Source organism: Haliotis asinina, chromosome 13 (assembly GCF_037392515.1).
Source record: "Haliotis asinina isolate JCU_RB_2024 chromosome 13, JCU_Hal_asi_v2, whole genome shotgun sequence".
Taxonomy (NCBI): Eukaryota; Metazoa; Mollusca; class Gastropoda; order Lepetellida; family Haliotidae; genus Haliotis; species Haliotis asinina.
In genome coordinates this window covers 19,340,047-19,412,135 of record NC_090292.1, presented here as the reverse complement: position 1 = coordinate 19,412,135, position 72,089 = coordinate 19,340,047, and the positions used below count along the sequence as shown (strand labels likewise).

The following is a 72,089-nucleotide window of genomic DNA, read 5'->3' as shown; positions in this document are numbered from 1 at the left end:
AATGTCCATCCAGATGATATAAGAGAGACGTTTCAATAAAGTCAATATGAAGTCAATAATGAAATCTACAAATACCAGTTGGTGCAGTAATCACGAGCAGGGCAGACAACTATGCACTGCCAAGCAACAATAAATCAATGCTAAAACAAGGCGAAATACGTAGAGCAATCTTACTGAGGAAGAAACAAGTGTTGACTTGACTAATTCCTGTGTTATATGATCATGCCATTTCTGTGTAATTCACAGCTTCTGTGCACTGTGGCGATAAGATCTGTTTTATCTTAACTGTGCACAATAACACTCTTTAGTTTCTTTTCATACCTTGAGTGGAACGTATTTCAAAATACGGATGGAAATGACTATTAACTCCGGCACCTTTTTCTTCGTTATCTGTATTACCATAGCATCCAGTTTACGAGACGATCACTATGAAAAGATACGCAGTGGAGCTCCAGCCGTTATAGAGGACGCTCAACATTTTCAGATCCAGCAAGTTTTTGGACTAACAACCTGTGCCGTTCTGTGCCTGCACATGTCATGCCAAGAGTTCCAGTATTCTGACACAAGCCGCTTATGCATCACACGACACACAGATCCTGTACCAGGTGGTGCCATTAGCCCAGGCATTGGTTTGTTTGACACCTATTACAAACAAGGTACGGATAATCTTTGTATCTTACACATTTGATTTTTTTTTATTATTGTATTATTGTAGACGTAGGTATATCCATATATGCATCTTTTTTTTCCAACTAAATATAAATATATTTTCGTCTTTAATGACATAAGCTATTTAGCAGAGCAGTACTCACAAAAGCTTTCTTCTCTAGTTCTTCATCCAGTTTCTACGCACAGATTATGATTTACACATCTCAATTTACACAGGTATCTTCTGATACGACAGTTTTAACATACCAAAGGTTGAAGTAATGATATGTGATAACTGTACAAACGGGATCCATTTACACCCTGATTTAACTCATTTGTGGATGATGTTCTTATATCGTAAGTGGTCTACAGACACAAATTAATCAACTTAGTGTACGGTTATGATTTTAATTTCGCAGTTAATAGGAGTAAAACAAAGGTTATTGTTTTCAAGAATGGCGTGAAACATTCATTAAGGGTGAAATGGCTTTACAAAGGCGAAAAACCAGAAACACACACGTGTGGCTATTTTTCTTATCATCATTCTTTGATTAACCAGAAAAAACGGGCATCTGTACAAGCGCTTAAGGTTTTCATAATCATAATATGAATCTATGGAGAAAAAGTTCCAACATGCAAAAAATATATCTCTGTGAAATCCAGCACATGCAGGGCTATGGTGTACGGCGAGTGTAGAAGATTTTCACTATACCTGTACAGTGGAAGCTGTCAAAACCGGCACTCACTGGGACTGAGGAAATAATCCAGTTTAGACAATCTGGCGGATTATGGAGCTGATGATACATGTACAGGCCACGGATGGGTCTGAGACTATATGCCAGTGTTGACAACTTGTCAGATGCCGGTTTTGACAGCTCCTACTGTAATCTACTATAAAAGTTATAAAGTACTGGTGACGCATGTTAAACATACCTTGCCATAGATGATCTAAGAGACGTTATAACGTGATGATAATATATGATAAAAATGGGAAAAGAAACTGAGTAACGTATGTATTAGAATTTTCATTCCTACTGGGATATGTTATATTTAGAATAATCTGAACTATACCAAGAATATCATTTCTAAAAGAAATCACTGTGAAGATATCCCCTGTAGTTTTATACCGTTTTCGCTGCTCATCGCACCAGTTGTTTGATGAAAGTTGGCGTTATTATCAATATTCACCCTAACCATAGCATTTGCTGCCTCTGTAATGTTTATGTTGTAGAAGACGAACACAATTATCCTTTTATCTGCCCCACTTATGAAAACCTTTGAAAGAAATATTTAACATCCTACTATTGTGTCCATCCAAATAAAACAACAATGACCATGTTATTAACAGTTGCAAATACTACTGAATTACACTGTCAATGTTTATCTGTTCTGCATTTATACATACACAACTGAGATCAACGTTTGGTGTTGAGAGGATACTTACCAGTCAGATGATTTAGGAAGCAATGGCAGTCAGTTATGTCAACCATTTTCATACAATACACGACATGCCATATATGGTTCAACTTTAGGGAATATATTTGTGTGCACGTTGGTACTGGGAATCCATACCTCCATTTCGATCCTTATGATTTCTCTGAACAAGGGCATCGGGGCATTGTGCATGGATGAGAGAGAAATGACAACTTTGGACTTCTTGGGCACATCCTTTTTAACATTACTGAATATTTATACAGCGCACATAACCATGCACTGGTGCATGCTCAAGGCGCTGGTATGTTTTCCCTCAATCATTGGAAGTCAATGTCAACGCCACATTTCAACTCCCTTGGGGCACATTCAGCTCGTTCAGCTCATTTATTACATCTTTTCAATCCTCACGAGGCACTCATTCACACCTTGGCGGACTGGGACACATACTCACAGTACTTTGCCCAAGTTGACTGCACGTTGCACGTGGTGGTTGCACTATTCATGTGGCCACAATGTGGTCATGTACCAACGGATTCGTGGGTATTTAAAATCACCGTAAAATTACTGTCCTGCTGAGAGGGTACGTAGGTCCCAAAACATTCGTTCAATTCTTTTCACTACTTTTAATCGTAGGATATGTGTATTTTTAATCTAGATGTGTCTAAATTGTTAACAGTTGAGGGATGGTGTCAACCCACCTGAGGCCCATGCAGGAAGCTAATGTACCTTACGTCCCCATGACCCTAGTACGGTGATCTACCTTCAGTTTTAGCGATCTATAGTCCATTTTTATATTGTTCAGTCGGCCTTTGAAATCAAATTCTACAGATATATGCTGTCATATTCTAATTGTTTTACTGTCCTTCGTTGACAGGTTTTATAACAGACATATATTTCATTGCAGCATTAAATGTTCTCGTCACGATGTGGCTGAGATATTGCCGATGTGACGTTAAATATTAACTCAGTCACTCACTCTAATGTTTGGACACTGCTTCATCGGACAAGGGTTCAATTTGTAATCTGTAAATGTTTGACATGCGCTTATCTGCTGGTCAGTCGTAAAATGTTGTGCATATAAATGCTGAAACAGGGAATAGAACATTGTTCTGTTATCACCTGATTAAGTCGATGAAATCAGTTTTCTCCGAGTCTCTCATTTCGTCATTAATCATGTTTGCAAATCCTCCTCTATTGTCATTTTACGGTTATCCAACACATCAGTAAAGTGATCAGGTCCGTCTGGTGTAATACCTGGTGTTATACCTGGTGGACAGTTTGACCTTCTAAGAAAGTAGACCCGTGAAGGTCCCGGGGTAGAATAGGCCTTCAGCAACCCATGCTTGCCACAAAAGGCGACTATGCTTGTCGTAAGAGGCGACTAACGGGATCGGGTGGTCAGGCTTGCTGACTTGGTTGGCACATGTCATCGGTTCCCAATTGTGCAGATCGATGTTCATGTTCTTGATCACTTTATTGTCTGGTCCAGACTCGATTATTTACAGACCGTCGCCATATAGCTGGAATATTGCTAAGTGCGACGTAACACTAAACTCACTCACTCACTCTAAGAAAGTACGTGCTTTATGTTCTCCCAACACTTTCACAAATATCAATAGCATCGCTTTCTTCAGGCTGTCTTTTGACCTGAAAATGCAACGTTTCTTTCCTTATTACTAAATTTACAGAACCCAGGTCGTGTGCTGAGATCAGGAAACAAAACCCAGCTGCTCACAGTGGTGAGTACAACATCATGCCTTCAGCTCCTCAGTTCAGGGGAATACCAGTGAAGGTGTTCTGCCTGATGGATGACACACACCAGCTGGAGTATGTCACACTGCCAAATGAAAACATTGGAAACTTTCCTAAGAGGTCGAACAGTAACTGTAGAAAAGAACATCCATATCTAGTACGTGGTGGTGTTGGCAGAGATGGAGTAACAGTGTATCAGAAGATCAGAGTTATACCATCGGTAAGTGTACATGTCCATTTACATTTCTGTGATATACGTATGAAGGCTCACTGCTTGTAGATGAAACACACCGCCTGGGCTAGGTCACACTGCCAAAAGAGAACTTTGGAAACTATCTTAGAAAGGTAGAACGTTAACTGCAGACATGATGTGCCATATTTAAAACAGATCGCATGGCCCACTGCATTGGTGCAATTGATGGCAAGCATATTGCTATTCGCGCACCCAGCAATACAGGATCTGAATTCTTCAACTACAAGAAATCTTTCAGTATCATCCTGTTGGCATTGGTGGATGCAAACTGAAAAATCATATTTGTAGATGTGGTAGCCAATGGCAGAGCTGGCGATGATGCAGTGTCTGCTACTTACCAGCGTTACAGCATAACACATTGAATATCCCACAACCAACTCCCTTGGAGGGCCGTCATGAACCAGTGCCTAGTGTTGTCGTGGGAGATGATGACTTCCAACTAAAGCCTTATCCTTTGAGGAGTTCATCTTATGAGAAAAGAATATTAAATTTCACGCTGTCAAGGGCAAGGAGGGTATCTGAAAATGCCTTTGGCCTTCTGGTCAAGAAATTCTGCAACTTTCAAAAAGCCCGACAAGTATCACCAGATGTTGTCAGTTCAGTTGTCTTGTCAGCTGTTGCATTACATAACTTTCTCAAAACAAACTCGGATCCAGTCTATAACACTTATGATGCACTAACCCAGCAAGGAGGAAACAGGAATGCAAGCAATGCAAGAGAAGTGCGAGATGAGCTGGCTGATTATTTTATGACTGAAGGTCAAGATGATTGGAGGCGGGATATGGTGGCGTAGACTTTGAAAAATGGCATTTCCCTTTCTGAAATTTATAATGTGGAGAAGTTTCAAGTGAATTTTTGTAAGCATGTAATACGTATTGACAAATGACAAACATGTGACTCAAGAACTATAATTCCAGACAATAACTTCTTGACTGCAGTCCTTTTCAGTGGGATCCATGGTGTACTCAATGCTCCCTGTGCAGTCAGTGTCATCAGCAATTGTGATTAGTGCTGCAGAAATAAATTCCCCCGTCTGAAAGAAATTAACATTATATTTACTATTATGCATGAGTATTTGACAACGTGATGATAAATGTTCGCATTTACAAACACGTGACAGACCATAGTTAATACTCAAGTCATTATTTGCAATTGGCAATTACGATCTCAAATTTCATTCATTTGTTACATTCTTTTGTAATTGGTGATGTAAATTCAACCATGATCTATCAGCAGAATCACCCTGTGAATCAATAAAAGAAATATACCACCCTTCTGTAATCACATAACTAGCCAATGCAGTAATTGTTATCTTCACTCCAACTTAAATAAATCAACATTAGAAACGTTATTTTTAAGCACTATAATTTCATACCTTTCATTCTTACATGTTTCAACGCACAGTTTCACGTCATTGTCATGAAAAATAAATCAATACACGAAATCCCTTTTGCATGCATCCTTATTCAAAGATAACTGACGGGTACAGCATCATTACTGACAATTACCAGGTTGATAGTGGAAGGTCTCTGCTGTACATGGCATCCCATAAGGGGTCCAGGACTGGGAAAAATTCCCACGATGAGTGGTACACATCATCCACCGCTGCACCACTTTTCTCTGACTGGGTGATTTTCTTGAGTTCCCGCCATAAAAGGTCCGTAGACTTGCGATTTCTGCCGCTAATCTTTCCACTGCAGCACGATAGCACAGTTGAAGCAGGTGAAAATTGTTGCCATAACTTGCTAATTATTATGTAAAAAGAGGGGGCTACGGGCGGAACCCCTTCCATATTATCTTTGTTGGCGGAGAAAATACATATATAGCAGGCAAATGTCGTCTGTTACGAGAGAGACCAAAAGGAAACTCACCTGTCATTTCTCTCCCGTGGCAGTACATCTGTTCCGCGATCATCGTGCGCGCGGCGATTCCTGGGGCAAGTATTATCCAATAAACCGTTCACTAGTCAGATCGAACTTTTTTCTGGCGTGGCTCCGACATGATGTCAACATAAACAAAGGTGACGTCACTCTGAGGCAGACACAGATCTCAGCGATTTCATTGGCCGAGAGCTTGCAACTTGTAGGTATTAGGATAAGTCCCATGTCTTACAACTTGGTTTACTCCTTGTATGCGATTTCAAGTTGTTACGAGTTGGGTGTTCTCACCTTGCAACTGCGTTGCATGCTACAAGTTGTTACTGCAAGTCGCACCGTGAGAACGGGCCTTTAGGAGGAAATGGTTGCGTTTGCATATATTATGTCAACGTAGACCACGAGCGGCAGCCAGGAAGCATATCAGACTCGAATGGAATGCTACATCATTTTCCTCCTCGCTTAAGTGGCATGACCTCATAACTGAGGTATTACGTTACTCTTTATTATTTGTACGCTTTTACATGTATATAAATAGCACTTAACTGACTACTTGGCACGTATATTCCCCTGAGGGAACACGTGTGAACACTGATCGTATGTCAGGACCTTACCCATTTCACAAAAAAATCGTAAACATAAAAGAGCTGTGAATTTGAATGTTAAATGCGAATAATTGACATAATATTATATGTCATTAGATTTATGCATTATGAAGCTTATATCCAAATCTTAATTCTCCCAAACATTTTTATGCTTTAGACAATGACTGTTGTAAGAACGGACACAACATTCACCAGCGGGAACAAGACGAAGCCACATGGGTATGGTAAAGCAGAAGACTGCTACTCATATGAAAAATACTGCAAACGAATAGGAACTTTTCGCATCAACACCATGGGCACTGGGATGAAATTCGCCACTACCGTAAGTGATAATTATTGTTATTAATATTATGCATTACATGGCAACTGTGTGTGCGGAGAGAGGGAGGGGGCTGGAAACAAAATCATAATTCACCCGATGAAGGAGTGTGTGGGTGAGTTTAGTTTTGTGCCGCACTCAGCAATATTCCAGCTTTATGGAGGCGGTCAGTAAATAATCGAGTCGTGACCAGAGAATCCAGTGATCAACAACATGAGCATCGATCTGCGCAATTGGGAACCGATGACATGTGTCAGCCAAGTCAGCGATCCTGACCACCCGATACCGTTAGTCGCCTCTTACGACAAGTATAGTCGCCTTTTGTGGCAAGCATGGGTTGCTGAAGGCCTATTCTACCCCGGAACCTTCACAGGTCACCCGATGGAGGAAGAAGGATGTGTACGGAAACGTTTGTGTTCCTCGTCAAGGTCCTTTCCTTATGAAGTGTGTGTGAATAGTGTGTGCATAGCATACGATCATATATAATTATGTCAGTGTCATCGCCTTGCCTCCTTGATTAGAGCAAAATTAAGACTTGTTACGTAAAATGCATTTCAGTAGATCTTTTCCATTACAGCTCAACTGGACTGGAAAAGGCGTCGCGTCCAAAGTGCACAGCGTTACACGGACACATGACGGCGCTGTCGTTGATCTAGTGTGTGGAGGCTGGTGTGCCGGATGTGTTCCTATGGAAGACATGGTCCTCTACCCAAACAGTAAGGATACTCAGCAATAGACCCGGCGTATGGTCGAAAATATGGATAGTGGATTCAGCCAAAGCTGTATATGGAAGACTGTGTTGATGATGCCTCCAAATGCGGACTGTGAAAACAATGGATTATATCCTTGTGAATAACGACATTCGTCTACTGAAACACAGGATCAAGGGCCTTCCGCGTGTAGATGAAGCGGATGGTGTGTTTCGTGTAGAATCAGGTCCTCTCCATGACAGATTACCTTCTGACTTTTGTACAGGATTTACAGAAAGAGTTTACAGAAGGATCTGCACAAGCTATGACTATCTGCTGTGCTCATACAACTCAATATAACTGGAAATTAGTTTCGAATGTATAAATGTGTTGAACTTACTTTCGAGAATATTGAAATACCAAATGTCCGGAACATTTACATTTTGTTATTTGTTTCATGGAACAAGTTCCCCAAACCTGCAACGGCATCAGTATTGTGTCGCGACTTGATTCGGTTCAGATATAAACATATGGCGATATCTTAAAGTTAAAATATGTAATGTAAGCATTTGTCTTTGCTGATAAGTTAAGCAACACAGCCACTGTGTCAAGTGAATTGTGCTTATTGAAAATTATCAAATTTATATTTTCAGAATTTCTTCTTTGGCAATTACGATCTCCACACTTAAACAATTGTCATTCACCATTAACAGTTCGTTCTAAGATGTTTATTTATTCATTACTTGATTGATATATTTCAGTGATACATTTCAGTGATTTATATATTTCAGTGATTTCAACTGATAAATGTCACCACTTCTTACATCATTTGGCATGTTTATGTTCTGAGGAATCTGAGGAAACTTTCAGGTGCGCTTTGTTCTACGATTTTGGAAACGAATAGGAAATTAAGTATATGATCCCTTATCGTACTTTTTGACAGTGTAAACTATGGGATACTGTAAGGGACATTCTCGCGATCTCGCATTCTCGTGATCTCGACCTTTGGAAACAAGCTTAAAATGTCAAAAGTGCGAGAATGCAAGATCGCGAGAACGCGTGATTTGGCCCCAAAAAGGTTTCGTTTATTAAATTATATCGAACATGTTCAGGATTTCGAAGTACATATGAAATTATAACAACAGGAGCGGGCTTACATAGACTACAAAGGATTTTCAAGCATTCTCATAAATTTGCTAAATGCTGCTTGGGCAGTGAAAAGCGTGAATGAAGCATGACCACAACGCTACTAACATGCGCATGCGCCTTGACCTCGGGATAATGCGCATGCGCAACGCCAACGTCTAAAACGCGAGATCGCGAGAACGCGAGAAAATGAAATGTCGCATTCTCTTGTTCTCGCGATTTCGTGTTTTTGTGACCTTATTTGACAAGTCGAGTTTGTGAGATTGTGAGATTGCTAGATTTGAAAGCATGTACAAATGTCGCATTCTCGTGTTATCGACTTTTGACAGAAACATGTTCTGTACCAAAAACACGAGAATGGGAGATCGCGAGAACGCGTGATTTTGGCCAAATCTCGTGTTCTCGCATTCTCGCACTTTTGACTTTTAGGCTTGCTTCCAAAGGTCGAGATCGCGAGAATGCGAGATCGCGAGAATGTCCCTTACAGTATTCCATAGTAAACAGTGTACAGCAATGTTGCAATTCAAACACCATTTTCACTTAATTCACATAGGAAAAGACTGTAGCCCTGTGCTTACAGCTGTGGACACGTGTGTGATATCGATATACTAGCACTGTTCCTTAGGTTGATATCACATTGTGCCCATGTGTACACACACACTCATACACATTCGTTATACGCTGAGTCTGAACCGACAATCCAGTGATCAATACTATGCGTATCGATCTATGTAATTGGATATGGTGACATGTCAGCGAAGTCAGCGAGCCAGATCACCCGATCTCGTTAGTCGCCTTTCACGTAAAAACATGATACAGCAATGTTACAATGGTTGGCTTTGGTTCCGATATATTCACTGGGCTGCTGGGGTAGAGTGGGTAGTTATATTGTGTTATTACTGAGGTAATTTCCAGCACGTTATATCATTTTCTGGCAGTATTGTAAGACCATTAGGATAACAGACACGTTGAAATATATGACGATTCTTGTTTGAAAACTATGAACTGTACATTTGTTGTCTAATATTGTGTGAAGCCAACAATCACTAGGGTATTCAGTGTTGATGGGTGTGTTAGCCAACCTCCACGATAAACATCTTCAGTGGTCGAACTGACCAAATGTTCCTATCCTGATATGAATTAAAGAATGTTTAAAACGACGTCGAGAAATTGTGCATTACTTTCTTAATTCAGGAGAGTATTTTGGATGATGATGCTTTGGATTTGGCTGAAGATATCATTCGGACTAGGACGTCGAAATCGAAGACGAAAGAGAGAAAAAGATGTAAATTGTAGCTTCTTTCAAGCTATTACGACCTGCAACAGACGCAAAAGGCTATGATGAAACTAATGTATGGTTCCGCATTTGTTGAGTTTGTCACGGATAAGTTTGATCAATGGGATTTTGATTTTGTAGGGCGTAGGTTGTGCTCTTTTTTAGTCATTCTGAGTTCTACTAATCCTCGTGATGGCACTTTGGCGTCCATGGACACACCACTAGTGGCCAACAAGGACAAGGACAAGGACAAGCAGATAACATGCTTACCAGAAGTAGGCGGTGCACGGAAATGAGCAAACCCATTTGGTTTGTGAAAGGGGGGGCAGATGTAGACTAGTACACGTGCAGTACTTGCCGATGAAATTCCGCACACGCCTTGCTTATAAGACTCCGAGGTGATCATACCTGATCGAGGACAACCTGGGGCCCCTTCCGCACAATCGCAAGCCCCAGTGGGCGGCACTCATACGTGCTAGTACGGGTTAGTTATCAGGTCGGTGCATCTACTTTCGCAGACACACTCTCACCTCTACCTGACACGTTGTCATCCAGTGCACAGTTAAATTCCGAAGGCAGAAAACAATTTGCAGCTGTGTACATTTAACACGTCACAAACATAGTCAGCCAGTTTGGAATTCCAGTGCGTATTTAATGTCGTGGAAAACGATTCTAAATCATCGTAAGATGAAACATTCCTTGCAACTAATGTGGCACCCGTGGCGAGCCACCTCCTCGTGGTGGGTGCTGGGTAATGCTAAGAGCTCGCCGACACCTCCGTAGTGGACCCGGGGGGATATTTGGTCCACCAACCTGTTTGCCGTGGGTTGCGTCCCGTGTCGGTGGAGGACGGGATCCTGGTGGTTGAGGGCACTGGGGCTTTTAACTGTGTTCCATTGCCCAACACACCACTTTGGCCCTGATTTCACCTAGACGGGTGGTCGAATGGGCCCGGTTCGACCAATCGGCTGGTCATGCCAAGCCCTGTGCATGGAGGATATGTATCATTGCACAAATTTTATTTGGATTTTTACTTTCGGTCTTGGCTTATTTGTTCATTGAGCTTTTCGAAATTTAAAATGCATTTTTGAAGTTCTAAACTTTTGCCTAGAGTCTTATGCCCAGAAGGCGGTGGCTCATGGGCCAATCTGGTAGATTAATTATTTCTAATTCTTCTGCTGGAGGCACCCGTGAAGAGCCACCTCCTCGTGGTGGGTGCTGGGTAACGCCAAGTGCTCTTCTCCCGTGTGGACCCGGGGCAGAATGTGTCCACAGCACCCCATTGCTGGTCGTAAAAGGCGACCAAATTGGGCAACCTGTTTGCCGTGGGTTGCGTCCCGTGTCGGTGGAGGACGGGATCCTGGTGGTTGAGGGCAATTGGGCTATTAACTACGTTCCATTTGCCCAACACACCACTTCGGCCCTTACTTCACCTAGACGGGTGGTTGAACTGGCCCGGTTCAACCAATCGGCTGGTCATGCCAAGCCCTGTGCATAGATTTTATATGATTGCACAACCCTTTTACTTGGACTTTTTGAAAATATGGTCTTGGCACCCTTATTCATAGGAAAAATTTCACTTCGTGCCTAGAGTCTTATGCCCAGAAGGCGGTGGCTCATGGGCCAATCTGGTGGAATGATATACTTTTACTTTTTCTGCTGGAGTATATCATCCGGGTATCCTTGGTGCTGCAAGTTGGAGATCCGCTTGTTTATAGCATTGTCCTTGTGATACTCCGTGGTGGGTGGGGAGCTCGGATGATGAAACAATTATAAACTCACTATGGCTTACCAGACTCCCTCGAAAAAGACCAAACGTCAACTTGATAATGACAATGAAGAGAATGAATCCACTGTAACAGAAAGTTGGCCACGTTTCGTTGTTCTTGACACTGTTGACAAGACTCCACTGAAGTTGAACCCTTTTATTATTTCTAAGGGTATATATGGCATTGCAGGCGACGTTAAGAACATCAAACGCTTGCGTTCGGGATCTCTACTGATAGAATGCAATCGAAAACAGCAGGCCTCCAACCTATTGTCAATGCAAACATTGGCTGGCATTCCTGTCTCAGTCACAGCCCATAGCACCTTGAACACCTGCAAAGGCATCATAAGAGATAGAGACCGTTTGTTAGCTGACATGTCAGAACTGGACATTGCGTCTGAAATGAAAGATCAAGGTGTGACATATGTCAAACGATTTACTACCCGGAAAAACAATGAACTGATATCCACAAACACATATCTTTTTTCATTCTCATCTCCAAGTCTCCCTCAGTCTGTTAAAGTGGGTTATTGTAACACCGCAGTTGCAGTATACATCCCAAATCCACTGAGGTGTTTTCGATGCCAAAAATATGGTCATGGAGTTAATACCTGTACACAGCCAGTGACATGTGCTCATTGTAGTGAAACGTCTCATGTAACGGAAGACTGCACTAGCACTGTCAAAAAATGCACAAATTGTTCAGGCACTCATTCATCTTTTTCCAAAGAATGTAAAATATGGCAAAAGCAAATGGAAATAAACAAAGTGAAATTCACTCAAAATGTTAGCTTTGCAGATGCTAGAAAGATTGTGGAATCAACACTATCTAATACGACTTATGCATCGGTCATCAGATTACCTTCTGACACCATGACTAAAAAAGTATCCACTTCATCAAGTGTGACTCAAACAGACCTGACTTGGGTTAAAACTGATAATCCGAAACTTTTCACGCCTGAACAAACTACTCAGACTTCAGAAACAAATGTGAACGCCCGTGTGCCATCTACAGTTCAGGGTGAAGAACAGAGATTGTCACAATCTACAGGACATACTCGATCTGAAGCAAACTCAAAGTCTAAAAATACTGTCAAAACGAGAACAGGTAATGGGAAAAAGACTGACAGACCACCCAAGGGTTCAGAAAATCGTATACAATTATTCAATAAATATGGTTCACTCGAAGACATGGATGTGTCAGAAAACATCCACCACAGGGCACATAGCTTGTCGCCCTCCAGGAAAGTGAGGGGTAGATCCCCAATCAATGCACCTAAAAGATAATGTCTTCCAAACATATAGTACAATGGAACTGTAGAGGATTGAAGACTAATTATAATGAGTTACATCTGTTAGTCCAAGATCTGGCACCATCATCATTTTGTCTGCAGGAAACCCATCTGAAACAGACAGATACATTTAATTTACGTCAGTACGATGCATATCATTATTTCTCACCTTCGGGTGATAGGGCCTCTGGTGGATCTTCAATCCTTGTTAAGCAGAATGTTATCCACAGCCATGTACCACTTACAACTAATCTTCAAGCCGTTGCAGTGAGACTTACACTTCATATGCATGTTGTACTTACATTATGCTCACTGTATATTCCGCCTTCTTCAACACTTCACGTAACTGATCTCCAAGCTCTCTATGATCAACTTCCGAAACCATGCATTATAATGGGTGATCTTAATGGTCACAATCCACTCTGGGGTGGTACAAATACTAACACTAAAGGCAAAATACTGGAAGATTTTATCTCAAATAATGACCTGTGCATTTTTAATGATGATTCAAGCACTTATCTACATCCTGCAACGGGTGCTTACTCTTCTCTAGATTTGTCTCTAGCAGACTCTAATCTACTCAATGAATTTGATTGGTCCGTTCACAAGGATCTCTGTGGAAGTGATCATTTTCCAACGATATTATCTGCATCTTCTCCGACTGATTCTTCATCTTATACAAGATGGAATTTTTCCAAGGCCGATTGGTCCTCATTTCAAACCCAATGCACATCTCAACTAAGACCCGAATGTTTCAGTGATATTGCTGATCCTATTCAGGTATTTTCTGACGTTTTAAATGTAATTGCTGATGAGTGCATACCAAGATCCTCTACAACTCCACATGTACGAAAGCCATGGTTTACGACAGACTGTAAAAGTGCTAGAAAAGCAAGGAAAAAGGCAGAGAAATATTTCCGCCATCACCCAACTGTCCATAACTTAAACAGATTTAAAATACTGAATGCAAAGGCGCGTCGTACCTTTAAACAAAGTAAGCGACAATCTTGGAGAAACTATATCTCCAAAATTAATTCACGCACGCCAATGTCCAAAGTATGGAACATGGTTCAAAGAATTAAAGGCAAAGGTTCACCATCTCAAAGATGGTGATAATCTAATTACTGACAAATGTCAAATTGGAAATAAAATTGGCGAAACTCTTGCCAAACATTCTTCATCAGCAAATTACGTCCCTGAGTTTCAGAGATACCAGAAACAACAGGAGAAGATAAAACTTAACTTTGAATCAGATAATGGTGAAGACTATAATGAAGTGTTTTCATTACATGAGCTATATACTGCTCTTGAGCAAGCTCATGACACAGCAGCGGGTGATGTCAATATTCATTATCAGCTGCTGAAACACTTGCCTGAACCATGTCTGGTTACACTTTTGGATATATTTGATAAAATATGGACATCTGGAAACTTTCCTCCTTCATGGCGTAATGCCATTGTGGTCCCAATACCCAAACCTGGTAAGGATCCTACTGATCCTTCCAATTACAGACCGATATCTTTAACCAGCTGTGTCTGTAAAACCATGGAGCGAATAGTAAATAACAGATTGATTTGGTATCTGGAAACCAATAACCTCATTACAAATATTCAATGTGGTTTTCGGAAGAATAGAAGTACTATTGATCATCTAGTACGTTTAGAATCCTTCGTTAAAAATGCTATAGTCAATAAACAACATGCTGTGTCGATTTTCTTTGATCTCGAGAAAGCTTATGACACGACATGGAAGCATGGTATTTTGAAGGATTTACATGACTTTGGGTTGAGAGGCCGTTTGCCTCTTTTTATATCACAGTTTTTAAAAGACAGACAATTTCAAGTCCGAGTGGGTTCTACCCTGCCTGACCATTATAATCAGGATCAGGGTGTTCCACAAGGCAGTATTTTGTCTGTCACTTTATTTAGCATTAAGATCAACAGTTTATCCAAGGTTTTAAACGATTCGATTGACGGATCACTCTTTGTGGGTGATTTTAATATTTCTTGTCGTGGTAAAAATATGCGTACCATTGAACGGCAACTACAGTTGTGTTTAAATAAAATAAATAAATGGTGTCTTGAAAACGGCTTTAAATTTTCTAAATCAAAAACTAATTGTATACATTTTTGTAGAAAATATAAGCCGCATAAGGACCCAGAATTATCTTTAAATGGCACCCCTATCAAAGTTGTAAAGGAGGCCAAGTTCCTGGGTTTAATTTTCGACTCTCATTTAACATTCTTACCGCATATTAAATCCCTTAAAGCTAAATGCCTGAAGGCACTAGATTTGTTAAAAGTTGTTTCAAATTCAAAGTGGGGAGGGGATCAAGCTACCCTCCTTCACTTATACAGATCATTAGTACGGTCTAAACTTGATTATGGCTCCGTCGTATATGGTGGAGCCTGTAAAAGCAACCTGAAACTTCTTGATTCTATCCACCACCAAGGTCTAAGACTTTGTCTTGGGTCCTTTAGAACCTCACCTGTTGACAGTCTCTACGTTGAGGCTGACGAACCTTCTCTTACACAACGCCGTATTAAATTATCCTTACAATATATTACTAAATTACACTCTAATGAATCTAACCCTGCATATAACTGTGTGTTCAATCCACTGTATGAGGATTTGTACGACAAGAAGTCTTCTCTTGTTCCACCTCTTGGGCTCAGAATTAAACCCTTTCTTTCTTCAGCCGGCATTGAGCTGGAAAATATAGCTCCCTCCCGTCTTCTTTCTTCTCCTCCTTGGCAGATGGTTAGGCCACAAGTTGACCTAACATTAACTACCTTTAGAAAATCAGAAACGAATGAATTACAGTATAAACAAGAATATAATCAATTGAAACATAAATATAGCAATTATAAACCCTTATTTACAGATGGGTCCAAGGACGGTGGAGCCGTGGCTTGTGCCACTGTCATTGGATCCAGAACAATATCTTTTAGATTACCAAATAATAGCTCTATTTTTACAGCAGAAGCTAACGCCATACTAACAGCTCTCAAATACATACAAAAACACCCTAAACATAAACAGTATATAATCTATTCCGACTCTCTTTCTTGCCTTCAGGCGATTAAAAATATTTCTTGTAAACATCCACTTTTAATAGAAATTATTGAACTGTACAATAATCTTGCTACAGGCCAGTGCGACATCGTCCTTTGTTGGTTACCTAGTCACGTTGGCATTTCTGGTAACATAATGGCCGATCTTGCTGCCAAGGCAGCACTCAACAAATTTGTGACACCAATTCTTATTCCATACTCTGATTATAAAGCTGCAATAAGATCTTACATCCGTGATCTGATGCAGAAGAAGTGGGACACCCAAGTAGGTATAAATAAATTACATGAAATAAAACCTTATATCGGTTATACTTACTTGGGTTGTCAGTCCAGATTTGAGGAGGTCATTATGCGACGATGTCGCATTGGCCATACGAGGTATACTCATGGTTATCTATTAAAAGGTGAAGATCCTCCGTTTTGTATCCCTTGTGATGAAAGAATCACAGTCAACCATGTCCTGCTTGACTGTGTTGAATATTCCATCACAAGGGATAAATATTTTAATTCACAAACTTTGAAGGATCTTTTTAAATATGTTAGCTCTCATTTAATTATTTCATTTTTGGGGCTGTGGGGTAGCCTAGTGGTTAAAGCGTTCGCTCGTCACGCCGAAGACCCGGGTTCGATTCCCCACATGGGTACAATGTGTGAGGTCCATTTTCTGGTGTCCCCCGCCGTGATATCGCTGGAATATTGCTAAAAGCGGCGTAAAACCAAACTCACTCACTCACTCACTCACTATTTCATTTTTAAAAGAATTAGATTTGCTGAATGAATTGTAAATAGATAAATATTTTATGCTTGGAAGTTTGAATTAGTAACTTAGAGTGTTAGTGGCTGTATCCTCGAGGGGGGTTAAAGCACTGTAAAATTATTGTCCTCCTGAGAGGGTACGTAAGTCCCAAAACATTTCAAGTCAAATTTGATCTTCCTGTTTTTTAGTCGTAGTATTTCTGTCATTTTAATTTGTGGCTAATCTTGCATACAATCACCAGCAGCTGAGAGGATGATGTAAATCCAGCTAGGGACCATGCAGGTAGCAGAAGTACTGTAAGTCCCCATGGCCCCTAGTATGGTGATCTACCTTCAGTTGTTGGTGATCCATATAGCCTGTTTTTATATTGTATTGTCTGAATAGGGATATTAGTTTTAACTTTTCACGCTAGTTTTATTTCTTATTGTGATATTCTAGTTGTTTTACTGTCCGACGTCGACAGATTTTTCCCATATACATAGATTCCTTTTACAAGAATGCTCTCGTCACGATATGGCTGCAATACTGCCGATGTGACGTTAAATATTAACTCACTCACTCACTCACTCTTCTGCTGGAGTATATCATCCGGGTATCCTTGGTGCTGTAAGCTGGAGGCCCGCTTGCTTTAGCATTGTCCTTGTGATACTCCGTGGTGGGTGGGGAGCTCGGATGATGAACCGTATTACACTAACCATGGCTTATGAAACTCCAACAAAAAAAACAAAACGTCCACTTGATATTGACCCTGTTGATACTGACCATAGACCGTCTACATCGATTGAGTATTGGCCACGTTTCATTGTGATTGAGACTCCTGACAAGACACCGTTGAAATTGAACCCCTTTGCTGTATCCAAAGGTATTCAAGGCATTGCTGGGGATGTGAAGAACATAAGACGCTTACGTTCGGGTGCCCTGCTAGTCGAGTGCGGGAAAAAGCAGCAAGCAACAAATCTGATGAATATTAAATCTTTCGTGGGCATTCCCGTCACGGTTTCTGCACACAAGACCTTGAATACAAGTAAAGGAATCGTGAGAGATAGAAATCGATTGTTTGATGACATGTCGGAACTTGATATAGGATCTGAAATGAAAGATCAAGGTGTACTATATGTCAAGCGCTTTTCAACTCGCAGAAACAACGAAACCGTCAAAACAAATACGTATCTGTTTACTTTCTCATGTCCAGATGCTCCAAAATCAGTGAAGGCAGGCTACTGCAACATACAAGTTGATACCTACATCCCCAACCTGCTCAGGTGTTTTAAATGCCAGAAATATGGACACAGTGTAAATACGTGCACATTGTCTGTTGTGTCTGCTCACTGTGGTGAGAAGACACATACAACAGAAGATTGTGACAGCGATTATATAAAATGCACCAATTGCTCAGGCGACCATTCGTCCTTTTCTAAACAGTGTCCTATTTGGAAAGAGCAAATGGAGATCAATAAAATAAAATTTACTCAAAATATCTCTTTTTCGGAGGCCAAAAAACTGGTAAAGAGATCTGATCTTCCACAAACTTATGCTACAGTAGCAAAAACATCATCGGGATCTAAATCTAACACTACATCAACCACAGGCTGCCAAATTACGTTGACTTGGGTAAATTGCGATTCTCCACAGCTTTTGTACCCAGCTATATCATCACAGACTGAGGAATCACTTCCTAGTACCTCAAAGTCGTCTTCTGATCACAAATCATCATCTCAGTCACACTCAAAGTCTCAATCCACAGCTGATAGTCAACAAACTGTGAAAAATAAATCGAAGCCAAAGCCTGATGCATCAAAACAACAAAGTGGCAGAGCTCCTAAAGGGTCACAGAACAAAATTCAAATGTTCAATCAATACGGGTCTCTTGAAGACATGGACGTTTCTGAAAACGTCCATTCTAGGGCACATAGCTTGTCGCCCTCCAAAAGAGTGCGGGGTAGATCCCCAATAAATCCCCCCAAAAGATAGTTTATTCCAATAATATTGTACAGTGGAACTGCAGAGGATTAAGGACTAATTTACATGAATTACAGCTATTAGTCCAAGATTTTATACCTTCAGCGATATGTCTCCAAGAGACATATTTAAAACAAACAGATACATTTAACCTTCGTCAGTTTAATGCATATCACTGTTTTGCACCTCCAGGTGATCGGGCCACTGGCGGATCATCCATTCTAGTCAAACAAAACGTTATTCAAAGCCCTGTTTCACTTAATACTAATATGCAGGCTGTTGCTGTGAGAATTACTTTACATGTAGCGTTAACGCTATGCTCTCTTTATATTTCTCCGTCGACGACGTTTGCCAAAACTGATCTTCAAGCTCTATATGATCAGCTCCCGAAGCCCTGTATTATTATGGGAGATTTAAATGGGCACAACCCACTCTGGGGTAGTGTAACTACAACCACTAAAGGGAAATTGTTGGAGGACTTTTGTTCTGACAATGATTTATGTATTTATAATGATGGTTCCAACACATATTTACACCCTGGGACAGGGACCTATTCTGCTCTTGACTTGTCATTGACAACTTCCGAACTACTAAATAAATTCGAATGGTCAGTCCACGATGACCTCTGTGGAAGTGACCATTTTCCTACTATGTTAAAAGCTGTAACTCCATCTGATGTTCCTCCATCATCAAGACGAAATTTTAAAAAGGCTAACTGGGCTTTATATGAAACACTGTGTGCTGAAAAACTTAAACCTGAACGTTTTATTGACGTTCCTGATGCTATTAAATGCTTTTCTGATGAACTGAATTCCATAGCTGATGAGTGTATACCAAATTCCTCTGTAGTTCCACACATAAGAAAACCGTGGTTCAACGATGAGTGCAAACAAGCTAGGAAGGCAAGGAAAAAAGCAGAACATTATTTCCGTCGCCATCCTATGGTGCATAATTTAAATAAATTTAAAATTTTAAATGCTAAAGCACGGCGTACTTTTAGACAGAACAAACGCCAATCTTGGCAAAATTATGTATCTAAAATAAATTCTCGGACACCCATGTCCAAGGTATGGAACATGGTCGGGAAAATCAAAGGCAAAGGTACTAAATCTACTGTCCATCATCTTAAACATGGAGATCAATTACTTACTGATAAATCAGATATTGCGAATAAACTGGGCCAAACTCTTGCTAAACATTCTTCCTCTTCTAATTATATACCTAAATTTCAGCAATATCAAAAACAACAAGAAAAGAAAACTATTAATTTCACTTCTGATAATGGGGAAGATTATAATGAAACATTTTCTATTCATGAACTCCATACTGCTCTTGATCAAGCTGATGATACTGCTACTGGAGCTGATAACATACATTATCAACTCCTGAAGCACTTACCAGAATCCTGTTTAGAGGCGCTCTTATCAATATTTGATGATATTTGGACATCCGGGAAATTTCCTTCTTCATGGCGTGATGCCATAGTAGTACCAATACCTAAACCTGGACGTGATCATACCGATCCATCCAATTATCGTCCGATTTCATTAACTAGCTGTGTTTGCAAGACCATGGAACGCATGATAAATAATCGACTTGTTTTGTACTTGGAAACTAATAATCTTATCACAGATATACAATGTGGTTTCCGGAAAAACAGAAGTACTGTCGATCACTTAGTGCGTTTAGAATCATTTGTGAAAAACGCACTGATTAATAAACAACATGCTGTGTCTATCTTTTTTGATCTTGAGAAGGCATATGACACAACCTGGAAATATGGCATACTGAGAGATTTACATGATTTCGGTTTTCGAGGTCGTTTGCCTGAATTCATTGCTAATTTTTTAAATAACAGGCAATTTCAAGTCCGTGTGGGTTCTACCCTGTCTGATCATTATAATCAGTATCAGGGTGTTCCACAAGGCAGTATTTTGTCTGTCACTCTTTTTAGCGTCAAGATCAACAGTTTATCTAAAGTTTTAAGCGATTTAATAGATGGATATTTATTTGTGGATGATTTTAATATTTCTTGCCACGGTAAGAATATGTATACTATTGAACGGCAACTGCAGCTGTGTTTAAACAAAATTGATAAATGGTGTCTTGAAAACGGCTTTAAATTTTCTAAATCAAAACTAATTGTATACACTTCTGTCGTAAATACAAACCCCATAAAGAACCAGAACTATTTCTTAGTGGTACCCCAATCAAAGTGGTCAAGGAGGCCAAGTTCTTGGGACTTATTTTCGACTCACATTTGACCTTTTTGCCGCATATTAAATCCCTTAAAGCCAAATGCCTGAAGGCACTCGATTTATTAAAGGTAGTTTCAAATTCAAAATGGGGAGGGGATCAATCTACCCTTCTCCACTTATATAGATCACTGATCCGATCTAAACTTGATTACGGCTCCATCGTCTATGGTGGAGCTTGTCAAAGCAACCTAAAACTACTTGATACTGTGCACCACCAAGGCCTAAGACTTTGTCTTGGTTCTTTTAGAACCTCTCCTATCGACAGTATATATGTCGAAGCTGATGAGCCTTCTCTCAACTTACGTCGTATCAAACTATCTTTACAATACATTACAAAATTAGCTTCTAATGAGTCTAACCCCGCATTTAATTGTGTTTTTAATCCTCCCTATGAAGATTTGTACAACAAGAAGTCTTCTCTTGTTCCGCCTCTTGGGGTCAGAATTAAGCCATTTCTTGCTGCTTCTAGCATTGAGCTGGACCATATAGCTCCTTCCCGTCTTCTTTCTTCTCCTCCTTGGCAGTTGGTTAGGCCACAAGTTGACCTAACATTAACATCACTTAAAAAATCAGAAACGAATGAATTACAGTATAAACAAGAATATAATCAAGTGAAACATAAATATAGCAATTATAAATCCTTATTTACAGATGGGTCCAAGGACGGTGGCGCTGTGGCTTGTGCCACTGTCATTGGATCCAGAACAATATCTTCTAGATTACCAGATAACAGTTCTATTTTCACAGCAGAAGCTAACGCCATACTAACAGCTCTTAAATATATTCAAAGACACCCTAAACGTAAACAATATATAATCTATTCAGACTCTCTTTCTTGCCTTCAGGCTGTTAAAAATATATCTTGTAAACATCCACTTTTAATTGAAATTATTGAATTGTATAATACTCTTGCCACTGGCCAATGCGACATCGTCTTTTGTTGGTTACCCAGCCACGTAGGTATTTCCGGTAACGCAATGGCCGATTTTGCTGCCAAGGCAGCACTCAACAAATCTGTGACACCACTTCTTATTCCATACTCTGATTATAAAGCTAGCATTAGAACTTACATCCGTGATCTGATGCAGAAGAAGTGGGACACCCAAGTAGGTATCAATAAATTACATGAAATAAAACCGTATATTGGTTACACTTACTTGGGTTGTCAGTCCAGATTTGAAGAAGTTATTTAAGACGATGTCGTATTGGCCATACCAGATATACTCATGTGCACCTTTTAAAAGGTAAGGATCCTCCGTTTTGTATCCCTTGTGATGAGAGAACCACGGTGAAGCATATCCTGCTTGACTGTGTTGAATTCTCCATCACAAGGGATAAGTATTTTACAGTTAAAACAATGAAGGATCTTTTTACTAGCGTTAATTCATATTTAATTATTGGTTTTTTAAAAGAGATTGATTTTTTGGTGGAATTTTGAATGTTATGTTGTGTAAATAGATGTATTTTAATTATTGGAAGTTTGGATTAGTAACTTGAATTGTTGGTGGCTGTACCCTCGAAGGGGGTTGAAGTATTGTAAAAGTATTGTCCTCCTGAGAGGGTACGTAAGTCCAAAAGCATTTACAGTAAATTTAAACTTTCCACTGTTCTTAATCGTAGTATATGTGTATTTTTAATTTTTGGCTAGATGTGACTAAATTGCTGACAGCCGAAGGGATGTTGTAAATCCAACTAGGGTCCATGCAGGCAGCAAAGGTACCGTAAGTCCCCATGGCCCCTAGTATGGTGATCTACCTTCAGTTGTTGGCAATCTGTAGCCTGATTTTATGTTGTATTGTCCGAATAGTGATATTAGTTTTAACATTCCACACTAGTTTTAATCCAAATTGTGATATTCTAGTTGTTTTACTGTCCGTCGTTGACAGGTTTTTATAGTATCCATATATTTCATTTCAGTATTTAACGTTCTCGTCACGATATGGCTGAGATATTGCCGATGTGACGTTAAATATTAACTCACTCACTCACTCACTCACTCACTTGCAACTAATGTATTTCAAGGCATTAAATAAGTAGTTATAGATGTTGATCAGGGTTTAGTTGAATTATGTCCACTGCCGATTAGTTAAAAAAAGTCGTGATTTATTGATATATACAATGTGTGCTTCATCAATGCAGAATATATTGTGGTAATATAATGTGGATTACTTTGTCAGTGTGTGAGTTAAGACTTTTATTCACATGGGCGGTATTTCAGCCATATCGTGGCCACATCAAGTTACATATTTTAATGGTTATAAGTAAAGTATTAAAATAATGTCAGCAAAGGACTGTAATACAGCTAGAACATAGCAGGTAGATATTTCAAAACAAGAAATAAAAACGTTTTCGTCATACAAAAACAGGCTATAGAGTTCCAGCAACTGAAGACCGATCGCCATACTAGGACCATGGGAACTTTCAGTACCTTTGCTACCTGCATGGGCCCCAGTTCCATTTAAACCCTATCTTCGGTCGCTGGCGATTGTAGTAAGGTTTATCCATTATGTAACAACAGCGAATATGCTACGATTAAAACTTCGGTAGAGCGAAATTAACCTGAAGGTTAAGGGACATATGTATCCTCTCAGCAAGAAAATAATTTATTGTTCTCTAACCCATTTGAGGATATAGCCACAACGATCTAGGTTGATAATCTGAACTACTGAAAATTAATGAATAGCACTAGTCATATCAGCTTGAATTAATTTTCTTCTTGCTACATTCAGAATTAAGAGTGTACACATGGGCACAGAGTATGAAGTCCACCTCATAATTCTGCTGAAATTAAATCTCACCCATGTACGTCTCTGTGTATGTGCGTGCGTGTGTGTACGTAGAATGATAAAAAAATATGTATTATTTCATGTCAGAATGTCAAATAGTAACTAAGAAAGAAAGCAGTCCTGTCATATCGATGTCACGCAAGTGTCAACAGCTGTAAACCCACGGCTACAATTATTGTGTTCTCTTTTGAAATATGTGACAATGGTGTTTAAACTACGTCTGGGTGCTCGCAATACACACTGTAGTGACGATTTCATCTGAAATCATGAACATTTTAATCTGTGTAAACATGCTACATTTCAAAAGGTGAAAGTTTCATATGTGCTCTGGCAACACAAATCGATTGGGCTAACTGGAAAGTCATCAAGTTTTCAAAGGCAGCTTATTAATGATTGAAACCTTGCTTGTATCTGACCATGGTATGTTTTCAGTTTCATTACTCATACGCGAATACCTCTATGTTTCTAATCGATTGTTACGTAAGTATGAACAGACAGAAGAGTTTCTGACCAGTTCGAGCAAACAGAAAGACGTGTAGTGATATTTCAGTATCCCCATGACGGAATAGCAAAATATACAGCCCACCAAAAGTTGGCAACATTTGCTTTGTTTGGAAAAGAACTTGATCAAAACAACATCTTGTCTGGTTAAAGATCCTGTTTTCATTATGTCCTTAGCTTATGATGTAGCACCTAAACGTATCATGAATTGCCGCGACTATGCTTGTCGTAGGAGGCGACTAACGGGATCGGGTGGTCAAGCTCGCTGACTTGATTGACATATGTCATCGGTTCCTCATGGCGCAGATCGATGTTCATGTCGTACGTCACTGGATTGTATGGTCCAGAATCGATTATTTACAGACCGCCGCCATATAGCTGGCATGATAACTCATGAGTTGCCAATGGCTGCCAGTGACATATAATTTAATATGCATCTTTCAGGGTTATTTGGAGTAAAATCCCAAATATGTCCCACAAGTATTTTTTTTGTAAAAATATTCAAAGGTGACGTGACTGCGGGAGTGTTGTGAAAAATGAATGACGGGGAAATTTTAATACAAAATATTTTGCGTGTGTTCTGTTAAATGCTTGTTCACAGTACGTCAGATATCATTATTTTGCACCTAAATGTAGATTGTTTTATTGATAAACGAAGACAACATTACTGAGATGAATATGATCAAAAATACATATTTGTCGAGTTCATAACATAACATGTCAATGGAGCCACTCCCATATTGCGTGTAAACTAAGATTAGCTGCTCTTGAATTATTGAAAGGTCATACCTTTCGTTACTAACCTTTCCTTGATTATCAAAAAGATAAGTTGTTAGAGACTTCTTCCAACACTGGACCGGGTGGGAATAACACTTTGTGATATCGACTCGATACCAATGTGGTATACTACAGCACATAACAATGTTTCTGACATTGAATCCGTGGTGCATTCTCCGCTCTTCTTTGAAGTGTCAAGGTGAATCAGACACATATAATTAGTATAAAGGGAACATAAATCTGATATTTGTCGTTAAACAGTCGCTAACTTGAACATCTTTTCGTCACAGACTACAGTTATCCTAGGTGCCTACAAATGGACCAGTTGTAAGTTTCAAAAGTAACTTACAATGATTTTAGGCTATAATCTCTTTGTGCACGTGTATGGCGATTGTAGCCTGAGCCTCCGATCATGTAGAGTGAGTGAGTTTAGTAACTAATCGAGTCTGGACCAGACAATCCAGTGATCAACAACATGAGCATCGATCTGCGCAGTTGGGAACCGATGTCAACCAAGTCAGCGATCCTGACCACCCGATCCCGTTAGTCGCCTCTTACGACAGGTATAGTCCCCTTTTATGGCAAGCATGGGTGGCTGAAGGCCTATTTTACCCCGGACCTTCACATGTCATTCCCACGCAGAACTTGACACACGATTTCAGTGGTTATAAATTCAGATTCATGTGGTAACGTCCATGTGACTTTCCTCTTTGAAAGATGCTGCATATAAATCCCCTTTGTATACTATCTTACGGCTTACAGTAGGTTGATTTCTGTGTCAATAACACTCTTTTCAAAATCGGAGAAACGGTATTTTGGTGGATTCCAGTTCATGGAGGGGTCATTGTTGAACTCGACACGCATGCCAGACTGTGTCCAGAATCTCTTGTTAAGATGCCGTTTATTACTCAGACTGGCATTCGCATCCTTTTTCGCTTCCAAGCACATTCGAGTTCTTGGCCATTATCGTCAAGAATGTCAGATTCGCTTACTTCTCGTGAACTTTGTCAGGCAGCGTTCTATATTTTACGAGCGTTTCAGCGTCATCACTGAACTTGCAACTTCCTTTCACCGGTCACTGACACTGCCCGGAGACAGTGTCATATCTGGCATGTTTGTTCGCCATGTTGTGAGATTTGTGAGCAGTTCGTTTACGTATGTTACAACATGATGTCTCATGGGCTTGCCCATGACAAAGTGCATAGTCTTCAGTGCTTTAATAATTTCACTGACTGGCACTGATCTCGCGCAGGCTTCGTCACTTCAGAAAATGAGGTTACTTGACTTCACTCATCTGTACAGGAGCCTGATGTCACTTCCAATATCCTCTTTGACGGGATGTCTATGCAAGTCACGTTCGTCTGTCGTGGCAGCCAAAAAGCCGAACTCGTGGTTTAAACACGTAATATCAGCTATCTGCTTATTCACACCTACCCGTGAAGGTCCCAAGGTAGAATAGGAGTTCAGCAACCCATGCTTGCCATTAAAGGCGACTAAGCCTTGTCGTAAGAGGCGACTAACGGGATCGGGTGGTAAGGCTCGCTGACTTGGTTGACACATGTCACCGGTTCCCAAATGCTTAGATCACTGCTCATGTTGTTGGTCACTAGATTGTCTTGTCCAGACTCCGCTATTTACAGACCGCCGCCTTTTAGCTGGAATATTGCTGAGCGCGGCGTAAAACTAAACTCACTCACTTACACAATCATGTAAAACAACAAAGAAATGACATGCCATTCCGGGACACTGGAGTATAATCGTACCTTCAACTCAATCGCACTTAATCGTGTAAGATAAACACATATACCAGATATTGAGCCTAATTTACTGCTTCAGTTAAAATAATCCTGTAATAGCAAAATGCCTTGACACATCTGAGTTATTTTATAATCAATGATAATGTCAAGTCAACTCGTACAGCGCCTCACAAGAGTACTGCGGTGAACGTTTTACTGCATAACATCACAACACGTATACAGAGCTTCACAAATTATTGCGATGCATGTTTCTTCTAATTGCATGAAAATACAAACGACACGATGCAATAATTATCTCAAGAATACGGGGAATGAACCCTGCAACAGTGCAAACTAGCTTACGTCTTGGTGCGAGGTTTAATACAAGGGAAACATTTTTCACCAACGAACGCGTGGTACAACAAAGGGAAATAATCAACCTTGAACCAAGTGAAGCAACACCAATGAAGCGTATGTAAAATCCTACATGTCAGTGCACGACATCACAAGTTCCTCGAGGTGTTTTATCCAATAACACAAAAACAAAGAAAAAACACCGATCACCTGGTAACGAAGGTGTTGTTAGGTGATATATGAATTTGCAAATGCGTTGTTTACTATGAAGAAGCGATTAGAGATAACCTCTAGCGTCTTAATGGTAGTGTGGCGCTGAAACATTCCCGAAAACTAGAATGTGGCTGCAGACACATGAAATGTTTGATGTTCTGCTGGTCCAAACCTCACATTGTTCTGAACACATACAAGTGCGCTTTCGATACTGTGCTTGCTTTATGGGCAGACTGAAGTGTTTAGAAGTGTCGAGCAGCCTGCCTTGAACAGTGTTTTTAAGGCATTTTGAAGTACATGATAGATCTGATGCTTGACGTTTTCAGTCCGTTTGGATCAAGGTTTGGTTGGTTTGAGAACAGGAGGCACAGATGCTTGTTTGATGCTCTTTGAAACCACACACAAGAGAGGTGGTGATGGTATCCAGCATTTTTACAGCGATGTGCTAAAGTACCAGCCTCAAAAGGCATGTTGGTTTTACGTCCAGAGCAGATGTATTAGAATTTGATATACACTGGGGTAGGTTTTTCAGGTATACTGAATACAGCCCAAGGCATAATCATTGAAAAAAATGCTCATCAGACAAGATTCTTACTTCTGACTCAAGGCACCCGTGGCGAGCCACCTCCGCGTGGTGGGTGCTGGGTAACGCTAAGTGTTTGCCAAGCCCCCGTATGGATCCGGGGGCGTATTTGGTCCGCCAACCCGTTTGCCGTGGGTTGCAGCCCTGTGTTGGTAGAGGAAGGGATCCTGGTGGTTGAAAGCAGTGGGAGCCTGCCACCTTGTTCCTGTTGCTCAACACACCACTTTGGCCCTGACTTCACCTAGACGTGTGGTAGAATGGGCCCGGTTCTGCCAATCAGCTGGTCATGCCATGCCCTGTGCATGAAAATAATAATCTGTAGGTTTCCGATTACTTGTAATGGGCCGGACCGGCAAGACATTTAATTTGGTAAACCACTTCAGCTTTTCATGTCATACTTGCTGGAGTATAACGTCCTTGTATCCTTGGTGTTTGCATCCTGGATGCCCGGTGCAATGTAACATTGTCCTTGTTGACACTCTGTGGGGGTGAGGAGCAAGGATGTTGAATTAATATCTTTCACAATGTCACAAGACTATTCTGGTTCCGCTAGATATGAGAAAAAGAGACGTTTGGAACACCATCACGACGGTTTCAACGAAAGTATTTAAAAAAAATGTAGAATCGTGGTCTCAGTTCTTGGTGATTAAAGCTTCTGATCATGCACCTATCAAATTAAATCCATTTGCTGTGTCCAAAGCTGTTTCTGGGATCTGCAGAGATGTGAAAAATGTAACTCGTCTTCGAAATGGCTCACTTCTTCTGGAATGTGAGAGAAAGCAACAATCTCTCAATCTTCCATCGGTCACTCAGTTTGCTAACATTGAGGTGGTAGTATCCCCTCATAGAACGCTTAACTCCTGTCGAGGCATTGTTCGAGACAGAGATCGATGCCTGATCTGAATTAGCAGATCAATGTGTAACATCCATTAAACGTTTTACAAAAAAAGGTTGATGGCATTATCAAAAACACAAACACATACCTTGTGACATTTGCATGTGCGTCAGTCCCACGATCAATTAAGGCTGGTTATTTGAATATCTAGGTGGAGGTGTATATCCCCACACCACTCAGATGCTATAACTGTCAAAAATTTGGCCATGGCTCGAAGTCTTGTCATAATCTTGTCATAATCATGATCATTCTCATTGTGTCAAAGACATTAAATGCTCAAACTGCAGAGGAAGTCATGTTGCTTCTTCAAAGTCATGTCCCGAGTGGCAAAAACAGTCCGAAATAATCAAAATCAAATGCAAAAATAATCTTTCCTTTTTTCTGAAGCCAAAACACTGTAAGCCAGCTCACTGCTACAGTTCAATAATGATTGCAAACAGGCCAGAAAGAATAGGAAGAAAGCTGAAAAGTGTTTTCGTAAACATCCAACGGTCCATAATTTAGACAAAGTAAAAATTTTAAATGCTAAAGCCCGACGCATATTGAAACATTACGAGGGTTGGCTGAAAAGTACTAAGCCTCCCAGTGAAAAAAAGTTACAAAGTCCACGTTTGTAATTTATTTTTCTACATAGTCCCCTTCCAAGTTCACACACTTTTGCCAGGCCCGAATCCCGGTCAGGAAGAAATCTTCTTCAGCTACCCTAAAAAAATAAGTCACAGCGGAAATGACGTCATCATTACTTGCAAAATGGCGACCGGCGAGTTCCTTTTTCATTTTGGGGAACAGCTGGAAGTCAGAGGGAGCCAAATCAGGTGAATAAGGAGGATGGTCAATGAGTTCACAGCCACAATCGCGGATTGTTGACATGGCCACCACCGATTTGTGAACAGGCAAAATGCGTCTTGGTGATCATCCGTCGTCGTTTGGCTTTGATTGCTTCTCGCAACTGGTTCAGTAGATCAGCATAGTATCTGCCGTTGATAGTGTGACCTGGAATCCCAAAAGACTGATGCCATCACCTTTCCAGCTGAAGGAACAGACTTGGCTTTCTTCGGAGCTGGTGAATCAGGATGCTTCCACTGTTTTGCCTGTAGTTTTGTTTCTGGTTGAAAGTGATGTATCCAGGTCTCATCCATGGTTACAATCGTGCCACAAAATCATCGGGATCTGCTTGAAAAAGACGCAAATTGTCAAGGGACGTCTGGAACCTGACACGTTTCTGTTCTGCTGTCAAGAGCTTTGGCACCCATCTTGCAGAAACTTTCGTCATTCCTAATTCGTTGGTGATAATATGCTCAACCCTCTCATGAGAGATGCCCACTACACTAGCAATATGTCGAGTAGTCAATCGTCGATCATCCATCAACATATCGAGCACTCGCGTGATGTTTTCTGGAGTGGTTGCTGTTGAAGGCCTTCCTGAGCGTGGATCATCATCAAGGCTTTGTCTGCCACGCTTAAATTCTGCAGCCCACCTCTTATCTGTGGAAAATGAAGGAGCATCATCCCCTAGAGTGGAGGCCATGTCAGCATGTATCTGTGTTGGGGACATCCCTTTCTTTTGCAAGTACTTGATGACTGCCCTGTATTCAGTTTTGTCCATTTCTGATGATTTCAGAGGGTAGGTTTACCAAAAGAGCTGTAGTTGAGATAAAACTATTAGTACGTTTGTAGTTCTTGTGTCTATGATTCATTAAATGATTGTCCTCATTGGTGGCAAACACCTGTCTCTACCTGGTGGGGAAAAACCACTCAGGCTGAGAACTTTTCAGCGACTACGCCTAGTCAGGCTCGCTCACTTGGTTGACACATGTCATCGGTTCCCAAATGCGCTGATCGATGCTCATTTTGGTGATCACTGGATTGTCTGGTCCAGACTCGATTATTAAAAAAAAACCTCACTCACTCGCATTGAGCACCAGAGAGGCGCAGGTTGGCCCAGAAAATAAATTGACTGTTGGTGACAGGATGCGGCTTGGTATTCTTGTTCCGACAAGCAAACAAAGTAATTTGGAGAACATAAGGCTGGAATTGATTGTCAGAGGAGCAGGAACTGCAACTGCCATTTAGACATTTAGACCATTAGGACTGAGCTGCATGCAATGGGTTGGCAGAAAAGTCGATGAATTCCATCACCGATCATGAAACCTGAACAGAAGGAGCGAAGGATGAACTTGTGTTTACAGCCTAGAAATGTTAACGGAGACAATGTGATTTTTTCAGATGAAAATTCTGTGTGAATGTTTTCTAATACACTGACATTCTAGAACAAACAAACTGAATGAACAACAACAAAAAACACATTTGTATCAGCGTCCAAAGGTTAGTAAAAAAATTAACGGTAGAATATGTGTGTTAGGGACAACGTCCTACTGTGTATTTGAACATCTGTCATGTAACTGGCACTTGCTTGTGTCAGTGGGTAAAAACAGCCATAACGTCTCTCATGTAATAGGTCGGAGTTTGTCTGTCATGTAACTGGCAACAAAGTGTCAGTGGGTATAAACAGCCATAACATCTGTCATCTAAAAGCCACCTAGTTGTGTTAGTGAGTAAATAGCCATAACGTCCATCATGTACGTGGCATCAAGGTGTGTCACTGAGTAAAAACAGTAACAGCGTTCATCATGTACATGGCATCAAGGTGTGTCAATGAGTAACAACAGTAACAGCGTTCATCATGTACGTGGCATCAAGGTGTGTCAGTGAGTAAAAACAGTAACAGCGTTCATCATGTACGTGGCATCAAGGTGTGTCAGTGAGTAACAACAGTAACAACGTTCATCATGTACATGGCATCAAGGTGTGTCAGTGAGTAAAAACAGTAACAGCGTTCATCATGTACGTGACATCAAGGTGTGTCAGTGAGTAACAACAGTAACAGCGTTCATCATGTACGTGGCATCAAGGTGTGTCAGTGAGTAAAAACAGTAACAGCGTTCATCATGTACATGGCATCAAGGTGTGTCAGTGAGTAAAAACAGTAACAGCGTTCATCATGTACGTGGCATCAAGGTGTGTCAGTGAGTAACAACAGTAACAGCGTTCATCATGTACGTGGCAACGTATGTTGGCATATAAGTTGACCGTAGGCAAATGCACAGCCATCATTTACTGGCAACTAGCACTAAGTGGAAATGTATTTAAAGAACACAGAAAGTATATTTACAATAATTCATTGGTCGGACCACCTGTGGTTAGAACTCAACAACTTTTAAAGCCCCGCTGCCTAGGACACCAGCACACACGATCATGCACACTCATTGAAGAAAAGATACAAGGAAGACAAAAGAGGTATGTTTTGATGTCGTTCACATTCCAAATTAAGCACTGCATTTCTAATAGCTTTACGCATATAGATAGTTAATGTTTACATTTTCATGAAATGAGTGTTTCATGTTGCACTATATGTCATTGGAATTAGTCCGTGTTGTCATTGTTTAAAGGTGAAGATCATCGGGTTTGTGACCCGTGTGATGAAAGAATCACGGTCAAGCATCTTTTGCTTGACTGTTGAATATTCCATCACAAGCGATACATGTACCTATTTCCATTCCTGAACTATGAAGGGTCTTTTAATAACAGGAGTCCTCATTTAATCGTTGCATTTTTAAAGGAACTAGATTTATTAACTGAATTGTAAATAGATAAATATTTTATTATGCGAAGTTTAAATTCGTAACTGTGCTTGTTAGTGGCTGTACCCTCAAAGGGGGTTGAAGTACTGTAAAACTACTGTGCCCCAGAGAGGGCACGTAAGTCCACTAACACTCAAAGTAAATTCAAACTTTCCACGTTTTTAAAGTCGATGATTTACAGTGTGACATTGGATGAAGAGATATATTACAAGAAAACGGGTCCACATGCATTTCATGCCAAACTATACTGGGTACAAACACCCGTAACATATGTCATGTACTTGACATCTAGTTGTGTGAGTAAGTAGTGAGTGAGTTGAGTTTTACGCCGCACTCACCAATATTCACACTATATGGAGGCGGTCTGTAGATAATCGAGTCTGGACCAGACAATCCAGTGATCAACAACATGAGCTTCGATCTACGTAATTGGGAACCGATGACATGTGTCAACCAAGTCAGTGAGTCTGACTACCCGATCCCGTTAGTCGCCTCTTACGTCAAGGATAGTCGCCTTTTATGCAAGCATGGGTTGCTGAAGGCCTATCCTACCCCGGGACCTTCACGGGTCTCCTCCAGAAGTAGTCGTGACAAATGTAGTAGTAGTAGTGCGAGTGAGTAAAAACAGTAATAACGTCCATCGTGTACTTGGCAACCAGTTGTCAGTAGGCAAAAACAGCCATCATTAACTGGCAAATCGTTGTGTAAATGGATACAAACAATCATAACGTTCATCTTGTAACTGGCAACTGTGTGTGTCATAACTTTCATCAGGTATATGTAAAATCAACCTGTTGGAATGAACTAATATATGCTTGTACGTCATTTCAACTAGTTGTGCCATGTTGCATGGAATAGAATCATTTCACCATCTACGTAAGATAATAAGTTTGTAAAGTAAACAGCAGAAGTTTGTCTTCTTTCAAGTGTTTTAAACAGAAGACATGAACATGAGATTTCTTTTGCAGTTCAATATATATTTGAATATACAGTGGAAGCTGTCAAAACCGGCATCTGTCTAATCCAGCAAGTTGTCACCACCGGCATACCATCCAATTCCCTTCCGTGGTTTGTACATTTACCATCAGCTCTGCAACAAGGCACTTTGTCTAAAACGGATTATTTCCTCAGCCCTAATGCATTCCGGATTAGACAGCTTCCACTGTATTGTTTTACATCATCAACCAACTGGCAACTCGATCGCAAAGTGTCACATTGGGCACACTAACTAATGTTCTTGTTACGTCCTTAGTTGTATGTAGTGATGTAACAAGAGGCACAAGGAGATCGACACGTAACTTCTTTATTTGAACCTGTAGCACACCATCACCAAGGGGAGGTAATCCCATCATGAGCTGTAACGGGCATACCGCTACATTTTTTTTCCAACAAACAATTATAGCTATTTCATTTGAATTGACATATTTTCTTCAACTACAAACTGAATGAGTCATTATATATGACCTCTGTCGCCACCGTCTTAGACTTTCTCCTCCATAACGTCCATCCCCCCCATGTCGATGACGTCGTAAATGTTGACGTCAAAGTTACTGAGTTGTACATACTCGGCCTCCTCCTCCAGGTGCTGTTCTATAGTTTCGGCGAGTTTGCAGAAGGTAGGCCTGTCTCCAGGGTGAGTCCTCCAACACTGCGTCATCAATTTGTACCTGCAGGGAGTGAAACAACACCAATACGGTATTAGTAGATTTACATCGAATATGTAGAACAGCCCCAAGATCCCGACCTTTAACAATCCCTGCTTGTCGTAAAAGGCAACTTGATCAGTTGGCATGGATGCTGACTTGATTGATACATGTCATCGTATACCGATTCCGCAGATCGATGTTCATGCTATTGATCACTGGACTGACTGGTAGAGGCTCGATTATTTATAGACCGCCACCATAAAACTGCATGTTTGTGTAATGGCGTTGAATGTCCAGCTAGTCAATGGTTGTCTGTAAATAATCAAGTCCAGATAATCCAGAGATTAACTTCATGAGCCTCGACCTGACTTAACTTGAGTATGGACCATGGGGTATTATGACATTTGTCAACGAGCCTGTCCACGCCATCCTGTTACTCGCCTCTTGCCATATGGAAAGGTTATGGAGGACCATTTCTAAACCGGATCTTCATAGGTCCTTCAAACCCCAGCAAGGATCTACCTAGTCTCACATACAGACCCTGAAAAAATGAATCCAGGGAAAGCCGTGCAAAACTAGAATATGTGGCAAGTATAGATAAGCACAGTTTCTGAAAATAAAGGTATCTTGGCCCACTGTTTACATTTTACGATTAGCATTTATAAACCGTCTTTCTCTGTAAAGTGTATTCATTTCAAGGACATATAACAATCTAAGATATACCGAGAACAGCAATGTGTCCTTACACATCACCTTTTATGTTGCGTATATCCCGGATAACCAGGATCCTCACGGGTTCTTCAAAACACAAATATACACTTACAATGTCCAGAACACGTTATGATCGGATTCCCTCTTGTAGTTACCTCAAACGCAATACTGATACGTGGCAAACCAGCATGCACTTAACTAGACCAAGCTTACTGAAAGACAGCTCATGACTAATGAACGCAAGAGATTTGTGCCCGCAAATGATTTCACTCGTTTCTTCTTTTTCCTCTCTCAGTGAATCGTCCCTAGTAATGCAATGAGGCGGCCAACAATGTCCGAATCACAATTGTGGGATTCGAACAACTGAACTTCTGATGCTAAGTCGGACACCCCGTCCATTTGATCAAAAACTTAACCCCGCCTGCAAGGCGAAATATTAAGGATGCAATCTATGGGATGGCGTCACGCCCTGCTACATAAACATTTACTTCGTACTGGACTTACACGTGGTCCGAGCAGTAGTCTGGCTTTTCCAGCCTCTTCCCTTCTTTGACCGATACCATCACCTGCCTGGCTGACTGGCCAGAGTAAGGACTGGCCCCTGGGTGAGGAAAGATAAAGAAGGCATTAGCAATTTTCACGCAGCTTCTAGGCATGTTGTAACCGTACTTGGTTTTGAAACCAGCCCACCGTGTGACGAGAGAATGTTTGCCAATCATGAACGGCACAACAAAGGAGACAGCTTTATGGATAAAGACCTGTTTTTATTGAATAGTTAGACGTTTAGGTGCAAATTTTAAACCTTGTAGAGTCTTTCTCGTTCAGCTGTGATATTTGTAACCTTTGTTATAGACTCATCAAGCTCTACAAGGGCAAGCCAGTAAATAAGTGAGTGAGAGTCATGTTTCACACCCAAAGGACATTGAGGCACATCTCCATCAAGACATATAAACCCGTTTGTGATCTGACGCAATACAATACAAAACCTTACAAACTCTTTATCGTTAGGCCACCAGGGAAGTCAGTGAAACTTCACGTTACCTACGTCCTAACAATTCTTTCTCACCCATTCGTCACTCTTTCCCACTCATGACCTATTGAAACCCCAAAGGTGCATGGTTGAGTTTTGGCATTGTCGCCCACTTGAAGAATAAAAAGTCATATTCAAAGCACCAGATGCGACTAATGGCTAAACTGTCCACTTGTTGTATTACTATGTTGTTGCGCTTAACTTTGACTCTTCTTGCTTGACTCTGTTTGGGCTACAAGACGACAGTGATCCGACTGGGATTCCATTATTATATATATAAAGGGTGTGGTCACCTACCGAGGGTGACAATCTCCCAGAGGAGGACCCCATAGGACCACACGTCAGACTTGAGAGTGTACAGCCGGTCTGTCAAAGATTCGGGGGGCATCCACCGAATTGGGAGAGGGCCCTTAAACAAAACAGTGATGTAATGCGATAGGGGGTACATTCAATATACAAGGGAGGATCTTTGAACAAATTAGTGATGTAAAACATAAGGCGGACATTGAAGACATTCGGAAGGGTCCTTGCACAAAAAAATGATGTAATAGGTTATACGGGCATTAATCTTATAGGAACGGGCGCATGAACAAAACAGTGATGTAATGCGATAGGGGGTACATTCAATATACAAGGGAGGATCTTTGAACAAATCAGTGATGTAAAACATAAGGCGGACATTGAAGACATTCGGAAGGGTCCTTGCACAAAAAAATGATTATACGGTTATACGGGCATTAATCTTATAGGAACGGGCGCATGAACAAAACAGTGATGTAATACGTCACAGGGGTCTGAAACAAATAGGGACGGGGCGTTGTCGTTGAACACACAAGCGGTGCCACAAGGTATGAGGGAATTCAACAACTAATAAGTAATCGGGTCATTAAACACAATCGTTAATAATACGTTATAGAGATCATCCACAAATATATAGAAACCAGTGATGAAATACGCCATTGGGGGGTGTTATGACTTGTTCCTTATAGCTATCACTGGCAAAATATCAACGATGGATGTTTTACACCAATGGGGACAGGACATTAAAGTAAATTTTGTCTTTAGCTGCAGGAACAAGGCAAAAAAGGAACAGTTCCTTGAAGAAACCAGAAATGTAATATTGCATTGCATAAATGCAACAAAGTGATATTCAACCAATCAGATAAATGGTTAATAGTTTGTGAAATACTTTGTACTTAGAGGATATTGGAAATGGTTATGTGAGCATTTTCAGTCCACAGTCCTAATTTGAAATTCCATTTGCTACATATTGCCAGTTTAATCTCTCATTAATTTTATGTCATATATCTTAGGCCGGGTATTGTGTGTCCCATAATATGTCACTGTGGTTCGCCATGGTCGCCTGAAAATACCTACCATTGTGGACACTTCGTATTCGTCACTCCCCTCCATGTCACGTGACAGACCAAAGTCGGAGATCTTGCAGACATTTCCAAGGCCAAGGAGAACATTCCTGGCAGCAAGGTCTCTGTGTATTATCTATGAAATATGTCAACATGGCAATAAGACAAGATGGAAGGTCGAAGGGGAACGGGTCCAACGGGTTGATTGCAGGACACGTAAATGTACCAAACGTATAAAGTCAAAATGGAACCTATTATTGACTAAATAAGATTAATTTTGGACATTTACTTGACATCATTATGTCACGTGAATCTGAGTTATTCATCGTAATATACGAGATAGTTATGGACGTAGGGATAAGTTGGGATATTTCATTGACATTTGTTATAACAGTGCGATGAAAGGTATTATGGCATACGGGAGGTAGTATCAGCTAAATAACATTAGGTCAATTTTGGGATATTTGACACGAACATAATTTGTAATTTCGTTACGTTGCTCATCTAATCATGTGATACTGACATAAAGCATTTTGAAAGCATTGAAACTTAAGGTAAATATTATTATCTTTAATGATGTTAATGTATCTTTGTTATTATTATAACATTTATGAGCACATACATTCGTACTAATAATAGTTAGTTTGATAATACTACAAGAATCGATACCGAAATGTCACTATATAATGTATTTTAAGGAAAGGCAATACAATTGCTACTTTAACTGGTTAAAGCGACTGAGTAAAGTGTTAACTGATTTTAGTTTAATCATTTCCAAATACGATAACGTTCATACATTTTGAGAGGCAATGTGCGCCATTCCCTTTGCTATCTGCAGAGCGAAGGAGGACAAGTCACGTGATGACAATATATTCATCTGTTCCGGATCATCATTTCCTTCAGGCTTCCGTTCTTCTTTCTCCTCTCCAGTTTCTTCTCTCTCTCCAGTGCTTCCTTCACCCGTCACCTCGTCTTCATCCTTCACTCTTTGGGGACGTCTGTTTCTCAGAAACTGCAACAGATTTCCTCCAGGTACGTATTCCATGATCAGTAGAGAGGGCTCTGGAAAGAGAAATACAAAGTAGAGAGAAACGGGAGACATAACCTGAGAACAGGTACGTATTCCATGATTAGTAGAGAGGTCTCTGGAAAGAGAAATAGAGAATAGAGAGAGAGAACATAAAGAAACAGATAGAAGACAGAGAGAGGGGGGACATAATATGTGGACAGGTACGTATTCCATGATCAGGGCAGAAGGCTCTGGAAAGAGAAACAGAAGGTAGAGAGAGGGGACATAATGCGAAGGCCGGGATATAGCTGCCATTAGAAAATATGTCCAGACTTACATAATTATGATCATTGCTAAAGAGATTAAGCAAACCCTCAATACTACAATAACTTTGCAATCTACCGCCCTGACACGTTGGTATGTGGAGGTACCTTCAAGCCCTCAATACTACCTTAACGAGGGACGTGGATGTAGCTCAGGTAGGTGGCAACGTTGATATGTGGCGGTACCTTCATGTCCTCAATACCATGTAAACGTTGCAATCTACCGGCCTTAGTCGAAAATACTGGCTTGCAGGGCGCCTGGATAGGGAGTGACAGGGCAGAAGATGGACAATTGTAGATGAGGGAGTATGAAACAAGAGGGTGACAAGGGTGGAAGGAGGTAGGCTAGATACGATCTAGAGTAGATAGAGGGAGTGAACTGAAATTTGTCGTCACATCGGCTGCAGTATTTCAATAATATCGTGACTAAAACGTGTTAGGCGTTAACAATAAATAACATTAGACTATTAAATCTGCCGACAAAGCACAGTCAATAAACTAGAATATCACAATGTGGGATATTAAAACTAGAATTTAACGTAAGAATTATATTACTGTATTGGGTCAATATAATTTATTACTCGCCCGTTGGAGACGTCACTCCTGAACACTGTGTAATGCAGTAAGTATGACTTCAAAGTAGTTCACAGTTCACAATTCACCATGGAATTAAACCTTGCTTGACGCGCAGAAAGCTAAAAAAGTCGTCACATCCGTTGAATTCTCAGGAGTGAGGTTCTTTGTTCCGTGTTGTTTTGCTGATGTTGGTGGATTAATTAAAAAATGTTTAACTATGTCCCGTATAATACCATACTTATGAATCTCTTGAATGATATTGGCGTCAACAGGTCACTCTCTTTCTCTCGTTAGATAAACGTTAAATCGTTTCATAAATATGGTGTGACACAGGACATCGTTTAGTATTCTCTCTATATACAACGACATCTATATCGCCCAAGTAGTAGGGATCATTAGGACGTACGCAATTTTGTGTACTCGCACAGACCCTACCTGGAGTAAGTGAGTGTAGTTTTACACCGTACTCAGCAATATTCCAGCTATATGGCGGCGGTCTGTAAATAATCGAGTCTGGACCAGACAATCCAGTGATCAACAACATGAGCATCGATCTGCGCAATTGGAAACCAATGACGTGTGTCAACCAAGTGAGCGAGCCTCTTACGACGTCACCCTTTCTGACAGGTATGGGTTGCTGACACATGGAGAGAGAGAGAGGGGGGGGGGGGGAAGAGAAACGGGGGCGGGGAGAGAGGTGAGAGTAGGAGGGGGACGTGGACCTACCGGATGACGCTACATAGCTGAGGTAGGTGACGACGTTGATATGTGGAGGCACCTTCCTCATAATGACGGTCTCGTGATACAGATTTTCCTTCTCAGCATCAGTCGCTATGTCTGTGTATCAAATATATACTTATTTTCTTAAAATATACACTTGAAACGTCAGGAAACAACGTCAAAAGTAGTAGAAGGTCGTCTGATTTAACGCTCGATCGACTCAGATTGTGTAGTTTGTCTTACTCTAATATTCACTTTACTGGTTGTCATCACTATTTCATTGTGAAATAAACGCATGCCCTTTGATCGCAGGGAGTTTTTCTGGTGGAGACTCGGTTTGTTTAGAAACAACATCGTATAGTTATAGTACTCCTAAAGCAAGTATACACGTGTACTAATTGTAGCATTCTTTGAGTTTCGAAAGGTAGGTTCCACCAAGGGTTAGTGAAGCGTTTTCCCGGGAATACGAACGTTTATTCGAGCGAACGATACACATCGCCTCTACTCGGGGAGGTAACTCTATCTGACAAATTTCAGCCTAGAACAGAGTGAAGCGTGCGCATAATATTGAAAATACGACACTATCCATATGTACAGACATGTAAACTCGACTCTGCGCCTTGCTGAATTTCTTAAAATTGCGGTAAAACTTTTGTCGCTTCTATTTACTTACATTTTGGGTTAATATCAATTTCTCACTTTCAGAAAAAGATGAGTTAAAATGGCAATTACTAGCCCACACGGGCCTTTTTTGATTTTTTTTAAAATAGAACGGATCTTAACAGAAACGTTGATCTATTTTAAACTAACCTTTACACATCTTCACGGCGACCAGGTCCCACTTTCCAGTTCCGGAAACATCGAGTGCTTCCGCCTTCATCACTTTCCCAAAATTCCCTGAGCCAAGTGTGTCCAGGAAGTGAAGTCGATCAATGGGAAATTCGTCACTGTGGGTGGGGAACTTAACGTATCGGGACGCCTGGCGGGATGAAGATGAGATGAACATTGTCATAAATGTGGCCTCATAGACGTTCTGGACCCGTGACGATCCCGTCATATCGGTGGAATATCGTTCATTGCACCGTAAAACTGTACTCATTCGCGCACTGTTAAACTTTCGGAAAAAGAATACATATTTTCTCTGCTGTCACAAAGTACTTTGGGAATGATCAGGCCGTTGTGATTTTCTGTACTGAGTTTCAAATATTTGTTTCGTTTTAAGAACCCACAAATTATACAAGTATTACAACTATTCTTTCCTTCAAGGACGATGAAACGAACATTTTGCGTGTGCGTGTATGTGTGAGATAACTGCAGCGTTAGGCGGGTAACAATAGCAATAAACCAATTAGACTTGCATTCCTTGGTAACCCCTGCACTTTTACCGAACGCTGAAGTCACGGGAGTGGGTGTTCAGTTCGGCTATAACCTTAGATTAGAGTGTATACGATTGAGCAGGAGCCATACAGGAAAAGCAGATTGTAGGGTAAAAATACTCGGAATGATTTCACGGGTGGGTGAGAGTGTAAAATTAAAGAATCATGTTTCTTTGTCGAAGATTCAATCGCATCTACGGAAACACCTATAACAACACAAAAAACACTTACGTGGTTGTACTTTGCTAGTTCAAGACGAAACTTCATGGACCGTTCCAACTTCCGCTTCCGCCATTTCTGAAAGAGTAATGAACTGTAGATACAGGGTGCTTCCAAAATTTATATGAATTCCTTGTCTTATTGCTAATTCCGGGTGTCCCCCACAGTGATATTTCTTTGACAAGCGTAAAAAAACAGCGTAAATTATACTCACTAACTCACATGTATGTCATATCCGTAAGTCTATTGTTACCTAACCGCAGTCGAGAGGCGTGTTCAGAACGGCGAGCGCTTGGTTACATGAAACCATTCATCATGAACTCGCGTTATTACGGGAAAAGCAGAATAGCTTTTCTTCTTCTTGTAGGAGGTTATGGAAAGGGGCGTGTAGTGACGAATGACATTAGACCTGACGTATACGACAAAATGTTATGGATGTCATCTTGTTCTTTATTCTTTTTCACAACATTTCTTGGCTATTATTTGCCCATTCGTCAGGTGACTGCAAATTAATGATAATGGTTTGAATGGGTCGCCATCTTTGTTCTCTTGGCGAAGCAGCTGTGAGGATTATTCGCGTGCACTCGTCCGGGCACAGGCGTTCAGGATCGAGCGCTAGCGGAGGCTCGCGTGTGCTCACGATTCTGAACACGCCTAAGCTGTCTGTCTATATAAAGGGGCGGTGGGGAAAGCTTGCGTTCAACCGTTCACCGAAGATTCGGGTTCGAAATTACACGTGGGCACTACGTGTGAAGCCCACATCTGCACTCCCCCGATGTGATAGTACAAAAAGCGGCGTAAAAAACGTACACACTCACCCCTTCTCTACCTAGAAGGAAAATATATATTATGAAATATACGCACATCGAAATTCAAAGTACCCGAGTACACTAGCTGTTATAAGTACCATGGCCCTAGATGATCATTTCATGAACAACAATAACAATAACTGAAGCGCGTGTAAACACAATTTAATGACAGAAACTGTAAGTAGATAACTTAACACACCTACCTTCTTCGGCCCGGTGGCCGTGCGGTACAGCGTCTGCCTTCGAATCTGAGACTTGGGGTTCCAATCTCGCTAGGGAAAACACTTCTACTTTGAACTTAATCATGAACGATATTTTTCAAGCAGCACGCTTGAAAGACCTTATACCGAAACGTGATGCTTGAAAACGTTATAAGACCCTATACCGAAAGGTGATGCTTGACAACGACCTAAGAACCTATACAGAAACTTGGCTATTGTGAAAATACACACGTTGATATCCCTAATGTCTTGTCGTCTCTGTATGTCTCTCCAGTCTGGTGACAGCGGTTATCGTTGGCGGTGTGTAGTCTCTCATATACCGTGTTTTGAAACTACAGTTTATTCTCGAACGAGTTTTGTCTCAAGTGGGGTAGCCTACTTGAGTACAATGTGTGGAACATTTTCGCGTGGCTCCTGCCGTAAGATTGCGGGAATATTATTCTGGGTGGTTTTAAAATACAATCCCTCAATTTGAACAAGCACTACGAGTATGTGGTTGGGGTTCTGCTATGCTCTAGATTTTCAAATCCATGTGTTGTCACTGCATAATTTGTCTCATCTAAATACTTCTAAATGAGTACCTAAATGAGTTATTTGTTGTAGTTTCACGCCGCATTCAGGAAATTGCCGATATACGGCGGTGGTTTGTACATAATGAGTTTGGACCAGACAATCCCGTGACCAACAGCATGAGCATCGATCTAAGCAACTTGGGTATGTGTCAACCAAATCAGCAGGCGTGGCCACCCGATCCCATTAGTCGTCTCTTACGGCAAGCATGGGATACTGAAGATCAGTTCTAACCGCAGAGTCACGAGTTTCTGTGAGAAATTGCCGAAGTGAATTAGACTGACTGACTGACTGACTCACTCACTCGATAGGCTCTAATGAGCTTTCAAGGAGCATGGTTCCGAAGTGAATTAGACCGACTCACTCATTCACTCAATCAATCACTCACCGACTCACACACTCTCTCGATGGAGCTGGTTACCTTCTTTAGCCATTCCCTTTCTTTGTACAGGATGCAGAGCATAAGGAGAACAGTCACAACTGTTACAAGGCCAAGGATCTCGCCAAGGAAATACGTCATCCCAGAATCAGCCCCTTCATTGGATTCTGCACAAATGTTTCAAGTGAATGAATTAAATATAACTGATTTCTGTACAGTCTAAAGATGCAAATATGAATTATTTTTTAAACTTCCGGTTACAAATTTCCAGTTAGTTTCAAAGCATTTTGATTTAAAACATTTCCCGCACGATATTGATAAACTGACAATTTTCTCGTTATTTCAACTACATCAATATCAGCACTTTCTATCTTTTCTGTTCCCCTCGCGTCTTTCCCTTAATTACATCGATCACAATCGAATCTACAATTTTTTGAAAAATGTTCGACATTAGTTTTTTTTGTAACAGCTAAAAAATACCAAAATTTAGTAAACACTGCCGAAATAAAGAGAACAACTTCAACAAATAGTTGAACCATTGAGCAATGTCAGTTTAAGATGATCATTTTTACTGCAAGGATGCTCGTAGATATTTAGCCATGAATTTCCACTCTCTTGTAATATTGATTTTCAAGGTGTACAGGCCAATTCTTACCTCACCCTTCCCTTGCTGATACTATAATCACAAAGACTCTGTGACATATCGCAAAGTTTCCGTTACAAAAATCACAAAGACTCTGTGACATATCGCAAAGTATCCGTTGCAAAAATCACAAAGACTCCACCCTCGCTGCAATCATCCCTACAAGTGTAACTGCCTTTCAGCATTGTGACCCACACATTCGATCTGCCTCTACATTTGTAATTTCAAAGCCCCCTCTCAGTTAAACTTTTTTCACTACAACCGTGTCTTTTTCTGAAAAAAAATCTCACAATCACGATGAATTCACGGTGAACAGAAAATACAGAAGAGTTACCTCTTGACTTTCGTGAAACAAAAAAACTTATGGTTCCCCGTTCAAATTGATTTTCGACATTGAAGTTGTATATCCCAAGTAATGTCTCCCATGTAGTATTGCCGCCTGTGTAGCGGGTGAAGGTTTCAGTTTTCGCTTTTAGTCTCTCAGAAAAGTCAGCGTTTTCGGGAATGTATTCCCACCAGGTGGATGTACGTAAGTATGGGTCTGTCATGACTTTCACTGGCAAGGTAATGGCTTCAGTCTCAGGACCGATGGAGAAGTTTGTTCTGTCAGAGTTGAGTACCATTCGTTCTGAAATGAAGGATAGTTTTCACTTTAAATTAGCCACATAGCCACTGTCCTTTGGCTAGTAAAAATCGAGTCGGGCGCTCAGACAACATTCAACCCGTAAACTCAATATACGATTAGCACTAAGCATCCGTAATTATTACAGTTGCAGTAGTCTTTACGCCCAGATCGCAGTCTCCACGTGAACTCTCTATAGTTTAAGTGCTAAGCTCCCTTACTTATAAATAGACGTCTTTGTGCTCAGGTCACAGTGTACACGTAAACTCCATATGGTTTTAGTGCGAACCTAAAAACCTTAAACTCAGACTTATAATAGCCTAAGTGCTGAAAACACACACCAAAACATGGACTTTCAAAAACGGTCTTATTGCAAGGATCCAAGATTCAGCGCATACCCATAACTGTGCCAGGATTTGACTCTTTGTTTAATGTGAATTATTTTGAATTACGCTGATTAATGTGACTGGGCTTTGTCACTGAATTATAACCAAGCAATTTGGTACATTTGAATATTTGTTGGTTTGAATTTCTTGGTTACATTAGGCGTCATTTGGACTTCCTTAGCTATTTACATTGCCGAAATGAATGTGGACTTACCTGTTGCCACTGAACGGGAAAGTACTGAGGACTCACAAACACATCAGTGTGGACTTACATAGCGGTATATGAACTTACCTGTGAAGCCTGAAAGTGACTTTACCAGAGACCCACAAATAGCTGAATGTGGACTTACCTACGACCAACAAATAGGAGCTGAATGTGGACTTACCTATAACCTGTAAATAGCTGTTAAAGTATAGACTCCGATGCGCAGATTCAGTTCTACATTGGATGTTGCGAATGTCACGATTCCGCGTGACATTTTGGAATTCGATCATGGGTCTGGTTTCTGATATTATGAGACATGAAAACATATCAGTGGCATTTAAATGTCTTCCAATGCCAAGGGTTTACACAAAGAAGGAGTTATTAGTTAAAGTAGATCCGCTGTCAAGTTGGTTTATAAATGAAATATATACATCATATCCCATTCACGTGGGTCGATGCTGATGATGTTGATCATTGGATTATCTGGTCCAGCTGCAAAACGCCGCCATATAGCTTGAATATTGCGGTGTACGGTCTTAAACAACAAACAAACACAACATCATTGGTGAAACATTTGGGCACGGGATTAGTGGTGACAAATGATGCGACCACACCATCACAAGGATTATGGTGCGACAAGGGGGACACAACTCGCAATATTTCTACGGCATTTTGGATCACTGAGATGTCAGTTCCCACTTCCATGAAGAACTGATTGTGATTGACTCATTTAAGTATGTTTGGCGCTAGGAAAGTCTTGTAGTTCGTCGCTTCAAAGACCCGAGTTCGATTCCCTAAATCGATACCTTGTGTGGTGCCCATTTCAGGTATCCCCCGCAGTGAAACTCACTCACTCAATCAATCACTCACTCAATGTGGAACAGCATCAAATCATGCAACCAGTCGTGCAAGAGACGTAAAAAAACTCACTCATTCACTCGGGATTATATGGCCACAGTATGTAGATTTACTTTCAGAACAGATTTACTTTCGCAACAAATGCTGCTTGACAAAATACAAGACTGGTAAATAAATGATTTGGAAGAAAAGAGGGCGGAGGTCGGGGGAGAGATGAGCAAACCATGTTTGTCGCATGAGGCGCCGAACAGGATTAGTCAGACACGATTAGTTGATTCCAAATGTTTGTGATCCGAATCACCTGATCATCGGGTCGATCTGATTATTGCTGAACGTAAAGCTAAACATAAAACAACAAGAAAACATATACAGGAACGTTGTCGGGCGATGAGGAGTGGGTAGCTAGGTTATTTTAACACGCTTTATTACCAGATATCTGGCTGATGGAATATGGTGACATTCATGTACTGGAGTCTGGATATCTCTCAGATGCATTGCCTCCTGAACACACATTTTAGTCAGAAACGAGTGAGTGAGCTTAGTTTTACGCCGAACTCAGCAATATTCCAGCTATATGGCGGAGGTCTGTAAATAACCGAGCCTGGACCAGACAATCCAGTGATCAACAGCATGAGTATCGATCAGCGCAGTGGTGAACCGATGACATGTCAACCAAGCCAGCAAGTCCGACCACCCGATCCCCTTAATTGCCTCTTATGACAAGAGGCAAGCATGAATTGCTGAAGACCTGTTCTATCGCAGATGTTGACGGATCCCTAAGATCAGAGGAAAGACTGTGATTAAGAGCATGAGCATAAACGGAACAAAGAGTGGACCCAGGCCCAGTGTGCCTTTGACATTACTGTCATACAGGAATAAACGATATGTCGTTTCCTTGTTAAGAATCGATACATATGGCGAAATGAAACGGGCGCAAAATCTCTCACTTAATATATAAGGGGTGAGTGAGTTTAGTTTTACGCCGCACTCAGCAATATTCCAGCTATATGGCGGCGGTCTGTAAATAATCGAGTCTGGACAATCCAGTGATCAACAGCATGAACACCGATCTGCGCAACTGGGAACCGATGACATGTGCCAACCAAGTCAGCTAGTATGACCACCCGATCCCGTTAGTCGCCTCTTACAACAAGCTTAGTCGCCTGTTATGGCAAGCATGGGTTTCTCAAGGCCTATTCTATCCCGCGATCTTCACGGGTCCAATAGATAAGGATGCAGATTTACCGTTTTGTATACGGATGTAGTTGCTGTACCAGGTGATGGTTTGGTTGCGTAGCACGTTGTCACTCCATCGGGCGTCACATCTGAAGGTAGCTGTGTCTCCCGTCAACACAACAACAGGCGTTGGTTGCGTCACCCACATGTAATCAGCTGTCAAAAAACAAAACGCGAACAAACTACTAACTGCGTCATGTTGGAGCCAAGCGAAATAACTGTACTTTTTGAATCTTTAAAAATCACTATACACGAGTATCAAAACATAATACTTGAAAATCTGTAATAACATAACATTTTGCAATAAAGGTGCCCCTTTTGAAATTATGTCTTCCTGTCATTCCTGCATCGTGGTTAAACACCACTTAGAACTAAAATCTCCTTAATAGTTTCGGAATTTGGCGAATAGCATTGACGAACAATGTTATATTAGAGTGAATGGGTTTAGTTTTCCAGCATTATTCCAGATATATGGCGGCAGTCTGTAAGTAATCAAGTATGGACCAGACAAGACAATCCAGTGATCATCAGCATGAGCATCGATCTACGCAACTGGGATACAATGACATATGTTCACCAGGTCAGCGAACCTGACCACCTGATCCCGTTACTCGCCTTTTACGACACGCATGGGTTACTAAAAATGAATTCTAACCACGACCTTTATGAAAGGTCCCCAAATTGAAATATGTAATTAATGCTGACGTCATTACAAATTATGGTAGTAGGACTTGTACCTAATTCTTTGTGTTCACTGGAATATCACTGGATTGTCTTGTCTGGTACATACTTGATTACTTACAGACTGCCGCCATAATCAGCTGTCAAAAAAAAACAAAACGCGAACAAACTACTAACTACGTCATGTTGAAGACAAGCGAAATAACTGTGTTTTTGGAATCTTTAAAAATCACTATACACGAATAGCTTTACATAATACTTGAAAATCTGTAATAACATAACATTTTGGAATAAAGGTGCCCTTTTTGAAATTATGTCGTCCTGTTCCAAATATGACAGCTGTTAACTCTTTGGAAGCTGATCGCATGGAAGTTTCAATTATCGATTTCGGGCACACTATGTATAATGTTAGTTAATATTTCCTAAAATGTGTGAAATTGTGATTTTGATAACACCATTCGAACAGCGACATTTGGCAGAAACAAACAACCTTCCCACAAAACGCTTTTGTTTGTAAGCCCTTACCCTGGATAGTTATTTCTATTGATTTGATGCTCGAGTTCTGACAGCTGCATTCATAGATTCCAGAAGCATTGTGTGTCACGTTTCTAATGACAAGCCTCCTCTGGTATTTATCTGAACGAACATCTATTTGTCTCTCCATGAAGTCAGGAACTGTCCAGGAAACATGTGGGTGTTTGCTGTTTCGCCTGTAACAAGAAATTGGCATGTGTGTTACTTTATTTGCGAAACGTTAACAATGATCGTGTAAATGAATGCGTGTTAGTTGTTTCACGCGACACTCAGCAATATTCCAGCTATATGGCGGTGGCTTGTAAATAATTGTGTTTGTTTATTGTTTAAGACCGTACTTCGCAATATTCCTGCTCTCTGGCGGCGTTCTGTAGCTAATCGAGTCTGGACCAGACAATCCAGTGATCAACAGCATGAGCATCGATCTTCGCAATTGGGCACCAATGACACGTGTCAGCCATGTCAGCAAGTCTGACCACCTGATCCCGTTAGTCGCCTCTTACGACAAACGTGGGTTAGTGAAGGCCAATTCTAACCCGGATTTTAACGGGTACCCATCAGTCTTGTAAGCTAGAACATCAATACCGCCAGAAAGACCGTGTATTAGTACTCAGCATCACAACATTACCTCTAGGCCTGTAAGTTAGTGAGTGAGTTTAGTTTTACGCCGCACTCAGCAATATTCCAGCTATATGGTGGCGGTCTGTAAATAATCTAGTCTGGATCAGACAATCCAGTGATCAACAGCATGGACATCGATCTGCGCAGCTGGGAACCGATGACATGTGTCAACCAAGTCAGCAAGCCTGACGATCCGATTTCAGTTAAACAGGCTTTTATGACGTCACTTTTGTCTTGACGTCACAATACAACTGTGTACAAATGTTTTGACGCGGCGTTGACACTGATACAATAGAAGCATAAGAAAAAAAGTATAATTCCAATACACTGCATTATTGATTTAACGATGGACACAATTCTTTTATGAAGTGTTCTTTAGCTTTACGCAGCGTGGCATCAGCAGTATTCATCTTGTAAAACGGGAATATTTTAAACTTTATTTCCTCTCCTGCTGCGCATTTATCGATGTGAGCGCTTCAGGGGATGCACCTGGTTTTTGGGTCCTTAATCTGCTGTTTATGGACGCGCATTCTGTCGCTCAAGCACTCCGTTTGTCCAATGTATTCTTCATGACACCCTTGGCATATAATCACACAAATAATATGTTTTGCGGAGCAGTCCGTGTTTGAGCGTACATGAAACATTTGTTTCCTGGTACATGGTACATGAGCTTTCAACTATATACTAACAAGTTCCACAATTTCAAAGTTTACATTTGAGACACTGAATTCTGTAGGTTTAATACATGAGTCGAATTTGGCACGTGTCAATATGTGCTTTAAGTTACGGCTTTGGCGTTTACTTTTTATCACAGTTACATTTGCCATAATTCGATTCATTTTAATATCAGCCTTTAAGATTGGAACATTTTGTCTAATGATATGAAAAAGTTACGGATTCCTGGGGTTGTGTGTTGACACATAGACCAGATTGCAGCGTTATTTATTTGTTTATCACGAACTTTCAACAGTGTCTTCCTGTCTATGCAAATTGCATTTTTTCTTAATTCTTCAAGTCGTATATTCCTTATCGGTATTTGAGACACAGTCATGCAGATACGTCTTGCTAAATTATATGGAAGGCTTAAGAATCTCTTTACATGCCTACAATGGCAAGATGTAAAATGTAGATGTTGTTTAGTATCTGTAGGTTTATAATATATATCTGTTTCTAGGTTAATTCTTCAAGTCGTATATTCCTGATCGGTATATATAAAACGGGCTACAGATCGTGAGCAACGGAAGAGTGATCACCATAGCTGGAACCATGGGGACTTACGGTACTTTAGCTACCTGCATGGACCCTAGCCGGACGTACACCATCCCTTCAGTCGCCCGCGATTGTAGGGAAAGAGAGCCTTACATTAACAGCGCACATATTCTACGACCGAAAAGACAGTGCGGCTAAGTTAACTGGGAACATTTTGAAATTTACGCATCCCCTGTAACGTATGTGCAACAGAGTTCATAAATGACACAACATCGCCTGCACTGCTGAAACGCGGTCGAGGGAACCATCAAACGGAACCGTTTGAAGTAAAAAATTGGTTTAACACCTCCATCACTATTTCGTTCAACTCCACAATACGACAATATTCATTAAGGCAAACTCTGTAGACATGTTTGCTGTCAGATTTGGAATAAACAGTAAGGAAAACATTATGGTTACTGAATACTTACAATTCGCTGCACAAGCACTCGATAGTGACAGTGTCGCCATAAGTATATGTCCTTTTTTTCGTCAGCATTATTGTATGGGGACCTGACATGAAACATAATACAAAGCTCTTTGCACTTGTATTAATATTTGTACTTGTACATTAAGCTCATGCATTGCATCTTCCAGCTGTAATATAAGACAAAATGTTATGGCCCAGAATGTTTCAGGGCTATTCTTTGCCCATCAGGTGGATGATGAAGGGGCAAGGATGCACCTTGTCCAGAAACATTGTGTAAACAATAAAGAAGAAGTTGACATCCATAACATTTTGTCTTATATTGGAATACCGACTTCTAAATGCCTCTCAAGAACCTTTCAGGTGTGTGTTATTTATTGATATTATATCAGTACTGGAGGCTGGCTTACACTTCTTACAATCACGTTTCTTACAGACACCATATAAGTATTGAAAACTGGCTTACATTTTTCCCATTTGTAGTTCTAAAGATTGAGTGAGTGAGTGAGTGAATTTACTTTTCCGCTCCACTCAGCAATATTCCAGCTTTATGGTGGTGGTCCGTGACAATTCAGTGATCAACAGCATGAACACCGATCTACGCAACTGGAATCCGATGATATGTGTCAACCAAATCATCGAGCCTGACCACCCAATCACATTAAGTCGACACTTACAGCAAGCGTGGGTTACTGAAGATCAATTCTAACACTGAACTTCACCCGTAATTCTGAAGAAAACACGTTAGTTACATGATTTGGTCACTGAAACTCGGTCTCGAGAACAGTTGTTGGCTTAAGTGGCAAGCAAGGGTAACATCTTACCTGTGTTTTGTTTCGGTTGTATTGTTGGAGTCGACGATGTTGAAGGACGAAACGAATATGTCTCTGGCATCGTAGTGTCTTCGACTGTTGTTCTCGTGGTGTGCTCCAAACGGGTGCCTTTCTTGGTCCAGACTTGTGTGAGTTGGGTTGTGGAGTATGTGGTATAGTGCACAGAGCTGTGAACACCGGGTGTTTGTGTGGGTTTGATAGCAGACGTGTATATTCCAGGACTGTAAACACTGGGTGTTTGTGTAGCGATGGTAGAAGACGCGTATATTCCAGGACTCTGACTCTGATCGACGGGTGCTTGGATAGAAATCGTAGAAGTGTCTGTTCCTGGACTATGAATACCGGATGTTTGTGGAAGAATGGTAGAAGACGTTTGTATTCCAGTACTATGAATATCGAGTGTTTGTGTAGGGATGGTAGAAGACGTGTGCATTCCAGGAATATGAACACCGGATGAGTGTGTAAGAGGGCTCGAAGCGGTCTGCATTTCAGGACTATGAACACCGGGTGTTTGTGTAGGATTGGTAGCAGACACCTGGATACTGACATTGTGTCGAAAGCGTTTAGAAGAATTTGAAACTGAGGAATTGTTCGATGTAGTGCGATTCTGGATAGTAGAATTTGAGCCCGGGGTGAACACACTTTTCCACGGTACGATTGTTGTTTTCGTTTGTGTCTGATTATGTCCCTTCTCTGTAATGTTGATTGTGCAGGAATAACTTCCAACATCAAGACTGCCCACATTCAAAATATGGAGACTTCCTAAATGAAGAAATATATAAAAAGAAATGATGTACAATTATTTCTCCACATTTCGCACGTTTTGTTTGATGTTTAATGCCGCAATTAACTATGTTTTCTTGTTTAATTGCTGTAAATAGTCTTGACCATAAAAACCAGTGAATGACATCATCTGGGAACTCAGTTAGGTTTCATTACAATCCGAGACAGTAAGCCGGCTCCAAGGACAAGCCTTGGTTGGTGAAGAACAATTCTAACACTGATCCTCTGACAACACTGATTGTTTTATCCCAAGTTTTCGTAGATCGATGGTCATGATGTTGATCACTGGGTTGTCTGGTTCAAACTCCGTTATTTACAGACAGCCGCTATACAGCTGGAACAGCGTTGAGTGAGACGTTACCCAAAAAACAAGCACAGACTCATAGAGCCAAGCAGTTCTACCAGCACCGCGAATGACATCTATTTTCCATCTTTGTCTGAGAAATAAAAGCGTTTGATTCTGTTTCAACTGATACATGTTACTCTCGAATATTAGGATTAGATGTATTCATCAGCCCATGCATGGTCCATACACATGTCATCGTATGAGAGTTACATAGGTCTATGTTCATACTGTTGATCACTGGATTGTATTGTCCAGACTCAAACACTTACAGCAAGTTAGCTGGAATATTGCGGAATGTGGCATTAAACAACTGAGCACGAATGAAATTATCGATGAGAATTGTGCGGCGTTATAAACCCAACCAACCAACATGGTATTGATACCAATTGGCAGCCCTGTGCAATGATACCTTATTGTTCAAACACTATTGTCCGCAAGCTCTTGTTGACAGGTGAATATTTCATACGGAGCAGGTTTTATGTTGTGCCAGTAACCTATTGTTCAACGGGCGACGGCGTTTGGTTTTTATCCACGTCACCACTGTCGACTAACGTGTGCTCCAAATATGATCAGTATGTCCAAATGTCGTAGGTCAGAGAAACGATTATAGACTCACCATTAACGTCAATATAATGTTTGTCGCTGACTGATACTCGATTTGTACCCTTCTTCCACGCATACGTTGGGCTTAGGTGTTTGATGTCAACGTCCGTGTCACACAGAAGAACTCCGTGGCCACCAGGTAACAGTTGATATGACGCAATGACACCTATTTGGGAATCAAAACAAGAAATTATTCGGCAAGAATCTACAGGATTACGTAAGATAAAATAGTTCATATGATGATATGAGTGAGTGAGTGAGAGCTTTTACGCCGCACTCAGCAATATTCCAGCTATATGGTGGCGGTCTGTGAATAATCGAGTCTGGATCAGACAAGCCAGTGATCAACAACATGAACATCGATCTGTGCAATTGGGAACCGATGACATGTGTCAACCAAGTCAGCGAGCCTGACCACCCGATCCCGTCTGTCGCTTTTATTTTCTCTCCTTCTTTTGCGTATTTATCTTTGGCTGACATTATGACATGAATAGAACAGAAGAGTAACGCTCACATGGTTCGTAGGTGTACTCGATTAAGCGGATAATCAGCTTCAATTCACTCTGATTAACAATGAAAATGGAGGACAGAGCTCAAACTCGACAATTATGGTTAACACGTCTGTTTTGTTCAGGAAATGGTACCAGTAAGATACCCCAAATAAGCCTGCCGTCATTTAGTCTTCTTTGCATCTCTCTCTCTCTCTCGGTGACTCACCAACATGTTTCATGGTGATGTTGTCAGATCTAGCAACGCCGTGGCTGTTCCTGGCCATACACTGGTAGACACCTTCACCAACGTCGAATTTCAGTCTTACAGCGTCATCGTCTGAACTCTCCAGACTATGCGTTTTTACTTCAATTTGAGCTCCCTCACTCAATGCCGTAACCCTGTTTAAAAACATACATAAATGATTCCACAACAAACGACAATCCTGAATGGTGAGGAATCTAGTTTGGTTCTGAAAAAAACAGGAATACCTGGGAACAGAATCGATTACGTTTTTCGACCAATCAGATTAAAGAACAAAGTGATATTTGGTTTACAGTACGTATTAACTGCTATAGAGGTAGTAGTAGTAGTAGTAGTAGTAGTAGTAGTAGTAGTAGTAGTAGTAGTATCAGCAGTAAATAGTAGTAAAAACATAAGTAGAATTAGAAGTAATAGCAGTTGTGGTAGTAGTACACGCGTAGAATTGCTGCTGCTGCTGCTGCTACTACTACTACTACTACTACTACTACTAGTAGTAGTAGTAGTAGTAGTAGTAGTAGTAGTAGTAGTAGTAAAAATGAAAGTAGAATTAAAAGTAGTAGCACCTGTAGTACAAGAACTGTTAGTACCAGTAGCACTAATTGTAGTAGTGCGTGATTTTAAGTCATCGGTAATACGTAGTAGTAGTAGTAACAGTAGCAGTAGCATCAGCAGCAGTAGCAGTAGTAGTAACAATAGCAGTAGCAGCAGTAGCAGTACTCGTAGTTATAGCAGTAGCAGTAGCAGTAATAGTAGTAGCAGTAGTAGCAGCAGCGGCAGTAGCAGTGGTAGTAGTAGCAGTAACAGCTGCAGTAGTAGCAGTAGCAGCTGCAGTGATCGTAGTTGTAGCAGTAGCAGTAATAGTATTAGCAGTAGCAGTTGCAGTAGCAGGAGCAGGAGCAGGAGCAGGAGCAGTCGTAGTAGCAGCAGCAGTAGTAGCAGTAGCAGTAGTAGTAATAGCAGCAGCAGCAGTAGTAACAGTAGCAGTAGTAGTAGCAGTAGCAGTTGCAGTTGCAGTTGCAGTAGCTGCAGCAGTAGCAGTAGCAGTAGCAGTAGCAGAAGCAGTTGCAGTAGTAGCAGTAGGAGGAGCAGTAGTAGTAGTATCAGCAGTAAATAGTGGTAAAAACAAAAGTAGAATTAGAAGTAATAGCAGTTGTGGTAGTAGTACACGCATAGAATTGGTACTACTGCCACTGCTACTACTACTACTACTACTACTACTACTACTACTACTACTACTACTAGCAGTAATAGTTGTGGTAGTAGTACACGCTGTTAGTACCAGTAGCACTAATTGTAGTAGTGAGTGATTTTAAGTCACATCGGTAATACGTAGTAGTAGTAGTAGTAGTAGTAGTAGCAGTAGTAGTAGTAGTAGCAGTAGCAGTAGCAGTAGCAGCAGTAGCAGTAGTAGTAACAGTAGCAGTAGTAGCAGTAGCAGCAGTAGCAGTACTCGTAGTTATAGCAGTAGCAGTAGCAGTAATAGTAGTAGCAGTAGTAGCAGCAGTGGTAGTAGTAGCAGTAACAGCTGCAGTAGTAGCAGTAGCAGCTGCAGTGATCGTAGTTGTAGCAGTAGCAGCAATAGTATTAGCAGTAGCAGTTGCAGTAGCAGCAGCAGGAGCAGCAGCGGCAGTAGCAGTAGTAGTAGCAGTTACAGTAGCTGCAGCAGTCGCAGTAGCAGTAGCAGTAGCAGTTGCAGTAGTAGCAGTAGCAGTAGTAGTAGCAGTAGCAGTAGCAGTAGCAGTAGTAGCAGTAGGAGGAGCAGTAGTAGCAGTAGTAGTAGCAGCAGCAGGAGTAGTAGCAGTAGCAGTAGTAGTAGCAGCAGCAGTAGTAGCAGCAGCAGCAGCAGCAGTAGTAGTAGTAGTAGTAGTAGTAGTAGTAGTAGTAGTAGTAGTAGTGGCAGCAGCAGTAGTAGTAACAGTAGCAGTAGTAGTAGCAGCAGCAGTAGTAGCAGTAGTAGTAGTAGCAGCAGCAGTAGTAGTAGTAGTAGTTCAGCGGCATTATAAACAATAGCAGCCGCAGCTGATCAGATGTGGATACTATTTGAGTAGCATAACTTACGACGGCTTGGGCTGTCCACTTGCTTTACAATACAAGAAGTAAGGGGATGGGTTAAAGTGACTGCCCAGGGTACCATCCTCTTGTAGTATCGGTGGGGCCATAGCTGACGAGTAAAACGTAAGTTATTTGTTTTACAAATCAAACAGAAGCAGTAATTCAGCTAACTAACTAAACCTAACTAGTTGTGATCTCACTACAACTGCATTCAAATTCCGTTAGAGTCAGTGAGTGAGTTGACATCTAACATCGGTAATATTTCAGCCATATCGTGACGAAAGCAGTTTATATGAGAAAAAATGAAAAACGTTAAAACCCGTTAGAACGACTTCAGTCGTAATAACGACTTTTAAACATGATAATTTCTTATAAAAGTAAACTGAATTCAGAATTAATTGAATTAAATATTTATCTGACCTCACACATAAATGTCGTTTTCTGATTGTTTAAGTGCTCTTCTATTATTTTCAATGTACCCTACTTGCAGCCGAGGTACATTTAAATGTTGCCATGGCTGCCAATGGCAACTCATTAGGTACTTCGTGGTAGTACGTCCTTAACTCGAATAACATTGAAAAACACGCATTATTCACGGAAATTACCGATGTTTTGCGAATGCAAATTGTTGGAAGGGAGGTAACTCTAAATTTGTTTTTCTTGAGTCGTCAGCAAAATCTGAAGGTTTGACTCGTATTCCAATAAATTTTGACAGAACGTTCAGATGTAGTCCCTGTGAATATTAAGCCTTGGCATTGCACTGCGGCGAGTTTACTAAGACAAAGTCTGTGGGACAAACTGCAAGGTGAAAGATATCCATAGTTCGATTCACACAAGTTGGTTGAAGTGTACAATGCCTTGCCTCAAACAGTTCAAAATTAACACTGTGGTGCTCGGTAAGATAAATACGTTGTTCGCTGGTCCTTCGGGGCCCATGGGTTGATGTAACCTCTATGTTTGTTTATGCTCCCGGACTCTGAAAGGGGCAGATATAATTTGGATGTTTGAGCCCTTTGGGCTCCGGGAATCCGACTGATCTTTTGGTGAATCTACATATTAAAAATGTTTATTAAACATTTCACCTGGAAAGTCATCACGTCCGCCCTTGACACAGAGGAACAGCAAGACGCTCTCAAACAGCAACAGCACAGAACCTTCAAACATCGTTCTCTGGAACAAAGAAATTCATAGCTTCCAGAACACCTATGGAAACAGAAGCGTGGATGGCTAAATCTGGCCGTTAGCACACACTGACTATCGATTTCGATATTTGCTGAGGGCATTAACTGATGTGGGTTAAATATCATGATGAAAACTATCTGTGCAATTACTCGTAGTTTTGATAGAAGCAGGGTAGTACATAGAGAACATAAAACTGACCGTTGAGTTAGTGAGTGAGGTAAAATTGTAAGTCACATCGGCCGGTTTATAATAATTAAAGTAAATTATAAAAAAAACATGTCCGTGAAGGACGGTTAAGGGCAGTTGGGTAAGTCAACACGGACGATATTAGTCGTATTCAAGTTATGAGTGACTGAGTGAATGAGGGAGTTTAGGTTTGTTTTAGCAATTTAGTTTTAACAATACTCCAGCTATATGGTGGCGGTCAGTTAATACTGGACCAGACAATCCAGTGACCAACATCCCGAACATCGATCTACATGTATCAACCAGTTGAGCAAACCTGATGACCCGATCTCGTTAGTCGCCACCTATGGCAAGCATGGGTTCCTGAAGACCAACTCTAACCCGTACCTTCACTGGTAATTCGAGGCATGTCTCATGTGGGATAATTTGAAAATGGCATTATATTGGATGATACATCCAGTCCTATGAAACGCGAGATGGTATTTTGTGTCGGATCGGCATGATGCCACATTATGACAAATTCGATGACATGTTGTGGCGCAACAGAGGTGGCAGAAAATGTAAAACAGTACACTGGGAGGTACATAGATGGTGCTGAAAAATAGGGTCAAAACAGAGGAAACAGAAACTGACAGAAACAAAAGTGTGCGAGAGAAAACATCCATGGTTGTCTAGAAGATGCATGAAAGAGTACTGTGAATGTTACGGTAGAACAGAGGAAAGCAGGACTGTAGTGTGGCGGTGGAACAGAGGAAAGCAGTGCAGCATTGTGAGGGTGGAATAGAGGAAAGCAGGACTGAAGTGTGGCGGTGGAAAAGAGGAAAGCAGTGCAGCAATGTCAGGGTGGAGGGAATAGAGGAAAGCAGGACTGAAGTGTGGCGGTAGAACAGAGGAAGGTAGGACTTTAGTGTTGCAATGGAAAAGAGGAAAGCAGTGCAGCAATGTGAGGGTTGAGGGAATAGAGGAAAGCAGGACTTTAGTGTTGCGGTGGAATAGAGGAAGGCAGTGCAGTACTGTGACGGTGGAATAGCGGAAAGCAGTACAGTACTGTGACGGTGGAATAGCGGAAAGCAGTACAGTACTGTGATGGTGGAATAGCGGAAAGCAGTACAGTACCGTGGCGGTGGAGTTGAGGAAAGTAGTACAGTTCTGTGATAGTGGAATTGAGGAAAGAAGTTGGAATAGGTGAAAGCAGTACCCTTCTGTGACTGTGGAACAGAGAAAATTACACCCAGGCAGTATCTCAGGTTGGTGTTTCAGACCAAGAAATGCGCATTTTCGTATTTCGCGAAAGGAAAACGAAATATAATGAGTGAGTGAGTGAGTGAGTGAGTGAGTGAGTTAATATTTATTGTCACATCGGCAATATTTCAGTCACACCATGACGAGAACAATTAAATAGCAGCAAAGATGAACTTACCAGCTTGGGCACATCATGCAGATAAAGCTGAGAACGGACGGACACCAGACCTGCTTACGAACAGAACTTGTTTAACCTGTACCAACGCATCACCCAAACAACATGATGTATGTTTATCTTTGTTAATGGCATGACACGAATGGTATTTAGACAGAGATAAGTAGGGAATGGTTTTACTATACGAGAAGAACTTGCGGTGGAATCGTGATTTATCGATATCAACACAAACACAATACAATTATGGAACGCTGGCTTGACTACCATTGAATCCTGAGTCCATTAAATCATGTTGACATTCCGGTTCACTGGTCACATATTTGTTTGGTTAACTTACAGTGATTGATTGAACTGTCATTAAATACTTCAGCTCTATGGCGGCGGTATGTAAATAATCGAGGCTGGACCAGACGATTTAGTGATCAACAGCATGAGCATCGTACAGAGCAAATGGGATGCAATAATATGTTTCATTTACACGCCATTGTCGTAAGCTAGGGGAGATGTGTAAGGACATTGCTTAAAAATACATTATAGCTTAACTGACGTTTAGAACCGTCATATCTCTGCAAAACAGGATATTTCCTCAAAACCGCATTTACCGTAAAGTAAACTTTTCCCTTCAATACTTTCAAGTAAAGCATCCCTATTACAACACGAGACAGCTCTATTTATTCACCACGCGCTCATATGGAGAAAAGATTCACTGTAACGTGTGTCATATGTGTCGTGTATGTTGTACATACTATACATATATATTTTGTATATGGGCCACTGGCCTTCATGCAATAAACTGACTGATTTATTGATATTAGTGACATGTAATTAACGCATGCTAATTTTCAGTGTTATAGAAATTGACATTGAACGCATTAAATATATTTTAATATCAATAAATAAAGTCATTTTATACCTCTGTATTATACTTTATATATGATTCAACTACTTCAATACTTTATCCCCCTTTCAACGTCACGAAGTGAACTGATGGCATGTATAACGTATCATATATCATAACCTGAGTCATTTATCAACCCCCAATACAGGGCATAGTTACACCGCATAGGCCTTACTCAGTACATAACTACCATCTAGTGAGTGAGGGAGTGAGTGAGTTTGGTTTTACGCCGCTTTTAGCATTATTCCAGCGATATCACGGCGGGGGACACCAGAAAATGGGCCTCACACATAGTACCCATGTGGGGAATCAAACCCGGGTCTTCGGCGTGACAAGCGAACGCTTTAACCACTAGGCTATCCCAGAACTACCGTGTAAGCTGTAATCACTGGTTAAAAACGCATACCAGAACATTTTACAATGTTCATGTGATGCCCAGTGACGTCGTAACCTACGTCACAGTGTACGTCATTTCAGTATCATCAGTCTTTTTCAAGTGAAGAAACATTCCATATAGTCTCACTGATGACGTCATATGACATCACGATGACGTCACATCAACTTCTGACATATGTTACACAAAACCTTAACCTCTTAGCTTCAAACTGATATATACAGAACATGCTACATTTAATTCCTAATTATTACAATATTTTTCTGTACTAGTGGGGCATATATTTTTGGACACACTGCACAGTCTACGTAGGCTCTATACGTTGGATATAACCGACATGGACATATATAAAATTCTAAATATACTCTTAAACAAAAGTAGACGATCTTCATTTTTGTTTTATTTACGATTTATAATAATTAGGAGATTTATCGGAGTCAGTCAATGTTGATATGATATTATTGAAATGTTTTGAGAATGCATCACCATTTGCACTTCCTTACACCCATAGTTATTAGGAATGTAGTCTCTTTTGAAAGATGATTGATGTATGGTATGTAATTTGCATATATACGATTTTCATTTTACAACAAACGACTGGAAATAAACACTCACAAATGTATGATGCAAGACGAGTGTCAAAATTAATTTTATTTCTCGACCTTCTTGAAAAAATGTCACAATCAAAAATGGGACCTCATGCACGCTATTGCGTTGTGCACGTGCATGTCATGCGTTGTGTTCAGAGGTGGTAATAGAGGGAAATGGCGGTGCGTTCATAACATGTCTGTCCTTGAAATACCGGCCTTTGCGAAACGTGATTTGGGAAACACTATCCAATATGGCTGAAAGCGCAAATCTATTACATCAAGCGTATTTGATAGTCAGATGCGAATAATATTTTCAGAGGAAATGGATACATTTAGTGTATCATATTATTATATTTTAAACCTTTACACAAGTGTTAGAATATCACATGTAGTCATTACTGCAACATGTACTTTAGTTCCTGTGATGTCCTATATTGAATGCATTGGGACAAATTTTGCATTTTCATACGAACACGTTAATAAGCAGCGATTTAATTCAACTTCATACGTAAGACTGATTATGTTAATGAAACTGATTTAAAGGAATTTTGCCTGTACATTTGAATTTATATATGTCCTTTTATAGACAAAACAATTATGAATGTTTAATGGCCAGGTGCGCGTTTGTGAGAAACGTTTTATGGTTCATTATCATTGTTTTCAATAATAACAATTCAAATTCGATTACAACATATTGTGTTGACAGGATATCAAACTCAAACAATATTTACACGAAAATTGTTTTATAATGTATAAGCCAGATATATACTAATGAGCAAACCAATGCCGCCTTTTTCCGGCGTCACAAAGTGCATAAAACATGCAATGACGTCAACTAAAATGTTATTTTCAGTCATTCCATTACATTTTAAGATGTAGCTGTTAGTGAAGCACAAATCATAGAGCTATAGTAGTTGTGACAATCAAGGGTACTGCACTTGGTGATGCCACAAACCAATCATGCCCTTAGCCTACTCACAGTTCATTTCACGTCTGCGCGTTTGGTTACACCTAGGTGTAGCTGTAGTTATAAGACGGCGTCCGGACGTGGAAAGCAGACCCACAGGGCCGAAAGCACAGCAATATTTCCACCAACACTTTACGAGCTCGCCTCGGAATCCGCCATCCGAATTCAAAGCTACGCCTGATGTCAATATGGAAACCACTTGCATCGATGGATGCTGAAATGAAGAGTGCGCAAACAGCAAAATTGTGCACAGAAGTATAGAAACAAAACAAAGTGTAAATGTAATTCATGACACTAATGGTAGTGGTTCAGACAATGAAAACAAGTTCAAGATTTGCATAGCATATCATATAACGTGAAATCTATATAATAATGAAAAATATTAACACCAAACAATTCTTTAATATGTCACAAAGGAAAGAGGGGTGGGAGAGGTAAGGTTGAACTGTAGACGTCTGGTCAGTTTGCTTGCCGGCTTCAAAAAGGCCACAGCACGTTAGGAGCTACCACGTGACCATTGACACTTGTCAAAGGGGGACAACTCCTGTAAAATGTCCAAATCACGCCCATTCCTTCACTTAAATGAATTTATTAAACACAAAATTGAATAATATCATGTTGAATGTATTACGTCATGCATTAGAACATGAATCCATGTTATGTAAACTTATGTCGTTCTTCACTCACACTTTTTATTTATGCCAGCTGTTCGGGTAAATTCCTGTAACACACTCAAATATTTAAAACATGTTCAAAACCTTTCGAGGTACATTTCAAATGACATTTGAGGTGCATTCGAACTGCACTTTAAGTCCTCTTACTGCATTCCAAATGCATTCTAAGTATTCTTTCTGCATTCCAGGTGTATTTTAAGAATTCGGAACATATTCGAGTGAGAATAGAAAACACAGGTCACTACCAATCCTGTAAGAATGGCTCGAGTACATCTCGAATGAGTCAGAATGTATCTCGAACGTCGTTGGGCGTTTGCTGTTGGGATATTCTTCAAGTCTATCATAAAATTTCCAGTTGCAGTTGGAATATAGTACACCTCGAATACACCTCAAGTCACAGTCCCGATTGTTCTTCAAATGAGCCCCGACGTCACCAGAACACCCCGAATCACTTGAAAGCCTGTCACTGAATCGTCAGACAGCATGTGGAGTCGCAGTTTTACAAAACTTGAATGTTTTTTCAAATTTCGGAAAAAAACCTTTTTCGTGGCTGATTTTCCTTGATTCCTGTCAGTTCGAAATAAGTGTGAATAAGCCTTTCAATTGTGCACAATGTCCCTAAAGCGGTACAGTCTATCTTCGTAGAATACAGGAAAGTTGGACAATGGGCCGGAATTCATAGTGGAGTTACAAACGGTGTTAGGTAGTCACAGGCTGAGAGACAAAACTGCCTTGTCGATATACGATATAATTCACTTAGGAAGGGTAGCCACGGTTACAACTGAGTAGAAGTCCTGCCCAGAATAGACAGATCCCTCAACAACCAACCAAACGAATTACTTGCGTACCATTCACCATTTTGCGTTTACTTCAGAGGCAGGCGTCTGGTATCAGCAGATGAGACAAGACGAAAAGCTACGCTGTCATCTGAGAAATACACGACTGTTCTATTTAAGGAAAGGTGACAGGATACTTGTAAAATACGCGGACAATGCTGAAAAGGAGCAAACGTTTGGACAGGTATCTTGTAAGTGTAAAAAAATGAAAAGGGGACTTGGTGAAACAATGCAGAGGCGTGGGATCTATAACAAGGAGGACAGTTAAAGAGAGGCTGTTAGTAGTGAAAATTCAAAACCCAGGTATGAGAGAATGCACAGGAGGTCTGAGACAAGTACTACATACTGCAGAATGAATTTGAAACAGAGCATGAAATCCTGGGACTCGAAGTGAAAGAAAAAATCAGAAAGGAGGAGAATTTATCTTTTCCTCCTCATTTAGTTCCAGATATGACGTCTGTTCAAATGCACAAATGTTTCCTGTCATGATATTTACATTTAGGCAAGGGTACACCTTCTACAGTAGAAGCAATATGATCTACTTGAATTAGTCACATGGATTAGTCATGTAGTGTGTTTTCGGAACCAGACCACAGATTCGTTTATAGCTTACTTGACCATGACTGCTTCGAAATAACGGCAATTCGTTCGCGCTGACTGCATTCACTTAGAGACTAGTTTTGTTGTAAGGCAGCAACAACAAGAACTTTGATGTAAAATAACATTTGAAAGACTCTCTTCACTCATCAGCGTCCATTACATTTCGCTGACTGGGTTTCCTTCTTTTTCAACGCACACATCCAAATGAAAATGAAGTTGATAAATCTGCCCAAACAATGTGATACTTGGATAAAAACTTTCAAAGGTACATAAAAAAGGAAAACGCCTTTTGTCGAGTGTGTTGGACTGAATGTTACAAAATCCAATTACAGGATATATGTGTTACTAAAAATTGACAGATATAATATAATGCCCAGGTAGTTAAGCTATGTCGTCCGGGAGGTGATTCGGCAAACGGCAGAGGGGCAGCTGGTTCAGGCGGTGTGTTGTCATCAGCGGAGGCTGCCCTCAAGCCCGAGGAGGAGGGATGGAGACGGAACCTGCCCATGTGGGGAGTAGGGGTACACTGTGATTCCCCCCACCTACCCAAGTCAGGTCAGCCTGGATCCAAGGTTCCGTACTGCAGTGAGGTTGCATCCTAAGAAAGCGGCGAGCTTAAACGACAAGGTGTTTTGGCAGTTTAAGGGACTTTGGTGAAATGCCGGGGTGTTTGATCGGCGAGATGGGACTAGACCACTCTGTTCCGGCAAAAGACTGGAAACAGCAAGAACGGGTGCTGAAGGAGCTGCTGCCCCATGTACAAACGTGGAGGCTGGTTATCTTGCACCTGACAGGACATCCAAATTGATTCAGAGCTTTACCTATCAAGCTCTGCAGCCAAATCCTATTGGGTGGACAGGGACCTGTTCAAAAGGAAAGGTGAAGGGATACTGGTTAGGAAGGAAATTCCGGAGGTGCAAGACTCCGAGAAGCTGTTAATTCCGAGAAGCTTACAAAAGTGGTCATGGGACAGGTTCATGACATACCCATAAGTGGTCACATCGGGGTGGCCAAGACTAAGGAAAGATTGAAGAAAAGGTACTATTGGTACCGATGGGGACAAGATGCCAAGGATTACGTAGCCAACTGCCCCGTGTGTAACCGGAACAAGAAACCATCACGGCAAGCCACGTTTCATGCAGGTGCTCCAATGGAGAGGATACCAGTATATCCTTATGATTGTGGATCAATTCATAAAGTGGGTGGAATGTGTGCCTCTTATGAGTCAGAAGGCGGAGGCGATGGCTAGGGCGGTAGTTAACGAGTTCTTTGCCAGATTTCGTTTCCCTTTCCAGATACACTCTGACCAAGACTGAAATTTCGAAAGAGATTCCAGGAGATTTGCCAACTACTGCAGATTACAAAGACTCGGACAACAGCTTACCGTCCCTCCTCGAATGGACACTTGGAGAGATTTAACAGGACGCTGATGCAGATGATCCGCTGTTATCTGTCAAAGTCCCAAACTATATGGGACGAGTACTTGACCCAATTGGCAGGGACGACGACGCTGACAGTGCATCGACAAACGGGGTACACAGCCAATCGTCTGATGCTGGGCTGAGAGGTCAACCTTCCGGCGGACCTCATGTTTGGGGGTCCTCATGTTTGGGGGTGCCCCCCACCCCGACCCCCCAAAAGGGAGGACTCAGGCGAGTACACCGCAGCGGTCCAAGGTCATGACCCCACGACGAAAGGAGCCGGAGACTGCCGATCGCCACAGCGCGTTCGCGGAAGCGATTTTCTGAGTATACCGGTCTTTTCCCAGGTAGCGATAAATCCCTTGGTTAGGGCGGTTATATCGCATGGTGGGACCCATGAATTACTCCATAAGTGAACCGAACTAGTAGTGGAGGCGTAGATCACAACACCTACACAAACTGGATACCTCCCAACACATACTAAAACAACACGAGAGGGAGTAAATTTGGAAATATTCAAGCACCCCTTAAAAATTAACTTTGAACTTTCTCTATGTCCCCTCTATAAGTGAAACCCCCATATTTACAATAAACTGACATTTGCATGCCAGTTTTATTGTAAATCTATTTTGACGTTAGTCATTACAACTATCTAAACAGACTAAAATGAACATGCAATGATTGGGATTGTTTACATGAATACACTTTGAAATATCCATCAATTTACTCAGTTTACTAAACTGGGAGAGAGTTCCATCCGTAAGCCCCGAGTAATGGCAGCACTTCAGTAAGATGCCAGGATGTCGACAATAATGCAATAATATTTCACTTCTCCCTTTTACTAATTTTCGTTAATCTTTGCAAAAAAATTCAATCTCCGCAACCAGGAAGCAAACACCTTCAATCGCGGGGAAAATGGGCAAGGGAGGTAACTCTTTTATGTTTTTTTTTCATTTACGAAATTTTCAAACAAATTGTAAAATACTTTGCTGGAGTACTAAAAATATGTGCTAGATAAGAAAACCTTGAAGTTTGCGAATAATTTATAAAATCAGTGAAATGATCATCACTGATGTACGGAAGCATTTTCGGGCCATCAGATTTATTTTGGTAACTTGAAATTTGAACATATTATCTATCTTGAAATTAAACATAATATTTCTCTTGATATTTCAACATACTATCTATCTTGAACTTTCAACATAGGATCTTGACTGTCCACTTAGTTGTATCAGAGCTCATTTGGTAGAAAATCGGTGGAGGAAGCAGAGGTTCAGGGACAGACAACATTATGGAAGACTTTCTTCGTGAAAGAGGTGTTCTTGAAAGCATAATAGTCAATTTCCGCGATGACAAGGTTAGTGCGACATATTTGGACATTTCCACAGTTAAAAATATAATGGTAAACGTTATCATATTTGTTGGACTGATCATTCAACCATGTACGCATATTGACATATATATTGTAAGGAATACTGTTGACTTCAGGTTGTACTGGCGTTTCCAGAGCCTATGACACCAGCGCAAAAGGCAACATCTAAATTCCTAATCAAGTTTGTAAGAGAACTTGACTCTGAGTATCTGGCACGCTTCCTCAGATTCCGCACGGGTTCCAACCTTCTCCTCAGAGATATTACTGGGACTCATACTTGCGGTTTGGTTGTTGAACTTTTCCGAGCAGTATGACAGCTATCTGGAGTTCAGATCGGAATTGAATTCAGTCCTCAGAAGTGATATTTGGGTTATGGACTTTAATTAAGACTACACTTCAAAGTGCATGCTATCTTTTTTCTGCGTTCTTGGTTGACTTTCCTGCATGGTGGTGTCCTTTGAGCAAGAATGTCGAGGGGCTTGTATTATGTTCAATGAGATGTGAAACACAGGAGCCTGAGGAAGATTTGTACGCCAGCCTGAATACATCTCTCTCTCTCTGTCTGTCTCTCTCTCTCTGACTGTCTGTCTCTCTCTCTCTCTCTCTCTGTGTGTGTGTGTGTCTATATATATATTTCAAATCTTCCTCAAGTTCCTGTGTAGTGAAACAAGTGGTGTTCATTCTTAAAAAACATCAACACATGGGTTACAGTAAGCATTACTGTATCTCTACAGTTGGTATTAATAGATCATTGTTATTTTTGTCACTTTTGTCTATAATGCATGAGATAGTGCACCTTCTGTGAATTTCGTATTTCTCATTAGGCATTAATTCCATAACAAATGTTAACATGTGGACTTGATAGCAGTTTCCAGGAAGTGATGCACGCGTTACTTATTGTTTGGTGGATATGTATTATCTATGCATGTGTATATTGATTTTTTTTTTCAATTTAGCACACTGCATTGATTTAGGTGCATAAGATAATCTCTTACGTTTTATCTCTCACCACAAAGAAAATGGCAGGAGGCATAGATGTGGCTCAATCCGTGTGCCCGTCAGTCTGTCTTTCCGTCCTGAATGTAAAACTACAATTATAAGAGACCATTTCTATCAAATTTCGCATGCAGTCATTACCTTTCATGAGGGTTTTATCTCTGAAAAGTTTCTTGTTTCCATGGTAATTTTTAATCAACCTCTGCACATCATCATAGGGTGTGTCTATCTCAGGGATTGGGCCTTTCAAACATTATAATTTTTTTTAGTGAAACTATGTGGGTATTTGTTTCTCGATCAGAATTAAGAAACACAAGTTGTTGACTGCAGAATTTGACCTACAACCTCTCTTTATCAAGTAGATATAACCCTAAGGGGTTGGATACTTGCCATAAAAGGTGACTGTGCTTGTCGTAAGAGGCGACTAACGGGATCGGGTGGTCAGACTAGCTGACTTGGTGGACACATGTCCTCGGTTCGTAATTGTGCAGATCGATGTTCATGTTCTTGATCACTAGATTGTCTGGTCCAGACTTGATTATTTACAGACCGCCGCCATATAGCTGGAATATTGCTAAGTGCGGATCACTGATAATCGTCTCGGCAAACTACAACACGTGACCATGGTATTCCAGCTATGAGAAGGCGGTCTGTAAATAATCGTGTCTGGATCAGACAATCGGGTAATCAACAGGAGCACTGCACATCGAAAACAATGACGCGTGAACGAAACCGGCGAGTCTGACTACCCGACGAATTGGTCGGCACATGCACAAACATGGGTGACTGAAAATCAATTCTAAGTCGGACACGGGGCCAGGAAGGACGGGGAAGCCCTTGACAATGCAAGCGACGTCGTTCCCTGTGAACCCTGGAAGATGGTCCAGTGGTCCCAGGTGCCTTTAACAGGGTGCACAGCTTTCTACCATCAGCGGACAATTACTACTGACTCAGGGATCATGCATCTCTAAAACACATCCAAACAATCGAGACATAAGTTGTTTTCGAGGATTTAATTCGATGTCTTAATTCCTTTACTTAGGAGTAACTTAATATGCATCGATTTTGCACAGTGACACAGAGTTACTCTTTTGTGATATCTGTAATGATATGTGAATGATTCACATTAAGTATTGATGATAGCTGGGTTTGTTGCTCTCTTAAACATTGTCAGGACCCCGGTGACAGAAACACAAGACACATTTTGTCAAGTCTCACCCAGACGTACTCAACTCGAGCATCTGTTTTTCTACTTTGTCAGTCTGATACAATAGAGGTATGTTGACAGTATTTTTGGAAGTGACATTTTATACAAGTGTGCAACCTATTAGAAACTACTGGCCAGTAGGCAATCAAGGTTTCACAGTATGAAATCTACGTGCTTTGTGGGGAAGATTGTAAGCCGTGACAACTAAGCTTGTCTGTTGTTTAACGCCACACTCAGCAGCCATCCACCTATATGACGGCGGTCTGTAAATAACCGAATCCGGCTTAGAATTGGACTTCGGTTACGCTGCCCACCAGATAATGCTATCGGGTGGGTATGTGCGTTGAGGTATTGTTGACACGTTACTTAATCCCACATTGTGTAGATGATGCTGTTGATTCTCCGGACCAGACTTTATTTGCAATCTCCTGTAATATTGCCGAAAGGGGCGTTAAACAACACATAACCACCTTATATTATGGCCCAGCTGAAGTGTATATTTGCTATTCTTACTTTGCTTAAAATTTAATCTCCAGTAGATAAGATGATTATTTCGGAGAGTCTAGTCTGGGAGGTGGCCATTATGCTGTTATCAACATCAACTGCAAGCCTGCACCAACCAGACGAAGTAAAATCGGTCCTCTACCACAAGACTAAGCCGGGCTTAAAGATTTCTACAATAGGAGATATATTACCCCGTACTCCATCACGTCTGTCCTGCGCAGTAAAGGCGACTTCAAATGGTGCTAAAGGACATGTTTATGCTCATCCTAACAACAGTTGTCAGATCGTCTCTTCTATCTCGTCCGGGTCAAAGTCAGAGTGGCCAGTCTACTGGTCACCGGATGCCGTAGATGTTAAGGTATGATTTTCTTTATTAAATCATCAGCGTTCAAGCATGTAATGGGACCACGCTAGTGAACGAGGCTAGGTGGTGCCCACCTGTGACTGGTTGTGAAAACCTTGGAGTCAACTTTGTGCAGTCTCGTTAGGTTTTGTCACAGGCCTTGGTGTTTATGTACACGTGGACTTATCAGAACCCACGAAACCAGACGGTGAATATGTGCTAATGCCTAGTTGAGGGTACTGCAACGTGCGACCCGTGAAGGTCGAACTGGGAAGGTGTTGGGGAAGAACAGGCCTTCAGCAACCCATGCTTGTCATAAAAGGTGACCATCCTTGTCGTAAGAGGCGACTAACGGGATCGGGTGGTCAGGCTCGCTGACATGGTTGACACATGTCATCGGTTACCAACTGCGCAGATCGGTGCTCATGTTGTTGATCACTGGATTGTGTGGTCCAGACTCTATTATTTACAGACCGCCGCCATATTGCTAGAAATTGTTGCTGAGCGAAGCGTAACACGAAACTCACTCACTACTGCATAGTGCAGTGAATTTGGACAAAATACTGTGACTTTCTAGTCCCCCCAGCTGTGAAGGAGTACCTTGTGAAAATGGGAAAAGCCACACTCACTCGGTGCGCCTTGTAGGCAACAACAGTTGTATGATCCCCTTGGAGTTGAGATTTAAAACACGATGTGCTGTTGTGATAGTTTGAGCAGCTGACTTGGGTATAGGCGCTATATGGATCTTACGTAGGTACTGGTCGTCATTACTGTTGCAAGAGGCGACAAACAGACTCGTGGTCAGGTTCACCGTCCTGGCTGGACACATGCCATCGTTTGCTAGTTGTACGACCGATCAACAGATGATCATTAGAATGTCCGGACCAGACAAGTTCATTTAAAGAGCACGACTAGCCGTATATGAGACATATTTGGGTGTGGGGTGTATGACACAAGCAAATAAGTAACTACGGATTTTGTTCAATTATTTTACAGAGTGAGACGCGTGTTCGTAAAGTTTAATACATAGTTGAGACACGTGTTAGAAACGTTTAATACATAGTTCAAGCTTCCAACATCCAACACACCTAATACTTTTCGAATACTAGTATATGGACGATACCAGGATTGACAATTGAAGTACGATGTCTCCTCTTCGGACAAATACAGATTGCTGAAAATCAGTTCTGATCAGGTTGTGTAGCAATCATACGTGCAATATTCTAGTAAACTGCAAACCTTCGCTTGGAAATTGATGCGTGGCAGATAATTCATAGCAGATGTAAACGGAAATACCAGAAATGAGTTCTCTTTATGAGGTTTCATTCATGTTTTCTTTGTCACTTGCAGGTGCACACTCGTCGAAACTTGCCCACAGACATGGACTCGGGTGAGTGTTCTGATAAGTTGTGTTTAATGCCCCAGTAATGCAGCAGTGTGGTGTATCAAAAGAAATAAGATGAATAGCGACTGGACCGAACAATCTAGTGACAGGAATCGATGTAGGCAGTCCAATGATGTCTGGATTGTCTGGTCCAGACTCGATTATTTGAGAGACCACCGACACATAGCTTGAGTATTCCTGAGTGAGACGTAAATACCAAACTTGCTATGTAATTGAAAAATAAGTACATAGATCAAATAGAGCCCGTCTTTCTATTTCTTGGAAAATTACATGGAAACAATTTGGCCAGAAAATTTCATACCGCTCTAAGAAACGTCAGTTCCAACCTGCAATATGAAGTAACCAATACCTTGAATGGACCCTTGTGTTGCCTATCGATCCAGCAACATCCATACGTACGTATGTCCCTTTTCTTGTCATACAGACAATAGTCTTTTGAGGAAGACCCTGACCTCATTTTTAAGGTCACATGGTTCTTTTCAAATCTCACATGTGTCAATACCCGGATCCTTCATGAGGAAATATTTAAAGCCAACAGTACATGGTAAAGGTATTCAGAGTTGAAGAATATGTTTTCATTTCGTACATATATTTACGTCAGGTATTATTCTAACGCGTATCAGGGTAGGGTAGGGTAAAGTTTGGACACGTCACAGCCCTAATATATACTGATACTGAAAGCGGATTTGCGCACCTGAATCTATGTATTCAAATGGACAATG

At 41.0% G+C, this 72,089-nt stretch overlaps 2 protein-coding genes across 2 annotated transcripts; one reads left to right on the top strand and one right to left on the bottom strand.

Moving 5' to 3' along the window:
* The first annotated feature begins 355 nt into the window (after window positions 1–355).
* On the top strand, window positions 356–7,621 carry LOC137259395 (A disintegrin and metalloproteinase with thrombospondin motifs 9-like). The gene is made up of 4 exons (XM_067797062.1): window positions 356–656; window positions 3,771–4,054; window positions 6,724–6,888; window positions 7,463–7,621. Exons 1-4 carry the CDS (start codon window positions 356–358, stop codon window positions 7,619–7,621), a joined length of 909 nt encoding a protein of 302 aa, XP_067653163.1.
* A 26,450-nt stretch (window positions 7,622–34,071) lies between these two features.
* Window positions 34,072–57,539, bottom strand: LOC137259394 (fibroblast growth factor receptor 2-like). The gene is made up of 20 exons (XM_067797061.1): window positions 57,458–57,539; window positions 56,382–56,484; window positions 54,288–54,460; window positions 53,584–53,736; window positions 52,481–52,600; window positions 51,830–52,135; window positions 51,010–51,091; window positions 48,701–48,885; window positions 47,504–47,650; window positions 45,582–45,701; window positions 44,522–44,815; window positions 43,587–43,711; window positions 41,578–41,643; window positions 40,781–40,949; window positions 39,977–40,087; window positions 38,139–38,404; window positions 37,356–37,478; window positions 36,276–36,387; window positions 35,453–35,549; window positions 34,072–34,258 (listed from the first exon to the last, which is right to left on the bottom strand). Exons 1-20 carry the CDS (start codon window positions 57,537–57,539, stop codon window positions 34,072–34,074), a joined length of 3,021 nt encoding a protein of 1,006 aa, XP_067653162.1.
* Window positions 57,540–72,089: the final 14,550 nt, after the last annotated feature.

What these genes read in the sequence shown, in the direction of transcription:
- LOC137259395 (XM_067797062.1), top strand. Translation starts at nt 356, where the DNA reads ATGACTATTAACTCCGGCACCTTTTTCTTCGTTATCTGTATTACCATA. An exon ending in TGACACCTATTACAAACAAG is followed by an intron (nt 657 to 3,770) that starts GTACGGATAATC and finishes CTAAATTTACAG; the next exon opens with AACCCAGGTCGTGTGCTGAG. An exon ending in AGATCAGAGTTATACCATCG is followed by an intron (nt 4,055 to 6,723) that starts GTAAGTGTACAT and finishes TTTATGCTTTAG; the next exon opens with ACAATGACTGTTGTAAGAAC.
- LOC137259394 (XM_067797061.1), bottom strand. Translation starts at nt 57,539, where the DNA reads ATGTTTGAAGGTTCTGTGCTGTTGCTGTTTGAGAGCGTCTTGCTGTTC. An exon ending in CGGACGTGATGACTTTCCAG is followed by an intron (nt 56,485 to 57,457) that starts GTGAAATGTTTA and finishes TTTACTCGTCAG; the next exon opens with CTATGGCCCCACCGATACTA. An exon ending in CGCCGTGAAGATGTGTAAAG is followed by an intron (nt 40,088 to 40,780) that starts GTTAGTTTAAAA and finishes TTTGATACACAG; the next exon opens with ACATAGCGACTGATGCTGAG.